The sequence below is a fragment of the Carettochelys insculpta genome, chromosome 13 (assembly GCF_033958435.1).
Source record: "Carettochelys insculpta isolate YL-2023 chromosome 13, ASM3395843v1, whole genome shotgun sequence".
Classification (NCBI taxonomy): Eukaryota; Metazoa; Chordata; order Testudines; family Carettochelyidae; genus Carettochelys; species Carettochelys insculpta.
In genome coordinates this window covers 27,970,246-28,031,193 of record NC_134149.1, presented here as the reverse complement: position 1 = coordinate 28,031,193, position 60,948 = coordinate 27,970,246, and the positions used below count along the sequence as shown (strand labels likewise).

The following is a 60,948-nucleotide window of genomic DNA, read 5'->3' as shown; positions in this document are numbered from 1 at the left end:
GTGCCTTGGACCAGGCGGTAGCGGCGGCCACCACGACGCGCCAAGCCACAGCCGCGCGCGACGCTTCCCCACCTCCCGCGCATACTCAACCCCCGCTGGGGGCGGCAGCCTTTCATCCGGGGACCTCAGCTCCGCCCCCCCACCCCGTGAATTGCGCCGCGGCGGCGCGCACGTTCCCTTAGTCCAGTCTTGGGTCGCGCACGCTGCTCACGCTCCGTCCCTGCGGCCGCCGCGGAAGCGCTGGGTCCCGCCCCCTGCGCGAGACGCCGCCCGGGTGGGGAAGGCGGAAGTTGGCTGCCGGAGTGCAGCCGAGAGCCGGAGAGCTGCGATCCCGAATCTGTCCCTTCGCCGGCCGGGCTGGGCCGGGCCTCAGGAGCCGCCGCCATGTCCAACATGGAGAGTATCCTTTGGGCCGACGGGCCGCGGGGCGAGAAGGGGGAGGCCTGATGGGGAAGAGATGGGCAGGGTCCCCCGTCGGGGCGTCTGTAGCCCCCGCCCCTCGCGGGGCTCAGCAAGAGGGAGCCGGTACTCCGGGAGAACTGCGGGAGGGGAGAAGGCCTCGCCGGAAGTGGGCCTGCTGCATGTGGGAAACGGGCCGACCTCTGAGAGCTGGGAGATCCCACTGGGGGGGGGCAGTGCCCACCCCCCCTTTGGGAGAGCTGGGAGATCCCACTGGGGGGGGCAGTGCCCACCCCCCCTTTGGGAGAGCTGGGAGATCCCACTGGGGGGGCAGTGCCCACCCCCCCTTTGGGAGAGCTGGGAGATCCCACTGGGGGGGGGCAGTGCCCACCCCCCCTTTGGGAGAGCTGGGAGATCCCAGTGGAGTGGGGGAAGGTCCCATCAGTGCAGGGTGGGGAGGTCCTGCTCACTCCTTCCTTTGGCACTTTTATTGATGGTAAGGACGCTCGTTGAGTGGCACAACGTCCCCCCCACACACACACACACACCAGACAAGGGGCTGACAGCGCTGCTATTCGTTAGACTGTCAGCCTACTCCCTCACCTCGGGGAGGGACTGGCTCCATTATGGGGAGCGGCTTGAACCATGTGACAGTTTCTGGGATCGCTTTGTCACGTGTTTTATTTCAGTTCATCATGTAAGGAAAATATTCACTCAAGCCTTGAGACAGGCTGAGCCCATCCCTGTTTACCACCACATCAGGCTCGCTGGAAGCGTGTGAGACAGTGGGAATACAGCAAGTGCTCAGGGTGTAGAGTTTCATCCAGTTTTGTTTCGATCTTGAATTATGTGGGAAAAGTGCAAGTCTAGAAATAATGCATTGTAGAAATTGGTAATTTCCTTCTTTGTAAGATCTGATGATCTATTGGAACCACAACAGCAATTTGTGTATTGTTCTATTCTAGGCTGCAAAGTATATGTGTAAAGAGGTGAATTATTCCAGTTTTGCAAGGAAACTAAATCTGCTAGATAGAAGGAGGGACTTCTTTTGCCATGGGAGTTTGAAATTCTTTGGGATTTTTTATATATTCATGAATGATACAAGTATCTCTGCCAAAACTTAGCTTCCCAGATGGGTGTGATATCAAATTACTGCTGCAGAGCTAATAATTTTTTTTTCTAGAAACATGTTTTTCCCCACCTTTCTTAGCAGTGAGATGTGAAGAGGATAAAAGTTACTTTGATTACAAGAATATATGTTTTATAATGTTTGTAGTGAGAGATTTCTAATATTTAAAGTCTCTCATCCATTCAGTCTCTTACTGCTCTTTCGACTCACTTTCCATTTCAAGTCTGACTTCGGCTGACCAGTACACTTACTCTTGGCACTGTATCTTGTGGAGACGGGAGGAAGAATAGCAAAGGTGGTATCTACATCATATTTTCATTCTCTTAGTCCTGTGGGGGATGGCGGGAGGCCAGTTCAGTCCCCTGTGTGAACTTACACAGGTCTGCCAGTGGCACAAAAGCCTGTTTTGTTAGCAAGAAATAGCTGAATGATACAACATTCTACGCCAGAGTCAGTGACATGGATGGCATAGAGCCAGCAACCCTGTCTTTATACCAATTGGAGTGTTCCCCTCACCACAGGAATAGTTAGTTGTTTGGATCATCTGGCTTTGAGGCTGTGGCAGGAGCCAGAAATTGTCCCCTCCACCCTCCTTTTTTTGTCCTGGCAGTGGCAAAAAAAATTATACTTGGCATCTTTTATTCTGTTTTGGTTTATAAACTTTTTCTTTGTATGTAAAATGAGCTTAGCTTTAATGCTGCTTTTTCTGTATGTTTTGCTCAGAAAAATCCTGTTCTGTAGTTTTGAGGATGTTGACAAGATGAAATGTTTGAACAGGTTTCTAAATATATTATGGTGACTAGAAGTTGTTTGATTTCATTTGAGTTACCATATGTTGAGACAGGTACATTTGAAGGTTGGAGCAAATGTGTTCCACGGCATGAAAGATCTGTGAGGCAATAAATGATGCATTGTGTTATCTAGTGTGAAAACATTGAGTGAGTAACTGAGGGAGTTTAAAAATAAAATCCTTGTGTATGTCACCAGGACTCAAAGCCATTGATTTAAGGAAGTACTGTAATACTTTGTACAGTGATTCTGATCATTATCTAAACAGGATTGTAGTTGGCAATCTGTAAATGAAATATTTTATACTATTATCAGTCCTTAGGGCAAAGCAGTGTAATTTGTTACATTGGCCTATAACCTATGTTACATTTAGTCGTGGGAGAGATGGAAGGAAATGGTGGCCTGGCTTTTAGAGCACAGAAGTGAACATGGTCAACTATTTCAATATTATGGGTATCTGTTTCTTTTAAAAATATTTTTACAGTGAGGTTGACAGTGGAAACCATAGTTCAGTTCTGCTAGTACTGCTGTCTCATGTTGATTTTAAGAAACTTTTCATGCATGTTTTACAGGCTTTTTTGTGCTTCAGCAACTGAAAAGTACAGTTGTTTTTGTCCATTGCAGCTCATCTTTAATTGGATTTATGAATCAATATGCCGTAGCATTCAAACTTGAAATATGTAATGGTACAGTGACAGCTTAGGGCAAGCGTGGGCAACCTTTTCCTGTTATGCGTGGCTGATTTTTTTTTTTCCTGCTATGGGTCAATCGTGGGCCATACATGTTCAGCTTGCCCACCAGGGAGGCACAGAGGCACTGCAGTTCTTCCTGCAGCGAGGGGAGAACCAGGGCACTGAGACTGGGGCTTTGCACTCATGGTGAGGTGATCCAGTGCTTTTAATTTCAGCTGGGAGTTGAAAGCTATATGAAATTTTCTCTGCCCAGAAGGAGATAAGGAACAATGCAGGCTGTAGGATCCCTGGCTTTGTTTTAGGGCCTGGTACACCAAATGTATACTCCTCACTATTACAAAAAACAGGCATTGTGGTGAAGATAGCTGATTTTTTTTCTTCACCTTCAAGCTTGGGTCAGAGAAGCAATTTTATTGCACCAGCCAGAGACTAGCCTGTGTGATTTAGCAGGAAAAGTTTCCTGCCATTCTGCAGAAAGTTATCACTGCTTAAATGTTTAGTCTAGTTCATGTTTCTTATTAACAAAGAAAAGATTGTTCACTAATGCTCACAGTGCCAAATAAGTAGTAGGTATTATGAAGAATAGTAACAGAGAGAGAGCTGTGTTAGTCTATATTCTATCAAAACATTTTTATTGTGATGAAGAATTACATAGAGGTAATATACATATTGTTTCACCAAAATTATTGTTTGCCTCCTACAAGGAACATATTCATCCTTCCAGGGACTTACATAAATCATTTATTTACACCAGAGAAAGATTTATTTACTTATGTTGATTTTTTGATACTTGTAGAGTACATAAGGGCAATTCTATTCCACTAAACCGTACATGTGGCAAAAGGGTTCATTGTCATATAGTAAAAGTAAAGATATATAAATGAAAGATGTTAAATCTAATCTTCTGGCCAATTGATATTGCACATATGGTGGGAAAATTTCTCACTTCTCTTCTTATCTGTTAGGGGAATGGGTGAGCTGACAAAGCGTGTAATGGTAGCTTTGTTTTTCATCTCAAATTCGCCATAATTTAAGCTTGACCCTTTCCGATGTTTGTGTGGGTTTATGGCACTATAGAGTAAGAGAAACATCTTAGTAGGGTTTTTCAAGTTATAACTACAGTATATGGATGCTGTTTGTGTGCTAGGAATGGAATTTTCTGAAGTGCTTTGCTTTGTGATGGCTCTGCTTTGAAGTCTGGTAAAACTGTCCTTCTCTCCAGATTCCAGGACTTCAGAATCACCCTACCAACATATGCACATGTTCTGAAGACTGACATTCTGAGCTCATGACCTAATAAATGTGTTAGTCTCTAAGGTGCTAGAGGATTGGTTGTTGTTTATGAAGCTACAGTCTAACATGGCTACCCTTCTGCGACTATTTGAATTGTCTTTCACCAACTTAAGCTAATTTTGGTTCTGAACTCGTTTTTAAATTATCAGAACAATGGGTTTTAAACTTTAGAGCCAAGATGTCAAAAGGAAGGACATGAGCAATGTAAAATTAAAACAAAAATAAGTAAACACATTCATTCAATTTGTTTTGTATAAATTAAAATGGCTGACCTCCCAGTGTTAAAATTGGCAGAAGAAAATAAAATATGCGTGCTGTGGGCTACTAAAGCAAATGGAAAGTGACATGTTCATATTTCAGTTATTGGTATTATTTTGTAGTTCCTTAATATGCATATCAGAACACCTGTTTAACTTGAAGTTTGCTGCCAAAGAGCTCAGCAGGAATGCAAAAAAGTGTGATAAAGAAGAAAAGATTGAAAAGGCTAAAATTAAGAAGGTAAGGAATGGAACTAACCTATATCCACATACTTTGTGTGTATGTGTGCTAGGCAGATCCTTAACTTATATATTGCTATGGTTTTCTTGATGTGCATTGTAATAAAACAGGAAGGGTACGTAGATTGGCAAGGTAATACGTCATGTTAGCTGTAACATATCTATGGCTGTGGCCTAGCCAACACTACACAGTTAGGTGAACTTAAGGTAGCTTATGTCAGTTATGTCAATGTGTACACTACAGCCTTGTTCCTACCAGTGTTGGTGCCAATGTACACACCCTTCCAGGGGTGTAGGGCTTGTCAGCGTTGCTAGGGTGACTCAGTGTCTGTGAAGACACTGCATTCCTTACTCTCACTATTGATTGTAAGTAAATACTATGATGGCTGTAAGTCAACCTAACCTAAATTAATTTAAGATTGTAGTGTAGATGTGCCCTTTGTCATATTCTACATGTTAACACTCAAATGGAATGTTTCATGACTTTGTCTTCAAAATGTATATTTTATTCTTGTTAGAGCAGCTTTTTGTTGACAGTATTTCTCTAAATTATCTTAATGTTAATCAAATTTGTTTAATGTTTATCTAATTAATTAATTAATGTTTATAAAATGTGACCAGTACAAATTTTTAAAGTAGGTTTCATATCCTTTTTTTTTTTTTTTTTTTGCTGCTTACAGTAACCTGAAGTTTTTCTGCCCTTTCTCAATAAAAGGAATATCAACTCTTGTATGGTTTGATTTTCTTGGATACTTTCTTGAATATCTTATGTGGATTGAGCGGTGTCTCAGCCCTTAATTGTGGTGGTAGGAGTGTTGAATCTTCAGTAAAATCTTTTTTTTTTTCCTCACAAGTACATGTTAAGCATTGGCATTAAATAGATCTTGACGAAAGCTTTAAACAGTCGGGCCAAGCACACAAATCTTGGTTCTGCTTTCAGTCTCTTGTGTAGGATCTCTTCTATTAATTTTCCAGTCCATAACATTCAAGAGAGATGAGCTCAATTTCAGGTAAAAGGAATAATTGAAGAAAATCCTTTCAGGGCTTCCAAATGTTGTAAAGAAGTTAAAAGGCTACAAACCCATCTTTTTTCCATTTCTAGCTCTGCTTTAACATATAATGTAGAGTGACTTACTTGACTTAAACTCTTGTACTCTGAGTGAAGTTGAGGTCATCTGTAAGTCTCCTCCACTTCACTCTGTCTCAGGCCAAAACTTCTAGCTGACTCCAGGAGTACCCCAGTTGTCCTTCAAGTTGAGTAGATCTTCTCCATGTAGTCCTAGGTTTTCCTTGTGGGTTCCATTTGACAGCGTGATGGCCTGTGCTGGATGATGGTTTTCTGAGAGTGTAGCCTATCCATCCCTATTTTCTTCTCTTGATTGGAACGTCGAGTGGTTCTTGTCCTGTCCTGTCCTGTTCCAAAGCTCCTCATTTGTGACAAAATCTTGCCATTTGATGTGAAGGATGAACATCAGGTATCTGTTATGAATGTCGATAGCATATAGAAATCTGCTTTACATTCCTCAGCTGCTTCATTGGTTGGTGCATAACACTGCACAGTCAGTACTTTCATGTTTTGGTGTAGAAAGGATCTGGCTGTGGTGATACTGCTGTCCACACCAGTAAAGCACCAGGCGCCTCTCTTAATAAAATCAAGCCCACCCCTTCTCTGGGGGCTCTGCCCTCTTCATGTCCTGAGTAGATGAGGGTTTCACATGTTGCCATGCATAGCTGCCCAGATTGCATGCATCTTGTCTCACACAAGACCAAAACTGCAAGGTTGTACTGTTTCACCTCTACTGCAATCTGTGCTGTTTTCCTTGCTTGATACATGGTCTGAACATTCCATGTACCAACTGGGTGGTGGTCTTGGGTAAGAGAAGGGTCATCTGCTGTGCAGCTTTGTTTTGGCTTTCCCTGCCATGTTTCATACACAATCCATATGGATTGCCAACTCCTCCCAAGACTTGTGTATTTGTACGTTTCTTTGTAGATGTTACTGTAGCTTTTCTTTTTTGTATGGACAGTATTGTTAATCCTAAACCAACACCTCTTAACTCAGGGGAAGGTGATCCAAATTTGTCTGGTCTCTACCATTTGACCTGCCCAGTTTGGGTGACCTTTCCTGGAGCTGTAGCTCCTGCTGGCATAGCTCTCTGGGTCTTTGAAGCACACGAGACACCTCATTGTGACAAGGAATGGACCATGGGGTCGAAATGGTGAACTAGATGAATTTATTATTTGTGGGAGTTGGCTTTTTTCTTGTTTACAATACTGTGATAGCAGAAGGAAACTACATTGTGGCATATTAAAGATAAATTATTTAATCGTCTGAAAGTTCAGTTGTGCATTAAAGTTCTCTGTGTGTGTTTCTAAATGTTTATCTGATTTACGCACTGAAGTACTAAATACTAGCCTTGCAAAAGGGCCTTCAGTTGGATTCCTTTCTGGTATAGTTAGCTTTAGGCTTTGTATCATTGCTGTCGTATTAGTACCTAAGCACCTTCCGTGTAAAATCAATAGAGACGTTCCATATGGACTTCATGGAGTCACTGGCACTTCTTCCATTTTGGGGTAGGGTTTTTTGTTGTTGTTTTTAAATTATTTACCCTTTTTAGGTTTATTTTTCTGAGGCTTTTAAATTTATTTTTGTTAGGCAGGTAATGTTATTGTTGGCAACTCATGGTGGAAAGGCCTTTTCAAAGGGGAAAACTTTTTAGTTCTTTCTAAAGCCATACTTACTGTCTTACTAACAGATCTTGCTTTATTAAATGCTGCCTCTTAAATGCAGATTACATTGCTATAACTGAGGCCGGAATTTTATCTTCAGTTTGAATTTAGTTGTCAGTTCGACTGGCTTGCAAGAGACTTTTTTTGTCTTCACGCAGAGACTTTCACATGGATTATGGAAGCCAGTGAAATGATTTTCAGCTCTGCTTTTGTATCTCAGGCTTACTCAGGGTTGGGGGTGGAGGCGGGGGCACAGGAGGCAAAGTAGCTAAGTGTCTCCCCCTGAATTTTGTACTAGGAGTCTACTCACCCTAGCCCCAGAGCTCTTAACCTCCTGAGGCTTTGTTTACATTTCTAAATGTGTGCCCTATAGATCAGCACAGACACTGAGCCAGTTCAGCTTCAGGAGGGCTCAGCACCCAGAAAACCAACTTCCAATTTCAAAGGCTAAAGCACTAACTTTAAATTGAAAGTGTGGCCATGGCAGGAGTGTTGGGAGTAAGCTCTCTGGGTTGACCACCTACACATAGGGAGTAACAAACAGCACTGGGAGCCCATTCGCACTAGTGCTGCACTGCTGCAAGGTGCACGGGTGGGGGGGGGGTAACATGCTGAAAGAGGAGGGGCCAAGTCCCTGAGCCAGAAAGTTGCAGCTCATTAAGTGTCAGAGTGATCTACATAGGATGAATTCAGAAGCTGGGAGCAGCAGCAGTTTTGTGCATAAACAAAGCTAGGGTGAGTAAGATAACGAAAGATTTGACATTAAAGTTAACTAGGGATCATTAGATGATCCTGAAAGCATTTTCAGGCACTCCAATTAAAGATAGGAAACAGAGGGTGAGAATAAATGAGGAGAGTGGAGAGAAGTAAATAACGATGTCCCCCAGGGGTCCGTAGTGGCACCAGTGTTGTTCAATATATTCATTAATGATCTGGAAAAAAGAGTAAAACAGTAAGTTGGCAAAAGGTGCAGCTGATGCAAAAATTTATTGAAGATAATTGTCCAAGGCAAACTTCAAAGAAATACAAAGGATTTCACAAACGTGGATGACCGGGCAATACAATGGCAGATGTGGTGTTAAATGTGCATGGCAAAATACAGTGCTTTTTTTTTAATAGAAAAATGGTGCTGGAACTCAAGCCCCAAACCACCCCCAAGTTTCACCCTCTTTGCAGCCCCCACCCCCAAATGAATGGCTTTCCCTTCCCCCAGAGCCAGGCACCCCAACCCACCCCACCTCCGTATATGCCATCCGGCTCACCGGAGCTGGTAGTGGAGCCAGGGTCAAAGGTATCGTGCTGGGCCGAAATGCATGTGCCATGCCAGATCCCAAGGCCGGGGCCCCGCCACAGCACGGGGCAGTGCCAGCAACTCCAGGGCCAGAGATTCTGGCGGGGCTGAAGTTGGGGGTGCACCGGCAGCTCTGCAGGAGCTCCCAGGGGCTGGGCGAGTGGTGGCAGTGCAAGACTGTGAAGCTGGCAGGGGCTGGGCATGGGAGAGCACTGGGGAGCCGGGCATGGGAGAGCACTGGGGAGCCAGCCATGGTGTGGGGACCGGGGCTCTGGGGGAATATTTTGAGGAGTAAAGGGACTTTGAAGTCGCGTGGCAACTTCAAAGTACCCACAGCTGACCTTCGGCTACACGCCACTTCGAAGTTGCCCTGGGGAAGATTTAGCCTAATGAGGTGCTGCATATGCACCGCAGCACTTCCTTTGTAATCTCCTGACACTCTAATTACCATGCCCCCTTCGAAGCTGGGGGCTAGTCTAGACACAGCCTTAGAGCTGCAAATTGGTCCACGCTTCACATTTCTAACTTCTCATACATGAATGCGACATGTACAGAAACAGGATATACACATTCTGTAAATTGTAGCATTAAAATTGATGTTACATGAGGTACTTAGTCTAAAGCATCTCTGAGTTATATATATTTATAAGCAAGTTCCGTGAATCTGCGGGATGGGGGTGAGCCTGTACCACCTAGTTCCTCCCACAGCTGAGATAGAGCCCAGGAGTTCTGGTGAGAGCTCTCTCTCCCTCACAGAGTTTGTAAAAATGCATATTAAAATTCGAAACCTAACAGTGTCCATTAAGTAACTTCCCTTAAGATATTGGAACATATTTTTGTTGTTCAAACTGAGTGGATCTAGTATTTATTTGTCTGTCTTTTATGTAGATATTAGATACGGGGCTCCAGTCAACTGCTGAATTATCTGCCAAAAAACTAGAGTTTTCAGGTGCCGAAGTAGCTGATGGAATCATGGTTAGAAGTTGACTCCATTGCCCCCTGCCCCCAAACCTCTGGCAACCAAAATCTGAAATGGCGCACCATCTCTCGCTGCAGCAGTTTTCCCCATAACCTTAAACTTACTAATTTTGTTATCCTCTAGTATTGGGTTACAGCGAGTTTGCAGTAGTTGGAATATCTAAAGCACGTCTTATATAGTAACTTCTTGTTATCCGAGAGTTACCAATCAGTTAAAGGGGTATTTGTGAGGTTACAGATAGGGAAGGAAACATGGGCAAACATCCTTTGCCTGTAGCCTTGCAAACTGTCCTGTAGCTGGTGCTGAGCACATCCCAGTGCTTCCTTCTCTGGCTGCAGCCCTGCAAACCTGGCTGTGCAGCTACAGACACGGAAGGGTGCTTTGGGATGTGCTATGAGCAGGGTGAGTCATGGTGAGAGGAGATCCTCTTGGATGGGGATGTGGGTGGCGAAATCCATTACTTTCAGTGTAGGTGGCAGCCCCTGGCAGTGGGCAGGGTCATCCCTTGCCCCATAAACCTGCCTCCAGCTCGGGCTTGTCTTCCAAAACAATTAAGTTGTTAATAAATGGACTGCCTGTTGCCTGTATCTGAATCCTGTTGTCATTACGTTCAGCAGGGTGGGACTGGTTTCTGGCAAAGTGTTTCTGCTAAACAAAAGTTGTTAATATATGGATTGCTATTAAGAGGTATCCACTGCGTACACAATGAAGTAAGGATACTTTTTGCTCTGAAACCATAAATGGCAAAATACTGTAATGAGGGATATCATCTATCTGTCTTAGTAGCACCAAAATAAGTATTTTGATCTAAAAACTGGATGCTTAATGTGTTTTGAAGGTTAGATGTTCGAGAATGTATAAATCTAAAATGCTACTGCACCGTATATCTTTTTCATAGACTTACTGATATTGAGGCTCTGGGAGATAGCTGAAAGATTCAGGCATACTTTCAAATGCATAGAAGTCAGCTGATTCACATGCAAGTTAATTAAAATCTTTCCATTGACTTAAAATGGGAGTTGAGTTGGACTTAGAGTTTACTTGTTTTGCAAGTATTTTTGAAGGAGTTGCTATTGCTATGTAGTTGCTGTTAAGAAGGTTTAGCAATAGTTTGCTTTTATTTAAACAGGCAATCCAGAAGGGTAACACTGAAGTTGCAAGAATACATGCCGAAAATGCAATCCGACAGAAGAATCAAGCAATTAATTTCTTGCGTATGAGTGCCAGGGTAGATGCTGTAGCAGCGAGAGTTCAAACTGCAGTAACAATGGGCAAGGTAAGCATATTTTCCTACTTCCATGTATAACACTCTACAGAAAGATAAGGTCCCTGATTTTCCTTTAACCTGTTTTAATTCTATCCCTAAAGTGTGCTGGGATGGTTTGGCAGTGTTCAACTGTGGTCCACAATAAACTAAATTGTGTAGGAAGGACTGGCTGGTAAGTTAATTAGTTAGGTTAATGCCACCGTCCTTCATGTGTTAGTGATGCCATCATTGTGTGTCTCTCTAGTACTTGTAGGAAACAAGCGTCTCCTGTTAGCTAATTAATGTATCCTAATCAATGTCTTATGTCACAACTTTTTAAAGGTAAGTCCATTTCATTTTACAAGAAGGTGCACTTGATTGATTTGATTTGATTTTGTTGTGTGCTTCCAGAAAAGGAGTGTTGAAGCATTTCTGTTTTGATTTACTAGCAAATATGCAAAATAAATATGTAACAATACTTTAGAATCGTCTAAGCGCCAGCACACTTGTCTTTTAACCCTCTCTCACAGTGATCTGTCTATTGTCTACATTTTTAAAATAGCGTTAAGGACATTTCTGCAGAGGTGTTGCTTTAGTTTATGATCTTATTGGATCACATTTGGGTGGGGGATCCAAGGAAATCATAGGAAATTTTAAGTGCATCTCTTACCTCTCTGTACTAACTCTAATGTCCTGCAAAATGGGCCATCTTTAAGATGAGAAATACACTCATCCCTTGTTAAATGAGTACTTTATTTACGAGTACTCGTTTAAATGATGGACACATACACCTCCCTGAGTTCACTCGTCGAGCCTAATACGAGCCTAACCCCCTCCCCACAGCTCCAACCCCCCCATAGTCTGACTGCCCCGTAGCCCCCTGCTGGCCCTGCACACCCCAAACTTTTGCAGCCTGACCCCCCCGCCAGCCCTGCAGACCCAACCCCCCGCAGCCCCAAACTGTGGCAGCCTGACTGGCCCTGTGGCCCCAAACCAGGGCAGCCAGACCCCCCTGCAGGCCCCACGGCCCCAAATCGCAGCAGCCTGAACCCCCTGCAGCCCCACAGCCTGACACCACCTGTCGGCCCTGTGGCCCCAAACCACGGCAGCCTGACTGCGCCACCAGCCCCATGGCCCCAAACCACAGCGGCATGACCCCCCTGCAGCCTTAACCCCACTGCTGGCCTGCAGACCTAAAACACCATGGCCTTAACCGCCTGCTGTCCCTGCACATCTAAACTGCCACAGCCTGACCCCCCACCGGCTCTGCACACCCCAAACCGCCGCAGCCTTAACCCCCACCCCATGCCTGTCCATTTGTGACACCGCACTCCACCCGGACCCAACCCACTACCAGATTTTAACCAACCCTCCCTTGCGCTCATGGCCCCAGCTACCCCCAGCCTTTACCCCCCCCCACCCCCAGGTTCATTTACCTTCCAAAAGCAGCACCACCTGCTGCCACTCTTTTCCTGAGTTAGGAGCACTAAGGACCAATCAGAGGCTTTTACGTGTATTTTAATGGTAATTTAGTGTCCCTCTTACGAGTTTTCACCTATGAGCAGAAAGTTGGGAACCAATTGCACTCGTATAGCGAGGGATGAGTGTAAAATGGAGATCCTGAACGTCTTTAGTCTGTAAAGATACTACTGTATGGAATAGTGATGTTTTTCCTTGTTTACTCTGTTGGAAATAAGTGGCTTAGAAATACCTACGATAACACTTTTAACCTAAATTGGTTGTATAATTTCAGTAACACATTGCTTTTTTTTTTCCTCATTATCATGCAATATTCCTCTTCTCTGTTGAATACTCCAGATCTGGCTACACTTCAGTGACAGGTGGAACAATTCTTATATAGTAATATAAGGTGATTATTGCAGATCAAAGACCTCAAAAGCTTTTTTTCAAAATCAGTTTTCTTCAACTTCATGGGCTTGTTTGAGGTGGTCTTGTTTTGTGGGCATTCTGTTATATTACCTTAGATGGACTATATGGGCTTAAAGAGTTCAGTGTGGTCACCTGACTTTGGGGTTTCGTATACGGAGACCTCTGCCTGCTTAATACCATTGCAGATACACATCATTACAATAAAAAACCTGTTTTTAAAGATACTGGAAAGTAGGCAAAATAACCAAAGCATTTGATATGTAAAGTAAGACTTCTATTTTAGCATTATTTGTTTCCTTTTCCTTTGTCTGGACAGCGTTTTTGAAAGGAAAACCCTTTTGTTGGACAGGCTTTTAGATGACATCAAAGATGGTGGAAACTGTCCTTGTTGCAGCAAATAAAAGTGTGTTGAGAGGTGTTGGAGCTGTTGCTGCTCTTAGGCTGATCCTGCTTCCTTTAAGACAGGACAAAAGGCAAACCACACAGAAGACAGAAGAACACTAAAGACAGAAAATGCAGCTTCTGTTTCAGGTGTTGACTTTTGCTTGCATCCTCATTGCTGGGGAAAAACAGGCACATCCAAAAGTCTTATTCGCCGTATTCAGGCCTCACAAACTGGGCATCACATTTAGCTGCCTTTTTCTGGTCATAAGCCTACAGTATTGTTGTGAAATACACAATGTTGACCAGCTAAGTCACAATCTTGTTGGACCGGTTCTGCCTCTACACGTGCCCCTGCCTATCAGAGGTGGCACGGTAATGAGGCAATTGCAGATGTGGGCAATCTGCAGTTCGAAGTCTGCACTTTGAACTTCTCACCTGGTGGCCATTATGCTAATGAGGTGCTGAATGTGCACATTAGTGCCTCATTAGCTGGCTTCAAAGTGTCTCATTACTATGCCACCTCTGATGGGAGGGGGCAAGTGTAGAAGCAGCCGGAAGGAAGCCATGAAAGTGAAGAAGTAGGGTCGAGAAGGAAAAGGAGATAGGAGTGAGGCGCTAAGGAGTGACAGTCTGACATCCAAGGTGACATTTGTCACCTCCACTGTCTCCAGCTCATTTTCAGTGTCACCTGGGTTCCTCACTGTCCTGACCACATCAGACCAAAAAGAGAAAGTCCAGTAGTATGCCAGTGGGTTCTGGGGTCCCAGGAAACAGTGGGAGTGGCAGCCACAACAGTAAAACTTGCTCCTTTCCGTTTTGTCTTTGTCAGCCTGCGTCTACATACCTTGTGTACCCTAGTTGCTCTTTGAGGACTCCAAAGGAATCAGAGACTGGAATAGCCCATTCGCTTATTACTTTGTTTACAAGTTATGCCTAATTTTCAACACAACAACACTGATTTTTTGTTTGTCAAGTGTGAATTTTACACAGACCTTGAACTATAATAGTAGGCCTTTTTGTTTAGACAAAGTGTATTTTGGTCTCCCTTTTTACATCTTTTACCTTCAGCATCCATAGTTATAGGTTGTTGTGACATGTTCTGAGTTTTTATCCACAGTCTCTCAGTTCTTCACAACCTAGAAAGGCTTATTAAGTCCCAGTTATCACTATAATCATAATTCAAACAAGCTGTCTAGATTTCAGTTGCCAGTTATTTGTGAAATGTGATTATTTTTAGAGCTGCATCTCAGATCATTATTTTATAGCTCAATGGTAAACATCTGAGAAACATGGTTTATAGCAAAAAAACTGATAGAACCATAAACAGTTGCATAAACCGCCACTACTACAGAGTTGTAAAAATTCTTTGGACAGAGATGAAAACAAAGAAGTCTACTTAAGAAACTGAAGGGATTAACCATACTAATTACTGTGTTTATTATATGATGTGATTTTTTTGAGGGGGGTAACAGATTTATATATTTCACCGTATCTTTTTTTAGGTAACAAAGTCAATGGCAGGAGTAGTTAAATCTATGGATGCTACTTTGAAGAGCATGAACTTGGAAAAGGTAGACTTAAATTTAACTATTTTGGAATTCAGGGGTATATATTCTGATATACGTTATTTTATAGTGTGATATTTATTTATTTATTTACCTGCAGATATCTGCCTTAATGGACAAATTTGAGCACCAGTTTGAAACATTAGATGTTCAGACGCAACAGATGGAAGACACAATGAGTAACACAACTACATTAACAACACCACAAGTAAGAATAACTGATATTGCAATAACTGTCATGTAACTCCACTGTACACAAATGATGTCACTTCTCTTCTACACCTTCTGCCTTTTGAAAGATGTAGTAGGAGTTGGGGCATTCCCAGTTTACCTTGCGAAATATTTACATGCTCTCTTGGGAACAAAAGAATCATTTAAGTTGCTTAAATATTCTGATGCAAAATTTACATGTGATGTGTACTGTCTTAAACTTGCCTCTTACAACTGATGCGTTGGAGTGATATAGACTGAAATTGTCAGCTTTTGCTTAGGAATGTATGGAACTTTAACTTTTAGTAAACATTTTTAGTTAAAATATACCAATGTTTAAAGTCACAGCTTAAAATTTGAATGTTTAAAGTCACAATTTAAAAACAGTTAACATAATCCTTACAATTTTTTTTGTGAAGTCTGCTGTGTGAGAAGGTTCTTCCTGTGCCCTAATAAAATATTTTATGAATAGTGAGGACTACAGTAACATTTCTGCAGTTGGGGTACTAAAGTAGATGTGATTTATACGGCGAGAATTAGACTTAATCATATATGGAAATATTACAGATCAGTAGTTGAACTTGGAGAACTAATTTGCATGAAGTGAGATGTGCTTCTTGTATTCTGAATTCCTGTAGCTCCCTCTGGTGGTGAAATACTACAAATGTTCAAAATCCACAGGAGCTCTTTTGTAAAGCAGTTTTATTAACACAGTAGAATTTTTGCTTATTACACAAATCATGCTGTTACTTAAATACAATAAGTACAATAACAGACAGTGATTTAGTTTTGATTTCCTGTTCTAGAACCAGGTGGATACCCTTTTACAGGAAATGGCAGATGAAGCAGGGTGAGTATAATATAAACATTTTAAAGAACAGTAATGTTTTGTGTACCCGAAGGGCAGGCACATCTGGCCCTTATATTTGATTTTAATTAAATTAACCTAAAATGTCCCTCATTTTAAATATGTTAGTCTTGCAGAGCTAAAGTAATCCAGTGGCTGTATATTTGTTGTGCTTTCTTCTCTAGATATCATGGCTCAAATCTTCATGTGTGAGATTATAAACACCACATAGTTTTGTTATGATTGTTACAGTCTAGAACTAGAGCTGCTTGTTTCTCATAAAAAAGCACTTCAAAGATGGGGACCATGCTGAAATAGTTAAGCCTATTTATGGTGCGCTTCATATTTGCATGAATAGGTTCGGCTGTCTCAGCATGATCCACTTTATAGTGATCTTCCAACAGAAATGAGTGAGGCCCGGGCTACATAAAAATATTAAAGTATAGATATTTAATAATCTGTTGTCGGCCTTTAAAAAGGAAGCAAGAATAATTTATTTTGATAACTACAAAATGAGCCCATGATAGTGCAAATAAGTGATCGATTTACTTTGCTTAGCCACACGTGCACATAATTTATTTAATTTGAGTTAGAGAAATTGCCCGTGATAGCAAAGGACTGGACTTGATGTCCCAGGAGGTTTTTTCCAGTCCTTTGCCTATGGTCCTATTATGTGCCTTTCTTGTCATCTTTGTAAGGCAGGAGCTGGCATTACAGCTTTGCTGCCATAAGTACACTGGCCCATGGGCATAAGAACAGCATCCCTGCTGCTGGACTGGGTTTTCCTGGGAATAAGGGAGAGAGAGAGAATTAGTCCACCATACTGCTGCTGCTGGGATGTTGACCATTACCTTCATTTGATATTTTTTTGTATTCAGATTATGATATAGAATTTCATACCTGGTTGCCAGTCTCAATCCTGCTTACCTCATGAGTATTATTCAAAAGCATCTTCAGTAACCAGAAATTTTGTTCATCATCCCAGCAAATATTTCTGGTAACTATTAGACAAGCATTTTGCTTGGTGATCATCTTAATTAACTGGAGTGCAGCCTTTCAAGTTGTGCTTGAGACACTGATGGCGGCATACTATGCAGAATACCATTTGTAAACTCTTGTATACCCTGCTATGGCTTGTTGCTATTTTGACATCTGTGATATATATTGCTCTTTTGTTTTTAATTGTAGCCTTGATCTGAATATGGAACTACCCCAGGGGCAAACAGGTTCCGTTGGCACAAGTGTTGCTTCAGCAGAGCAGGTAAATACTGGTAATTTTTCTAATTGGTCATGTATCATATTTATATAGAAGGGCTACCATTGTATGTGAAATTTATTTGCATGCTTCTAGGACTAATAAATTACTTTTATCTTCATCGTTTTAACTGCCATGTGTAAGTGAAACAAGGTTTGTTTGTGGGCATAAGTTTGTGTATGTATCTGCATTTTAATGAGTCTACCAGTTGTGTAAATACTTCAACTTTTTCTCTGCTCACAAACTCAGGGCCATCCTATGCATACACTAGGTCAGGTTCACTACTCCTGCTAAGGTCCTCTACTTCCGAAGTAGTGCAAGTGGGCCTTAAATTAGCTCTGAATGAGCAGCTCAAGTTTCTTCTGGACATGAGCAAATCCTCAACAGAGGTAAAACTGGCATAGCTGCTAACACCATTTTCTCTCATGATTCTGATAGGTCACGTCTACACTGCCCCTCCGTTTTCAAAGGGGCATGCAAATGTGGCAGAACAAAAATGCAAATAACATTTGCATATTCAGTGTTTCATTTGCATAATGACAACCACTTGCCATTCTGGAAGTGCTGCTTAAAAAAGGCAAAACAGCCATATAGACGGGGTTCCTTTGAAAGGAAGGTCCCCTTTTGAAAGCACCCTTCTTCCTAAATAATGGCTATCATATGCAAATGGAGTGTTGAATATGCAAATCAACACATTCGCATTTTCAATTGGCCGTGTTTGCATGCCCCTTTTGAAAGGGAGGGGCAGTGTAGACGCAGCCATAGAGGAAGGGTTGAGGAGTTTAGCTTTAGAATAATGTGCTTCAATGATCCTATATTGGTGAATAAGCCTTTAGAGAACTTTTAGTCGAAGAATGTTAAAAGGGTAATTCCAGCCTGCACTAAGGTCTAATTTGGCCTTTGGTTCTGTGAGTGGCAGAAATACAATATGGTGTAGAGCTACCATTCTACTTCAGTTTCTGATACACACTGAACTTGTGCTTGATTTATTTGAGAATGCAACCAGATGACTCGGTTACAGTGGAGTCAATTAACATTTGTTTCCGAGAAATTAAAATGTTGATCTGACTCTTGTTTGTGTGTTACCTTGGATAGGACAAGTCTTTGCATTTTGCTTTTATAAAGCTAATACATATTAATGATGTTATTTTGACATTCTGCAGGATGAGCTGTCACAGAGACTGGCCCGCCTACGTGATCAAGTTTAAGTAATCAAAGCTGTGATTCTCTGTATATGTTTCCAAAGCATTCACTCTGTACATATATTATACCTATACAGTATGGTCTGAGTGTCTAAATATTTGTACTATACAATACTCCACTTCTCAATTCTGTCTTTTTTAAATACATTAAGAAATTCAAATGTATCAAAGTGCTTTGATGTTTTTCTAGTTCTGTACAGTACGTTTTGAAGTTGGGGATATATTTTTGCAATTATCTTTTCACAAAACCAGACTGAAATTCTAAGTCAACTAATAATGTTGTCTTATTCTAGCTGAAGGAACAGCTGAACACTATTAATGTGATATATAATATTTTAAATTAGAAAGCCTTTTTTTTTAAAATTATGAAGAACATGTACACGGCAACTGATGGATGCAGGTCAGATGATAGTTTCAGTTAACTTGCTTGCACAGCAAAGTTCATGGAACACACCGATGTGTTGTCTTAATTAATATGCATACTAAAACAGATAGTTGGACTTGAATCTGTTTTTATAATCTTTTAAGACTACATTACTTGCGGAACAACTTAATGTGCCAGTTAAAAATGAGCTACCAAAAGCTGTTTTCACCTAACTGGGAGCTCGCATGGTGTCATCACTTCAGTATAGGAGGATTACAATTTATTTTTTGACATTTTTGTCTAGATTGTTTTAATATATGTATATTAGTCAAGCAAAATGACTCCATATTGTATTTGAGTAACACAGCCATATTAAAGTATCTTTGAATGGTCATCCTTATATTCTGTAAGAGTATGGACTGTATTTTGCCAATATAACGCCATCAAACTCTATAATTTTCGTAAGGTAAGTGGTAGCCTGACTAAGACTTCGCTATCCACTTTAGAAGTAATTCAAATATATTCTTTCTAGCTGTGAACTTCAGTCTAATGTTGTCAGTACTGTCAAACTCTTCATGCAGTCCTAACTCTCAGAAATAATTATTAAAATTTCTAGTCCAAACGACCTGTGATGCTATGAGAAACAGTGACATATACCAATTACTTTTCAGATTTTTTAAAAGCTCCATAGGCTTCTAATTACACTGTTTCTTTTTTGTTGTAGTGATGCCTTTTCAATTCAGTAAAATATATTGGAGATAATTAGATTTTTAGATGTCTTTAACTGACAGGCGTGCATGGTATCACATAGTTGTAGTCTTTCTAATGTTGCAAAAAATTATAATTTAAACAAGATGTCTCTGTAAATAAATAAAAGTGAAAAAATACTGTCAACCCAGTCTATTCATGAAATTGTTTAAATAATAAAAGTTATTTCAGTGATGAATAGTTAAACCTATGTACGGTAAGGTAAAATGCTGTTGGTCAAAGCAACAATCTTGAATTCATAGGTTTCTTGGGATGTACTTGCAACACTAAAGATTTCTGACTTTGAGAGAGTTCACTAACAGGAGTTATCTTATTAAAACAGTTCTCTTAATCATCTGTGTAAAGTATGTTTTATAGTCCTTGGTTGTTGTGGTAAGAGATCAGGAAGAAATGGTACTTGGAATACGAATTTATCTATTTGTCACAATTAAATTGCTAGACTGTCTAATGATTATCCCTTTGTGTGTCACTTCTGCTGGAATGTTAATGCACTGTGTGTATTTTCAACCTGTAAATGGTTCCAATTTGAATAATTAAAATAGGAAGCAGTTGTTTTTACATCTAAATTAACCTTTAACTTGATTTGCTTCTTTTAGTAGCAAAATATCCCCAATTGCAAATGAGGAGTGACTGTGGACATTTTTATTGTTATGCATTTCTATTAAACATGTAAACATCTGCCACAACTTTCAAGAAACTAAAGATGTGGTTTATGTGGGGAGGAACTGAATAATTTAAGGTAGAGACTCTTCTCTCCCAGGTCTTTAATGACCAAACATAGTCATTTGATGGCTGTTTTTTCCTTTATGTAAAATGACTTAGGTAAGCTCACTGCAACTTTTGGTTGAATTATCCATGTGTTCAAAAATTTTACCGTGGTCAGAATTTGCAGCGTCAAAAAGGACACCAACTTGTTATGCTGGACTATTAGCATTCATAAGTGACTCCTCCAGAAGGCAACGAGAAGCCCTGTGGCACCTTATAGACTAACAGATATTTTGGAGCCTAAGCTTTTGTGGGCAAAGGCCCGCTTCGAAGATGAACGCAATTTATTCTGTCCATGAATGGAAAAAAATAGAGAGGAATACTGCCTAGCATGTCTGTGGATAAGCAGAATAGCACTGTGGGGAGGATGAATCACAGTGAGCTGAATAGTTTCCTAAGTTCACAAAAGAACCTTCTGCCAATGGAATAAATTGGTTAATAAACGCTTGTCCTCAAGTGTTCCAGGAGAGGTTCCTGGTTGTGGTTTGTATCCAGAGGACTGCAGGCAGCAGCTATTTGACTCAGGCACCAAATTTTGTACAGGGTAGGCTCTAAGACGCACATCTCATTGGCTTCTCCATGGGCTGGATTTTGTGGATGGCATTCTTAGGCACCTGTCTCTACCCATTCATTATAAGTAGAGCCAAAGCCTATGTGACTAACTCAGCCTTTGTAGATCCCATTGTTGCTCCAGTGATTTTTCTAGTGTTGATTAGGTGTAGGTAGGGGTTAATGTGCTGAACATTTTATGTCTCTTCGTGGACCTGTGGCCTACTTCCTTCTCCATCCTCCAGCTTTATCATTTCCAAGAGAGTAGTATGGAGGTGCAGATGTTGGTTTAAAACTTCGTTGGTGTAAAACATTGCCAGTAGCAAAATTTAACCTTGCTGTCAGATAATGTTTCACCCCCTCCCTAACAATGAAAAAGGCCTTCCAATGCATGCTTGATTCCCTGCCTGCCCCCAGTGATTTTGTCTGATCGTATTTATAAACTTCCTGTGTACCACCAAGCTGGCTTTGGGCTTTTGAAATTTCTCACTTGAAAGCCATAGAAAGCTTCAGAAGAGATGAGGACTTTAATGTAAAAAAAGGAAAACTAACTTGCCAGCCAAAATAGGATAGTTATATGAAGCCTGGATATTGTGTTGGGTCAGATGTAGATATTGTATGTGTGGTGATCACTACAGCCAGAAGATAGAGGAATTTGTTTAATAGAGAGAACAATTATGTGGAAAATTGAATCTGAAATTTTATGAGTGATGAAATAGCCAGAGGTAAAAGGGAAATCGTAGTGATTATACATCCGCCACATTTCATTTTGTGCTGACATTTAAAAAAAAAGAAAATCACAATTTGCAATTAGTGGTGATTACAAAATAGTAGCACATCAAACATATGCCCCAAGGCTTACAACTTTATTGATTTGTGCATATGTAGACAAAATAATGTCATGAATATCCTTAAATATTTGTTTCCTGTATTAGTAAATACTTTGATATCCAGAAGAGCTTGATTTCCAATGTTAAGAACTGAGGGAGTTAAGCAGGTGTCATCCCAGAGGGCTTGATGCTAATATTTTTAGGAATTACTTATGAATGATTAAATAAAGTGAAAACTAATGTCATCAAACTTACACATGTCATAATAAATGATGATGCTTTGATCAGGTGATTAGTACTTTATCACTCTAGATTGAATTGTGCGTTTAATGTTTCTAATATTTTTAGACCTTCGTAAGGGGAAATCATTTGCTATTAATACTTGTCCTCATAAGCTGTTGTTGTGAATGTGTGCCATTGAGCAATTTGGCTTTTATTTTGACTTCTTTCCCCTTTTTATTCAAAAACACCAGTACAGGGAGCATAAGGCTTTGATTTTTGCATGGGTTGTACACAAATGGTTATCTTAAAGTAAAGACAGATGGTTCAGAGTGCATTGTTTACCAGTTTCTTACCAAAACAAAGCAGCAGAAATGTAGTACTTTAAAGACTAAAAAAATTGTCTATTTGGTGATGAGCTTTCATGGGACAGTCACATTTGTTCACATCAATTTAATTTCCAATACAGACTGACATTTATAAATGTCATTGAATTTATATATTCATAATTTATAAATGTCAGTCTGTATTGGAAATGAAATTGATGTGAAGAAGTGGGACTGTCCCATGAAAGCTCATCACCAAATAAATCATTTTTAGTCTTTAAAGTGCTACATTTCTGCTGCTTTGTTTTGTTGGAGTATAGACTAACTCGGCTACCTCTTTGTTACTATTCAGTTTCTTACCAGTTCACACTACTATACATCAACTTTGGCCCATAACCTACTTTGTAGTAACAAAGTTAAACCCATGCAAAAGTTGCACTTTTTAGTGCTTTCTTTAATGCCAAAATGTTACAACATACAAACAACAAATATATTGCATAATGCTTTAAGTAATTTGTATTTATCTTTGTCCAAGTTTTTTTTTTTTAACTTGCTTGCCTGTAGATAGGGAATAAAGTGCCTTACAGGGCTTGTGTCTTGCATGTCTTGATATTACTGTTAGGAAGGGGCTGCTTGGAATTTAAGTGTAACCTTTGGTTAAATGATATGCTAATCAGAGCTACGTGGAAATGTATTTTGGCTGCTCTCTATCCTTTTAACCTGTGACAGTGTACTTTAAACAACATTGCTTTTGTAAAGAAGTACATATGTCCATTTACTAAGTCAATGGTATGTATAGCGAGCCTGATTATTTTTTCTTTAAAGTGTCATCTATGGTAATAAATTTTTCATTTTAAAACTACTTGGAGGCAGAACGTGCCCATTTGCTGTCTGTTCAAATGCTCTCCAAGTCTTACACACGCATTGCATTTTTAGCGTTTTGCATCTATCCCATGCAAAGGTTTACTTTAAGCTTCATGGAGTGAACTGCGCAATGTTTGTTTTATTTTTTTTTAACTGAAATTTTTTTCAGAAAAGATCAGTGGCCTTACTTGTATAGGAAGCAGGTCTCCATTACCATTCAAATAAAGGAAAAAACCTATCTGGCAATCTGCAACTAATTTCAATTGTCAATTGAACCCTTTTAACTTGGAGGGAGAGGCAATAACTGAGTTTAACAGGCTTCAGTTTGACCTTCACTCTTCTTTATTAAGCAAGTCATAAGTCAGCAATGACATACAGCTTTTAAAGATAGATTACCGATGGGACTTAGGCTCTTAAATGTCAGAATGACTTGAAAACTGTGTCCATGTTCTACGAAATGGCTGCAGATCATTCTTTTCAGGTGCATCACCACATTCTCTCTGGGATATGGTTGGAATCAGTTTTTCAGCCTTTTCCTCACATCAAAATAATTATTTCTGTGTATGAAAATATTTCACTACTGCAGCCTTTTAATTGACACAAGCAAAAGACTCAAGCCAGTCACTTTGCAAGCCTTGAAACATAAAAATTATATAAAAGGGATATGATGGAACTATACTTTTTTGCATGATAAAATTCTATTAACTCCTAAGATAATTGTATGAGTAAACATTTTAAAACAAAGCAGCAATGAGATAGGGAATATTCAAAACACACTCAAAACAACTGTCAGTGCTTTCTTAATTCTTAAAAATCGTTTTCAGAATTTTAGATGGGGATTTAAATTTTCTACACAGGTATGCACTTAACTCTTGTCAATTCATGATGGAATTTTTCATCAGTTCCTGCAAAATAGTGTGTGACTGGAATGATCATTGTTTCATTACCCAAATAAGTTCTTTTCTGGAAAGTTGTAATTATCTGTATAAAGTCCTAACATTTGATTTGAAACTCATAGGAAAAGCAGACATGTCCATCATGAGTGTTGGAAATTAGTTCCAGTCTACAGGCGAATGCTGTAACTAATTGATATGACCTGGAAGTGGACGAAGTTCATAACAGTAACGTCAACCTTTCCTCCAATAACTTGACAAATATAATCTCTTTTAAAGTCTTATGTGGACTGCATATCCTGCTCACTTTTTTGTAACAGGCACAGTTTCAGCACTTAAGTTATGTTGGTTTTCCAGACTTCTATTGATTTGTACAGCAGGTGCCTTAATTTATTAATGCCAGAAGTAAGGAGGGGGATATTCAATAACAAAAGGTCTGATCTCTGGCAGAAAGTGTATATCAGTCATTGATTATCCAGTTACACGGCCATAATTGGCTGAACACCATATAATTATTAGATCTAGTCAATGCAAAATGACATTTAGAAATACCCCAAAAAGAAAAAGCACATAGCTCCGCAGCGATAAAAGAGCTAGGCTTACATATTAAACAAAAAGAAACTGCTTAAGAACAAGACATTCTGACTAAAATTTCAAGAGCATACTATGCAACCAGGACAAGTACTTGCTTCAGCTTGGCTACATTCTTTGATACCCTGAGAAGAATATAATTTTGTACCATGAAAAGACAAATTCAGGGTTAGCATGCACTTTTCCTTTGAACTCATCAGTGGTAAGCTGCCATAGAGTGCAGGGAGTATCCTATGCAGAAAAAAAGGGGGCATAAGGTGGATGTTACTGCTGCTGTCCCAAGCTCCTCACCCAGTGATGAGCTATTCTCTTCAGCGGTCAAAGAAGTGAGGGGGAAAAAACAGGGATTGAGTAAGAAAACAAAGGGATGAAAAGTAGAGAGGCCTGGAAGGCAAGAGCTAAAGAGGCTGACAGACATATACCGCTTGTAGGAAAGAGAGAAGCTGGGTCTACAAGTGAGTACCCCTCTGAAAGGGCAAAAACTGACATAGGGCGGTCAAAAGCGCAGCTTTCGAAAGGAAGCGACCGCATGCTAAGAGCAGATCGACATAGCGATCCACCCTTTCGAAGGGCTGCTGTGCTTTTGAAAGGGAGCGTCCACATGGTTCCAAGCTCTCCTTCAAACGAAGGGAGGCAGGAAACGCCATGGATGGGGTCCTATGGCTGACAAGCCCTTCTGGGGCCACAGCCAGCTGCTCCCTTAAAAGGCCCCTCTCTCCACCCTGCACAAGCTGAGTGCTGCCCAGATGGCCCCAGCCTGGCAGAGCCCACTTGTGCTCAAGGATGGAGTCTCAGCAGCAGCTCCTGCATGAGGACACCCTCATCCTGGAGACCTTTCTGGCAATGCTCTGCACTGTCACCACAGCTGACCCAGAGCATCTTGGGTGGCTGAGCAGCCCCCGTGGGGCCAGGCCTTCCTCCCCCCGGCTGCCCTGGCACCTATGGACCCATCCCAGCAGTACTGAGTGGTGGGAGCGCCTGGTGCTGGGGGAGTGGGATGATGAAAGGTGGCTGAAGAACTTCCACATGTCGAGCTAGATCTTCAACGAGCTCTGCCACTGGCTTGTCCCCACACTGGCACCAGGACACCTGCATGCGACCTGACTTCACGTTGGAGAAGCAGGTCATGATCGCCATCTGGAAACTGGCCACTCCTTCCACTCCACAGGACAACAGTTTGCAGTGGGCAAGGCCACCTTCAGGGCTGTACTCATAGAGGTAAGTCAGGTCTAGGTTACATGCCCCCCGCAGGGAGGTGAGTGGGATAGGGCAAGGGAAACCCTTGGCTGTGTGAGGCAGGTGGCCAGGGGGAAGCCAGGGCCCAGGCAGGTGTGGGGGCGGGGGAGATGGCCCTCCACATCCTCACAGGAGCACGTCCTCCCCCAGAGGTCGTCAGAGCCATCAGTGCGATGCTGCTGCACAGGGTCATCCACGTGGGGGATCCTGCTGTCGCCATCACGGGCTTCCAGGACATGGGTTTTCGAAGCTGTTTTGGCACATTGGACGGCACATACATCCCCATCTGCACCCCAGCACACAGCGCTAGCCAGTATGCCGACAGAAAGGGCTATCATTTGGTGGTCCTCCAGGCCCTGGTGGACACAAGGGTCCAGATCGCAGGCATATATGTGGGCTGGGCTGGCCATACCCATGACACCTGCATGTTCAAGAATGTCGGGCTCTGGCGGTGCTTCAGGGGCCAGCACATTCATCTCCCAGTGTGAGGTCCCAGTGGGGGGAGACATCACCATGCTGCTCTGTGTGGTGGCAGATGCGGCCTCTCCCTTCCAGCCATGGCTCCTGCAGCTATACACGGGCCACCTTGACTCCACCCGGGAGGTGTTCAACCAGCGCCTCAACCATGCCTGTAACATGGAGCTAGACTTCAGGCACCTTAAGGGGTGGTGGAAGTGCCTCCACGGTAGGCTGGAGGTCAGGGTCCTCCATGTGCCTCAGGTGGTCAGTGCCTTTTGCGTCCTCCACAACATTGTGGAGGGCAAGGGGGTGCCTTTGTACAGAGGTGGGGCAATGGGGCCGGCGCTGGTTATGAGCATCTGGACACCACCCCCATCTCCCAGGGCCACCAGGACGGCCTCCACATTAGGGAGGCCCTCAGGCAGGCCCTCCTGGATGACCACCTGTGAGCCACACCCACACATCCCCCATGCACATCCACCACCCACTGTCCCAACCACGCCCCCACCAGCATCGCACCTTAACACCAGTCACCCACCATCCCTCCCTGAGGAGCACAGCACAAGGGGGTGTATGGAAAATGAACATTGATGCACAACTGAATGGTACGTGCAACTATGTACAGGGAGGGGGGACGATGGTGCGCCACGGGGCTGGGAGGGCTCGGTCCAGGTCTGGGGCCGTGGGCTGCAAGCCCCACTGGCCCCGGGATCCCCTGCCCCCCTGGGTGTTGGGCCCTGGCGGGGTGGGGAGGAGGCAGGAAACACCAACAGGTAAGGCTGTGGGGGGGGCACTGGAGGGGCAGCAGCAGCCTCAGTGGGGGCTAAGCCGGGGGGGCCAGGAGGCAGGCTACATTGGCTGCATTTTGTAGTTTGATAATGATGCCTTCTAGGGTGGTCGGCAGCCTGTCCCACGCCATGCTCCGCCACACCAGGTCCAGAACTGGAGGGGCCACTTAGTCACGTTGGCCTGGTGGCAGCTGGCTACATCCTCATCAGCCTGCCAGGGGGCTTCTCCAGCCATGGCCCCAACGGCGTGCTGTGTGGGGTGGGGCCTGGCCACTCTCAACATCTGCTGGGGGCTCTCCAGGACCAGGGATGGTGCGGGGCTCTCCCAGCACACAGATGATGCAGCTGTATGGAGACAGGAATAGTGTGTCTGTAATGTATTATGGCCTAGGGGTGGTCTGACCGTGGGCTGGCACCCCCTCCCCTGAGAGCACCTGCACCTCTCCCGGGGCCAGCACCTCCTCCCCTTGGGGCACCCTCTCCCTTCCCAGGGCTGGCATCCAATCCAACGGCACAGTGGCCAGGGACATCTCGGGTGGGCAGGCCTCCCCAAGCTACGCTGGCTGGTCCTCGGGTGCTATCCAGCTGTGACCAGCTGCCATCCCGTGTGCAGCTCATGGCACTGTCAACTGGGGGCAGGTGCCAGCCATCACCAGCTGGCTGCCACGGGGTGTCATGTACCACGCCGGGCCAGGCAGTGTGCAATCCGGGACCACTGGTCCAGTGTGCGTCTGGCTGGCCAGTACATCACCCCCATCCCACAGACCAGGTGTGCATCCTGCTGTGTACATACCAGAGGATCCCTCAGTGATGTCCAGGGATGCCCGGCTCCTGGTTGTCCGGCTGGAAGAGTGGGAGGGGATGTAGATGGTCAGGTCCCCCTCTTCGCTTGACCACTTGGTGGTGCCCTTGGCCTCCTGGGTCCCTGGTCTGGGCTGCTCCTCTGCCTCTGGCTTGTCCACTGATGCGTCCAGGACTGCTGGGGATGGGGAACTGTTCTGGGGCCCGAGGGTGCCCTGGAGCTCCTGGAAGTAAGGACAGGTAGCTGGAACTGCCCTGGAGCAGCCAGCCTGGGCCTGAGCCTGGGCATAGCCCTGGCAACATTCTTTAACTTTACTGTGCACTTGGTCAGCAGTATGCTCCAGGCGGCCCCTCGTAAGGAGGCCCTGGGCCAGGCGGGCAAATGCTGCGGCGTTTTGCTGCTTCATCCCTATTTCATGGAGGACCTCCTCCTCCTTCCATAACCCGAGAAGGTCCCTCAGCTCTGTTCACAAGGGGGGGTCCATTTTTTTCTCACTCCTGCAACTCTGCAAGGGCTCAGAGGGGGGCGTGCCCTGGGGCTCCTGCGGGGGCTGGCTGCTGGCTATTGGTGCCTGAGGCTGCTCCCAAGCTTCGCAGAGGGCATGCTGCTGGAGCTCGTACTAGGGCTGCCCCTTGCACGCTCTCAGCGTCCTACCATGAGGTTCCTGCGTCTGGGCTGCTTTAAGGGCAGATGGACACAGGGATCATAGAGCCCCACTGCTCCTGGCTGGAGCAGCCCTGCACTCCAGCTGACCGGCGCCACGGTGGACCGCTCTTTTGAACAAGTGGGATGTGGAGCATCTACACGTGTGCTCTTTCGATTTAGTTTTTCAAAAGGGGACAAAATCTTCCTGATATGGGATTGGGGTTCGGATTTCGACATCTGCGCCCTGTTCTTTTGATTTTGTTTCGAAAGACAGTGTTGCATGTGTAGATGCTCTTCCCGTTTGTTCAAAAGAGAGGCACATATTTTGATGTTTCGTGGACGTGTAGACACAGCTATAGTGAAGAGAGAATAGGGTTGCTAAATTACTTAGGCTACGTCTACACTATCCTGGAAGATCGACCGGCTCACAGTCAAGCTTCTGGGGGTTCAATTTTGCATGTCTAGTACGAACACGCAAAATTGACCTCTTGGGTCACAGTCAACCCCGTACTCCTCACAAGACGCAAGAAGTAAGGGTGGGCAACCGGAGAAACTATTCCTTTGACCTTCCCCAGTATGGATAGCAAAGGTAGCTGAGCGCATGTCGATTTTAGCTATGCAGTTGTCGTAGCCAGAATTGCAAAGCTGTAGTTGACTGACTGTGCCTAGTGTAGACGTAGCCTTAGTGTTCCAACGCAGCCGCTGATATTTGCCCTCTATGATTTCCAAGTACCAAACACACAAGCAATGCAAGGCTCTGGATATGGCCTACGTGTTCTGGTGACCACCTGCAAAATTTTCTTGTATTTTTATAGTCAAATCTTTTTATAGTCAAACTGTTGCTCACAAAGTAGTAAAAACTGCAATTTAAGTCCCATGGAGGCAAGATGAGGATTTTTGGTCACACTGATCAGGCCTTAAATTGCTAGATGTTACTGTCTTTTACCCGTGAATGACCCTTGCCTTCCAGGTCTCTCTTTCATTCCATTGTTTCTTTACTTCCTACCTATCTGTCTTTTCTCCACTCTTCTGCCTCTGAGCAGAACAACTCATTACTGGGTGAGAAGCTTGGGAGAGCAGAAGTAACAGCTCATCATCAATAACTGTGGGCTGGAGTCTGATGCCTCTCTCACTATTTCCTTCCATCTCTCCCTATCCAGTGCAGAATGGCTTAGTTTCTGTAGACTAGTTCTGCACCAATCTACTATATCATTTATCCATTCACTGTGGGGTCTGCCTCTCCTCTTTGAACCGTCCATTTTGCCGAATACTAGGGTCTTGATTTTTCATTTGTCATCCATTCAATAAATATGCCCAAAGAGTTGTAGCTTCTGTTTTATAACCTTCTGCAGCAGGTTCTCTTTTGGCTGCATCTTTCTATATAATTCCTCACTGGTGACCTTCTGCATCCATCCTATTCTCAGAATCTTTCTATAACAACGCCTTTCAAATGCCAATATTCTTCTTTTTGAATCTTTCATTATCACCCATGTCTCACATCCGTACAACATGCTGCTGAATACACACGTTTTCAAGATGCTCAGCTTCCTTCTTAAGCTAATCACTTTGCTTTGCCAGATCTTATCCATCGCCTTCAAACTTGCTCTTGCTTTCGCTATTCTAGTCACTATTTCCTTCTTACAGTCTAGATCATACATTATGTTGCTCTCCAGATATGTGAACTTCTCTGCATTTTCTAGTACAATACCATCTACACTGATCTTTCTTCCTATTTCCTTATCTCCAAATACCGTTGTTTTTGTTTTATTGACGTTCATAATCAGTCTGCACTGGTTCCCTTCTTTGTTTAGCGCCTGCACCGTTTTTGCTAGCTTCTCCTCATCTTCCTCAATGATACCTATATCATCCGCGAACCTCAAGTTCTTAATTGTTTTCCCGTGCACAGATATCCCTTCTACTTCTTCCTTGATCTTGTCCATTGCTCTCTCCAGATGCATGATGAAGATACTTGGCGATATTGGATCTCCTTGTCTCGTACCTCTACTTGTTTTAAACCAACTTCCCAACTCCTTGCATGTTCTCGCCGCTGCCTCCGCATTGTTACTGATATCTTTCAACAACCGTATCTGTCTGCTATCCACTCTGTACGACTCCAACACTCCCCAAGTCACTTTCTGATCTATACTGTCAAATGCCTTTTGAAAATCAGCAAAGCAAGCGTATACGTTCTTGTTCTTTCGTCGAGCTTTCTCCGCTATCAGTCTTAGTGCCAATATCTGCTGTATGGTACTTTCTTTTCTGAACCCCGCTTACTTGTCTGTAACCGTCTCCTTTTTTTTCCCCCTCTTCATACACTGAAATCCCATTTTAAGAAGCTGCAAGATTAGGTGTGGGGTACAGATATTTTTAGATCATGAAGATTAGGAGACCTGCATCCTTAACTCCACTTTCAGCTTGTTTTGTAATGACAAATGCATCAGTTAACCTTTGAGGGTGGGGGTTCTGAGGTTTATTATTTGCTGAGCGCTTTGAAATAATTATTATGTACAGAGTAGTATGACTGTGAATATAAAATCAGTGTGCGGAATCAGGTCCTAAAAATCAAACGCACACTCAAAGTTTACCATAGTTTCTGCTGAAATTCCTTTTAGAATGAATGCAAAGTTGGGATGAATATGGCTGATGCTTTTTTGGTCCTCTGGCGATTGTGCACATCTGCCATTTACCTCTGTGAAACTCAAAGTGTGAAAGCCGGTAATTTTTGTGAAAATCCATGGATTTGGCCAACTTCTGCCAGTCAAAACAGAATGAGATAGGCAAAAGGAAAAAAAGGTAATCTTACCATAATTGTTCTACAACTTGCCTCAAGCAAAATGTCACCATTTGCACAGAAAATACCACCATTTTGAGTTCAGAATTGTGCTTTCCCAGGCAAAGTAGCGGTCTTGTAAAAGCTGCTTCTCAGTTTCATCAGAAACAGTGAAATCTGAGGCTTTTCATGAAAATGAAAAAACGAAAGACAGAGTTTTGCTTACAGTGTCTCCCAGTAGTGAATATTTTAATGCGTTCAACTCCTAAAACACATCAGTTCAGGAGAATGCCTCTCTTCAGGATAGCTGATAAACATGTGTTTAAGTAAGAAACTAACACTAGTGGCTTAAATTTATACTGGTCAAGATATTTTAAAGGGGGCTCCTTATAAGTATATATTTCAACTGATTCTACAATTCATTCCATGTAAGCAGCCCTGTAAGCCCATGTGGAAGTCTTTATATGGGCCCTGGTTTTCCCATATGGAACAAATTGCCAAACTGCAGCTTTAGGTACCAGCATATGGGAGGTATTGGGTACACAGCAAATGCGTATCTCAGTTAGATTTAAGAGGGTAACGTCACCCTATTGCAGGTGCCTGACAGCAAGTGTTCTCACAGAACGTTACCAAAGCAGCCCACTCCTAGCATATACTGTTCTCATCCAAGGAGCAGAAATTGTCAGCTATGCTCACCTGTGTAGCAGTCTTATAATGACTATAAACCTCTGCTAAGTATGAGTCAAACAGACTCTAAGCTCCCTGTTTGCTTGTGACCGAGTGGTTTGTGAGACTAGGTCTCCAAAGGTGAAAGGTTAGGGGATGTGTGGTTTGTTTATGTGAGGTTTTTTCAGGTTGTTTTTCTTTACTTGCTTAGGCAGGCACACCATTTTGCCTCATGTCAGAATACAGAATCAATGGTGAAGCATTTAATTCCTACCAAGTCATAGATGATGTGACTGATACCAACAGACATGGGGTGGAAAAAAACAGCAGTCCCGTAGCACCTTAAAGACTAACAATTTTATTTATTAGGTAATGAGCTTTTGTGGGTGAGACCCAACAGATGCAAAATGTCAAAATGTGATTTGTGGGCTGGAAGGAATTCAGAAAGACATTTAATTGTTTCCTCTGTTAATAGAAACATCATTTCACATGTCCGTTAATATCTTGTTTAAAAACATTCACCTGTTGACAGAGATTTATTTTGGGCAACTTTACAGTAAACTCAGAGCCAAATCTTTATAAAATCAGATACTATTCTAAAATGTGTCTTGGGAAATGCTATGTATTTTCAGAGGTTTTGAAAATACACCTTTGATTTTTTTAAAGGATATAATTTATAGGCACACAATTAATTCAACTATAGTAACATGTACTGGCTACTAATGTTTTCTGAGGCTTAATTCTCCTCTCTAACTGTATTGACATAGAATTTTGACATGTTCCAGAAAGTAATTGAACTTGTTTTCTAATATCACTATAAAGTTCTGTACATATTAGTTAACCATGGTATGTGATTTGGCTGTACACTGTTAGGATTGGCTCATAGTCACAATAGGATGAGGAAGTTGCTTCAAAGCAGCTGGTAAACACATTTAAGGTTGAATAGTTAGTCACACTTCTGCAGTTTTAATTGAATTACCTTTGACAATGAACAGCAAACCTACTGGGTGATCTACTAAGTTAAACTGATTAATGGGTTCTCTAAAATCAATTAGCATATAAGGTTGTGAGCATGAACACATCCTGTTGCTCCTTGGGGATCTGAACACGATTAGAATGACAGCAACAAATGCGAGACAAAGTGCAAGCATATATCTCTTACTGCTGGTGACCTCTGCTACCACACATAAAAGAAAAACAGGAGCCTAACAGGAGCTGAAAGAATCTGACAGTAAATCATTGAAGCTCTGTTTTTCATAACTGATATAGGATGCTTCCAAACTGCTTGATTAATGCTGGGCAGTATATTAAAAGTATGACACAGCAGAGAAAGCCGGCAGTTTTGAGGTATCAGTCCCATGTCACTGCCACACCCATCTGCAAAAAATAACTTTTACTGGATTTTTATTTTAGCTAGAGATGTGCAGGTAACAAAGCTAATTGGAAAAAATTACCTTCTGCTGATGTGATTCAGTGACAATCCTTTCTGTAGCTCCACAGAAAAGCGATCGCTCTCTTCGGACGGCTACAAAATAAGGAGATGGCAATTACTCTGACCTTTGCCTCACTGCAACATAAGTCTGTGTACTCCTTGGCTAACACATGTAATGAGATGCAGATGCTGGTGATAGAACAATAATACACAAAAGAATAACCATTTATGGAACTTAGAGTGTGTGACACAAACATAAAATCCAGAGAATTCAAAGCTAGGAAGGGAAACAAAATAGGAAATAAAAGTAATGGAGCATAGCAGCCTTTAGCTTTAATTTTTCTTTTTTCATCTGGCATCATAAATGTCTGGTTATTTCTTGCAACCTTCCATTGAAGAGAATCTTAATTGAATGATATCAGCTCCGTCAATGAGTCTATGTGTGGAATAAGGGGTTACTAATTTTGGAAAAAGGATATCAGAAGTGACCCTCTAACACTGGTTTTTTGTTCTCTGTTTCATTTTCTTTTTTGTAGTCTATACCTTACCTTTTTCCAAATTCCATCCTCAATTTCTAATTCAGGCATTATTTGTCCAGCAACCTGAGGGAATCTATTCAGCCTTTTAGAGATATTCCCATTGCATTATAAAGGTTATAAGCCTTTGCGATAAAGCAATTAGGTGTATTGGAAATAATAGGCCTGGTCCATAATTTACAGTCAGTTTTTTTCGATGTCAAATTTCGGGGCTGATTAAACAGAAATTTTTTGCACAAAGTTTTTGCCTCATATTTTCAGTTTTTATCCAGAAAATGAAAAGGCTTGAAAATTCTCAGGTGAAAATAAAAAGCCTTTGTTTCAGCACTTCTTTGATTTAAAAAAAATCAGTTTTGGCTGAAATGAAAAATGTTGGGGGCGGAATGTATGAAACTGCAATTTTTCTGATCAGCTCTGGAAATAAATGTAACTTTAAAAAGAATCCTTTTGCATGAGTTCCTCTTAGGCTGGCCTATGGCTTTTAGAGAAGGACATATGGAATTTCATAGGGATTAAATCAATATGATTCTAGAGCAATTAATTTCAAGCCTAAAAAGTGTAATAAAGTGATAGCTTTTTGTAGTGTTTTTAAAACATCCTGTGGAATTCTATAGAAAAGAGAATTTTTTATTAAATTCTCTAGGTATGTTCAACATAACCTAGAAGAAGGCAGTCATTGTCTGTTAAAATTGATCTGCCTTTCCTATAAGGGTGAGACAAATTTGTATTATTAGGGTTCAGCCCTGCAAACACGTGTCACTTTACTCACACGATTAGTCAAATTGGGGTCACTCGTATGAATAAAGTTACTGATATGTAAATGTTTGAAGGGGTGATCCAGCCCTTTAATTTGCACGTTGTAAGGGGAAAAAGCAGCGAAACCACAATGGGGTCTTTCTATTCGACCTAGCCTTGCTTTTGCTACCGCCCATTACTCTCCCTCACTCCTTTCCTTTTGCCTAACTTTTCTGAAGGGAAGCTCTTTTCTGCTTTTGATCTTTGCCCCCCGTCGGATAAATAGTTTTTATTTGCTGTCATTGTATCCCATATAGCAGTGGACAATTGCATGTTTGAAAAAAAGAAAAAGTTCTAGTGCAGGGAGAATACACAAGGGCAGTCTACAAGGTTATTAATTGTTTATTATATGTATTATTGTAGCACCTAGGGGTCCTACTTAAGCATAATTAGAGCATTACATTGTGCATTTGGTGTAATTTACTGGTGATAGATAGGTTCATTCACTTGATATTTAAGTCTCTGGGCAAATGGTACTGTTGCCTTAATCTTCCCTCTACAGGTCCAATATTATTTCTAAAGAACCTGGGAAAGCATTTAACTGTGTGTGTTCTTTTTTCCAGGGTTGACAGAGCAGTAGGACTGTTCCTCTGGCCTCCCAAGCTGGGCACAGTGTCTTTCTGCAATGACACGCAAACACACATTTTTGCTATAGAACGTGCAACACCAAGAGAGCAGATTTTATACCTAGCAAGAGAAAGTATAGACGTATCATTCAAAAGACAGATCTATCAATGGACGAAGACCATTTTGGACACCTATCATTATCTGGAAGATATTTCATCCAAGGTGTTCTGGACTTCCAGACTTCAGTGAAAGACCACCGAGTGGTTGTCAACATAAAACCTCTGACATAATCGGGGTTGTGTTGAGCCTATGTACATGAATAGTTGCAAGCTTCAAGCCTAAAACTTTGGAAATTTATGGGTACAATTTGTTTTATGGAGCCAGAATTGTGCACGTACGTATAAGCTACCAGTCTCTGCATGCATACACACTTGATCTTTTTTAGGAATAAAGTTCCTGGCACTTAAATAATAGAGTAATAAGGGCATACCAAGAGTAGATTAGTTTAGAAGTAAAGTTAACCCAAGGCATCTTGTCTTTCATGTTAATAGATATTGGACCAGAATCTCTTCTCAGATACACTTCTGGATCTCCCAGCTCCACTGAATATGGATGTCAGAGCCTCATTAGCCTGCTTCGGATTGCCTCATTACCATGGCACCTCTGATGGGACAATGGTAGCGTAGCAGCAGCCTTTGCGCGCATGCTGGGAGTTAGAATGTCTGTAGAAATATGACAAACTATAAATGCTATCAACTAGTGCAGGCCTTAGGCCTCCTTGTGGAGGGTTTACTCCTGGGTTACATTCCAGAAGTCTGAAGCAAAGAAGGAACTTTGACTTCCTGAAGACACACTGCCAAAAGTGTAGGTGAGTACATTGTCTTTGGTAACTTAGGATAAAGCAGGTTAACATGGCTTTAATTCCACTCATCTTTTTCCAGCAAAAAGGAGACATCTCTCTCCAAATTTCATTCTTCCCTTAGCCGGGGAAAATGTGATGTATTCAATATTTCTTGCCCTCAGGACCTGCTTAATTCACACATTGCTTTTATGCCACTTTTGAATTCCACTAAACATAGGGTACAGCCTCTCCAAGAAAATTTGCCTAAACATGTGGCTGCCCATGGAATGGTGTCTGGATAATCCAACGTTGTATGTGAGTAAGGGTGCAAAGTGACCTATCCTATCAGCGATATGTGGTGAAGGAAAAGTTCTGTCTCCAGGACCTGAAAAAGTAAGTCCTGCAAAATGAGGAGCTGTGATTTCTGTGGGTAGCCAGTGGTTAGGGGATGTATATGCAGAACTGGGGAAGGGGTTAGGGTGAGGTGGGGGGGGGGCAGAGAAGGGTGGGCAGAGGGAGAAGCCTGGGCCAGGGCAACGGGACTGATGGAGCTTAGGTCAGGGGTTGGCAATCAAAAGAGCAAGAAGAGCCATTTTTTCAAATTAGGTAAAAAAATCACTAATTCAAGAGCTGCAGTGCATGTGAATACGAGACCTTCTTTAATAAATAATGTCAAGGCATACTTTTTGTAACGCCTATTTTAAGAAAACATATCCCACAATGCACTGCACATATTAAAGGGGGAGTTATCCAGTGTTTTGAGATCACATATCTTTTCCTGTTTAGATATGAATTGTTCATGGTTTGCCTTTTAGCTGTTCCCGGAAATTCCAAAAATAATGGAGAGGTTTTTTTTGGTTTTGGGGTTTTTTTCACTTTATAACGATAGCATTGGGAGCTACAAAGAAATCCTTATAGAGCTGCATGTGGGCCCGGAGCTGCCAGTTGCAGACCTCTGATTTAGGTGGTTCCCTGCTTAGGTTGCTGGCTTTTGTGGATGCATTCCTAGCTGCCTGTTTCTCACCATTCATTGACCAAGGAGTCTGGTGCCTAACTCAGGCTTTGTGAATTCCAGTTTGTTCTTGTGATTTTCTATGTGTTGCAACCCTTGGCCCCCGGTTCCCAGTTTGAAGCTCCTAGTCCAGCTAAATCTGACCTTCCCAACAGTGTGAGTCTCTGCAGTGTTGGCATCTGTGCTGCAGAATCCCTTGAAGCCCAACCAAGTATCTGGGATTAAAAGGAGGGTATAAGTGAGCACAGGTGCAAAGCATTGGAATTGAGCCCTTCAGTAAGGTTTTAGGTATTTTCAAGTGCTATCTATCCTGGGGCAAAACACACCCTGGCTCTTCCAGCACACACAAGTGAGAAATGTGGCTTTAATTTATACAACTAGTTGCTTCCAGCTAAACCAACAATTAAAAACATTTGAGAAATCACAATGTAAATAGATTAATCCAGACAAAGCAATGTGAATTACTCGGTATCTTCTTGTTCACTACGGAATACTTCAGCAGTGACACACTGTTAGTCTAAGGCAGTGCTTTTTTTCTAGGAAAAAGGGTGCCAGAACTCAAGCTCCAACCCCACCCTCCAGGGACCCAAATTGCCACCACCCTTAGTCCCCTCTCGTCCATGGCAGCCACATGGTGTGGTGGGACAGGGGCTAGTCTGCCAGCCACATGGTGCTCATGAGGGGGGTGGGGAAGGGCTTGCCTTGTATCCCCATGAAGTACAGAAAACAAACTGAACAACCTGTTGAAATGGTTCAATCAGCTGGGTGCTCCCAGAACTGCCCACAGGCGGTGAAATACATTTGGTAACAAGGTTACTTTTAAAAGTCACTGTTCTTTTTAAAAAAGAACAGAATGAAGCACACTTCCAGCACTGACTGCTTAAAAACATAACTGACGCATGGTGGCTGGTGGTGTGGGGCAGCCCCGTAAAATGTGAAGTGCAGGAAACAGGTTTCTTGGCCTCTCCTGCTAACTCCTGTGCAGAGAAGAAGCCCTCTTAAGCATTAAAACCCTGCACAGGACAGGGCATGCTGGCGGCTGTGTGGTGTGGGGCTTGGTTTTCACCTGGCACTGCACAGTGCCCCTGGTGTTTACTCAGCACAGATTCATCCACCCACACAGAAATGAGATCCTGGATCTTCTAATGGCTCCATGCCGAGGCTCTTTTGTGACCCTGAGAAATTGTGGTTAGATGTGAGTGCTCCTGAGGTCTGCTAGCCATGCTGGCCAGAAAGAAAATGAATTCCAATTGCTGGACTTCCTGTTACCTACTTCCTGCACACTTGGAGAGCAGCAGAGGTGAAAGCAGCCAGAACAGACACATCGGGGACATTGTGGGATACCTTTGGAGGCCAATAAAATGGATTTAAAGTAATGCTGTTTCCACACTAGGATTAATTTGACATTTTAAATTAGAACTTGGCATTACACTGCCTAGACTGTATGGGGCAAGAAAGTCAACCTTAGTTCCTCCTAAAATCCACCTAATGATATTCACAGTGAAGACAATCACATTGTACAATCAAGCTAAGTGCCTTAAAATCAAATTTATGCTCTAGTGTAGACATAGCCTTAGCCTTAATCTAACCCTATTGGTATCCAAATACTTCTATATTTGAAGGCTTGTTAAACTCAACAAAGAAATAAAACTCATTTCCACTTCCTTTTAGTATTTTTGGAAGTATAATTTTATTCTTTTTAGGTATGAGTAGTCACGTGATAAGACCCATCCCATGGTAGAGGCTCTGTTTGAAGTGATGGCGCTTAAGTGCAGCTGATTTTTGTTGGTTGGGTTGGTTTTATTTGTTTGTTTGCCTGTAATTTCTGCTCCCCTTTATATGAGAAAAATGCATAAAGAAAATGTTTGAGAAATTACACTGATAGGATTGTACTGGTTACTTGTGATCAGCTCTTTTATTGTTCTGGGATTCCTAAAGTCTGTCCATTCTACATAGACCTCACCCACTGAACTGAATTGTCACCTTTATTAGGCCCATAGCATGTCCGCTCAGGCCATTTAAGTCAATGAAAGTCTTTTCAGTTTACTGTGGAAGTTGGATGAGGCCTGTAGACAGAGTGAGGGACTTCAAAAATACCCTCCTCTAATGGCACCTCATCTGCTGTGTGTACCAATGATGCCTGATTGAAACCTCTTTGGAGGCGGGACTGTTATATACTGTATGATACCTGCTACAATGGGACGCACAAGTTGTTGACAATATGGTGATAGAAATTATAAATATAATACATATTTCCAACAACATTGAATTTCCAAGAACTAAATAAATAAAGCAGGAGTGGGTGAGAGGGGTTCCATGGCCTGAGATGTGCAGGCAGGAAGGCGAAAAGATCATGGTGATTCATTCAGGCCTTAAAGTTCATAAGTACGTCTTTCCGGACACTATCAAATAACAAGCCCCTAAACATAACCCTTTAGAATATTCATTCTTAAAAGTGTTGTAAATTTCATAGGATATGTGATTTATGGATCTGACCGCATAATGAAGCACGTGGTTTGATACAATGAACAATAAATAGCTACATTTTAGATTGCATTTCCCCACAGGTTGCTCAGCTTCCAGCTTTACAGTAGTAAAGGAACTGAAATGGTTGTCAGGGTGCCATATAAAAACAAACAGTAAAAGGAACAGTTTATAAAGCACAGAAGCTCGATCAGCAGAACCAAAAGACTCACTTAGTCACACGTGAGCTTTACATTGGTCCCCAGTCTAAGGCTGTATCCACCATAGAGACCATACTGCTGCACTGTGCCATTGTAAGGGCTCCATTTAGCCATTCTATGCTGATGAGAGGGAGTTTCCCAATGGCATAATTAATGCTTCAGATGAAGAGGTTTCTTTGTAGTACAGTTCTAGGGCACTGACTATAAGCCTTTGTCTTGGTAAAGAAATCATGGTATCCAGGCTGTTGTGAATTAAAGTTAAAGCCACTTTAACGAAATTACAGCCCTAATTTGGATAGACTGGGGATATGGGTAGGCTTTTTTTGGCAGAGGAATTCATAAACCAGACCTCTTGCTTGTTCAAAGGTGGAGGGGGGGGGCATATTTCATACAGTTGTGGGTACACTTGATATGAAATAAGTCCCCAGGTTTCAATACCATGGATTTTTTTGTTGCATGTACCCACAAAATTAAGTCAGTAACTCAATAGATAATTATACAGGGATAGGTTTTTTTGCTTTTTTTACTTAATACACTGTCAGATGTTTGTTAACTAATTATATAAAATTGAAATGATTTCTCAACCGTAAAAGTAGAATTTTATTCTGTCACTGAAATATAGCATTACATCTTGACTTCAGGTGATTGCCTGTGTTGCAGCTGGACCAAGTTTAATCTTGTAATATTTAGCACGGCATAGAGAGCTAAGAGTCTTACTCCCATTTTGTGTCTTTGGAAATCTCCTCCTACCATTTTCCTTTCTGCTTTACTGCGTAAGACTAATATTCAAACTGCAGCAAAATGTTCTGTATGAAAATTGCCTCACTGTCTCATATTTCCAAAATAATGATAAATGGCAGCCAGGAATAATTATAGCCAAATGTGGATGTCTGCAGAACAGATGACAGTTGTGTAAGAAGTGTGTTTTCTTACTGCATGTTGATTGACGGCCGAGGTCAGAATGTGGAAAGCATTTGTTGGGCGCTGTCAGATCATAGTAAGCTGCTGACAGCTTACTCTACAGTTCGCTTCCTTCTCACACTAGCGAGATATATGCCGCAATTGTGAAGGTGCTAATTAAACATTGCCTTGTTGCATAGTCATTTAAATTGTCCTGGAATAATCCTACAACTTACATTATCAAACATAAGCTTTATTTTATAGGAGTCAGCTAGTGACTGGATGTAACTCTATTACAAGCCTGCTGCCTTAATTGGCATCATTCACAATGCTGTGAAATACTGAAACTAAAGTTTATGCCAGACACACTGAGAATTTGACTGCTTTACTGCCAGTAAGATCTCAGCAGCAAATAGCACTTCTGAAGAAAATTCAAGATCACGATTGAAAGTCTGCTTGTCACCCAGGAGAGGAGATATTAGATGGGTACTAGTGGCAGTTCCGTCTCATCTGCCATTGCTGGCCTGGTCAAGTAATAAACATAGGGAGTCATGCTCTTAGTTGGTATTTTAAACAGAATTACAAAGAGCAAGTAAAAAACAAGGAAAATACCTCCAGTAAAATGATAGAAACAAAGTGGCTAACGTCAAGTCTTGGGTTTAGTTTTTGCAGAATATATATTTACAAAGGCACCAGTAAGTCATGGGGAAGATCCTTAAATAAGTTCTCTAAAAATTGAGGATGCAGAAAAATTGTACAAATTAATAAATGGCTCTGTTTTGGGAGGTGTTATGTAGGGAAGCTTTTTTAATTAAGATGTTTGTTCAACTTTCACTTGTAAAAATCACTTTTTGGAATGTTTTTATTATTTTAACACATTATGTTGTGGAAGAAGTTAGCATTGGATCCTGAGCTGGTGTAAAGTGATGGCATTTCATTGATTTCAGCTGATTTAAATGGAGCTCTGCTAATTAACACCAGCAAAGATCTGATGTAAAGTGTTTATTAACGTGTGGCTCAGCTTGACATTACTGGTGGGCATTACAGTAGGGAAATTCAGACCTAAACTACTATTCCATTTCTGCATCTTCCTTCAGCAGAAATTCCCAAAGAACTGTGTTTATGTAGAACTTACTGAATTTCTCTACTAATGCTGTGTCTACACTACAGGTCTTACAGCAGCATAACTGTACTGCTACAACTGTAACGCTATAAGGTCTCTTGTGTAGCCACTCTGGCAGTGAGAGAGAGCACGTCTGCCAGCATAATTAAACCATTCCCAATAAGAAGCTTTAGCTATGTTAGGAGGAGACCCTCACTTGCCAAAATAGTGCTGTCCACGGCTACGTCTACACGTGAAGCCAACATCGAAATAGCTTATTTTGATGTAGCAACATCGAAATAGGCTATTTCGATGAATAACGAATGTTCAACTTCAACGTTGCGCGGCACCACATTGAAATAGGCGCTGCGAGGGTACGTCTACACGCCAAAGTAGCACACATTGAAATAAGGGTGCCAGGCACAGCTGCAGACAGGGTCACAGGGCGGACTCAACAGCAAGCCGCTCCCTTAAAGGGCCCCTCCCAGACACAGTTGCACTAAACAACACAAGATCCACAGAGCCGACAACTGGTTGCAGACCCTGTGCCTGCAGCATGGATCCCCAGCTGCCGCAGCAGCAGCCAGAAGCCCTGGGCTAAGGGCTGCTGCCCATGGTGACCATAGAGCCCCGCAGGGGCTGGAGAGAGAGCGTCTCTCAACCGCTCAGCTGATGGTCGCCATGGCGGACCCCGCTATTTCGAAGTTGCGGGACGCGCAACGACTACACGGTCCCTACTTCGACGTTGAAAGTCGAAGTAGGGCGCTATTCCTATCCCCTCATGGGGTTAGCGACTTCGACGTCTCGCCGCCTAACGTCGAAGTTAACTTCGAAATAGCGCCCGGCGCGTGTAGCCGTGACGGGCGCTATTTCGAAGTTAGTGACGCTACTTCGAAGTAGCGTGCACGTGTAGACACGGCTCACACCAGCACTTTTGTCAGTGAAACTCGTGTGGATCGAGGTATGCTTCTTCATGTCCCTGACTCAAAAACGATGACAAAGATGCTAGTGTGGACAAAACCCTCAGCCGGTCTACATGGGAACGCTCTGCAAAGTCAAGACAAATTAACTAATGGTGTGACATTGAAGCATATGAAATCCCTGTGTGAATGCTCTCAACCAGAAGTAAAGTGGTCTTTCTTCACTTTAGCTAAGTTATGGGAGGGAAAAAAAAAATCCCATCACCAGCAAGTTGTTCTGAACATTAAAAAACGCCAAAACTTTGTGATATGTTGTATAACAATTGTCGTTTTGAAGATGATTAATATGAAAGAGTTATTGGGCAGGGAAAAGTACGGAGTCTAGTTCACAATGTTGCTTAACAGTAACCTGGAGAGAATATTGTGAATAAGTTTATTGAAAGAAGGCCCCCACGACTAGGATACTGTTTCAGATTTGACCCAGGTTGATAGTAATTGAAACTCCTGTTTACCAGCTGACGTGTGATGTGTGTTGATGGTCTTGGTTCAGTTCACATTCTACTGGGCAGATGTTCTCACTACAAAAAGCTTTCTGTCCTTACTGGCACTCTTGCTGGCAGAGCAGAGAAGCCAAGAACTGAATGTACATAGCTAATGATTTGTGTCTCCCTTCACTGCTAGTGGTGACATCTCCAGGTCAGGGTCGAGGCTCAGTGATGGTGCAACATAAGGGAAACCTACACGGTTGTCATGTTTATACCAACTAAATGGAGAACATCAGTGCAGTCAATCAGATGTCCCTAATACGTACTAAGATCAAAACAGCTGTACTTCAATTTAAAACAAAATCAGATTCCTCGGCAAAAAAAATTAATAAAATGCTACAACTACCTCCAACATAAATCACAGTGTAGAGTGATGCAGGGGCCTTTCTCCTTCTCTGGGTCAACCTTTCCTCTCTCTTCCTAAGATGAAAGGTGTTACAGAATGAAGAAATGAAAGCCAAACTGAATAAAAGATAATGATTCAAACACGACAGCCAGTTTTCACCACTCCCCCTCTTTATGTCTTGACACCTCTACGAAGCGACTGCGTCTAATCCTTTTGGTAAAGTTCAGTCCCACAGCTCGTTCCAAAAATGGAAGATGGCCAAGACGTAATTTGCCTCCAAATCAGGCTGTGGACATTTGGCCGGCTGCACAATACTCTTTCCAGTTTCAGAAGGAACCATTTTCCCTAGCTCATAGCGGGACCTTTGGGCTCTGGCTTTTGAATAGCCTCCAATTTAGAGGAAGAGGAAGTAAGGAAGATCAGGGCCTCTCAAAAGACTCCTGTGATGGTTTTAGTCTTGTCCATTGTCCAGGGTTATAGATACAATTATTGGATGGCGTGTTTCTAATAATGAAATCTGAAAAACATTAGCAAAAATGGCTTTGGGAAGTTGTTCCACTTTTACAAGATTAAGTGATAACAGCATTTTCCTGCATCCCCATAAAATGGCTCGATGGTCCCAAAACTTAGGTTAGATAATTACTGTGATTTTCTTTGCTCCAAACCATGACATTTGATATATTTTCACATTTAATAGCTGAAAGTAAATTGTATTCTATTCAACTATGTTTCAGTTAAAGCAAAATTAGTCAAACCAGATCCTGCTTTTCTCACTCAACTCATTGGGAATTTTGCCAGTCACATAAACGGGAACAGAATTGGGTCCAATATTAGGTACAGATCAAATCAAATCCTGCAGTCTTTATTCCAGTAAAACATCCTGGCAGGATCTGACTCTCTCTCTCTTCTCATGCATTCTATTCAGCAGTCTCAATCTTCCAAAGCCTTCATACAAATCAATACAAATGTTTTTCTAAACAAAAAGGATGGCATGTAAGCAGCATTGTCATTTAAGCAGGAAGTACGATAGATGAGCTGTGAGCACTGTAAGGCTGTCTAGATTGCCGAGAACCGTTGGCAAAAGATACGTAAATTGAGCCTAAATTGTCTTTGGCAGAGGGCATGCCTAAGCACACATGGACAAAGAGCGGATTTCTGAACAGGAAACTTCAGAGAAAATCTTTCCCCGGAAGCACTTTTTGAAATGAAACTTCATTCCTAATGACTTTGCTCATAACGGCTATGTCTAGACTGCAGGCTTCTGTTGACAAAACTTCTGTCGACGGAAGTTTTGTCAACAGAATGGCTGGGTTCTACACCAGCCCCTTCCTTTCGGAAGGGGCATGTTAATGAGTGGGTTTGAAAGATGCTAATGAAGTGCTGCCATGAATATACAGCGGCTTTTTGAATTGCACACCGCCTGCGGAGACAGGGACCTTCCGAAAAGACCCCCCAGTTTTCGAAAGCCCCTTCTTCCTAACACCAGATAGGAAGAAGGGGCTTTCAAAAACTGGGAGTCTTTTTGGAAGGTCCCTGTCTCCAGGGCGGTGCGTGATTCAAAAAGCCACACTTTTGAATTGCCGCGGCTGCCATTATGCTAATGAGGTGCTGCATATTCATGGAACACCTCATTAGCATCTTTCGAACCCGCCCATTAACATGCCCCTTCCAAAGGAAGGGGCTCATGTAGACACAGGGAATGTGTGTCCAGACGGCAGATCTCTCAGAAGAGATCTGAGGGTCAAGAGCATTCTGTTGACATCCCGGTACACCTCGTTCCAGGAGGAAGAAGGGATGTCTCGATAGAGTGGGGTTTTCTGACATTTGGCTCCGTGCGGATGGTCCAAATGTCGAAAGAGCCTCTCCTGACAGAACTGTTGGCATAAGATACGCAAATGTGTTGTGCAATTTGCATATCATTTGCCGACAGTTCTTGGCAATCTAGACATAGCCAATGATTTTCTTCAAAAAATGTCAATGTATCCTCGGCAGTTTAACTAGCACAATGAGCAAACCAAGAGTAGAATTCATTATTGTAACCATAGCATGATCTAACCAGGAAAAGGCGTTTTGGCTGAATCTATACAAACTTTTTATTAGCTGTTTCCCTCCCTGAAGATCTCCATCTACCACATGTTAAGCTGTTTTTCTTTTGGTTACTCCAATGGGCCCCAAAGCCTGCAATCTGATGCTGCCTTAACTGCCCCCCGCAGGCTGTGTGTCAGAAGGGCATTCCTGAGCCATGTGCCTCCAGTCCCTGAAACATGTTTGCTAAACTGTCACTTAACCTTTCAGACTATTAATTTGTTAGCAGATTTTCAACAGGTCTCATAAGGGCAGAGTATTATCACCAGGCTGACCGTTCCAATGTGGATTCCATTTAACAGAGCTCCTCTGCCTCGAACTCACTAAATCTCAGGGGTTTCAGTTGATATTTCAGGAAGTTAATAAGTGAGCCCTTTCAGACTGGGCTTGCCACAGTCAAAATCTAACAACAGCCTATCAAACCAAGAGTGTTTGGAACAGTCCATTATATCCTGTTGCTGTCTAGGCAAAACAGAGAAATTGTATTCTTCAAACCAGTCCCGGATGATTATTTGCATTTAACACAGCAGACACTGCTGTTTGAATTGTGGAGATAGTATTTCTTGTTTAGGGAGTATTTCAATTGTAAAAATAAATAAAGCCAGCTACAAAAGATATCTAAGCTCTATAAAAATGGACTGCCAGGGAGATCGTGGCTACTACAGAAAACAGAACAAAAATTGGTAAAAATCATTAGGCAAATGTACATCTTAGCCTCTAGAGTACTTTTAATATTTGATGCTCAAAACTGTTCATTGATCGATCCTGTTCCTATTTTCTGCATGGAACCTGTTATAATTCCAAATTAAGTGAATAAAGTAAGTTTTACTTCAATCCACTAAAAAAGTAGGCCAAATAACAGATGAACCCCTGGAGACTTTTGCTGTAAATGGTCAGCCTATGATGTTTAATAATAATCTACTGCCAGGCTAATCCTTCCAAAGCTCAGCTGGCTCAGTGTGAGGTGAAGTGTCAGACACTTCTCAGCCCTTTACTTCCTAGAAAATGAACCAACCTATCTTCTCCAAAGACAAGAAGAGGATTCTACAATGAACCCTGATTGAACCTGTGCAGCACTTGACAGAAGGAGGCTCATAATGGGGATCTGATCTAATCAATTTATCTGCAGAAGAATTTCTAACTCGGAACTTCTCACTTTATTCCTAATTCATTCACATGAGAGAGGGGGTGGCTTAAAAAAACAGGAATGCATGGGAATTTAACCAATAAAACACATACAGGGATTTCTTTTTTGAAGAAAATCTGGCCCTGGATCTGTCTTTCTGTGGCCTGCATGCTTAAAGCTTTTATGCATTGATCACTAAGTTAAACAGTTGGCATGAACCTCCTCAGAAATGACCTGCTTTGTTGTTGCTGATAGTACAATAGCTAGGTGTGTTCACAGGCAGATATCTATTGTTTGTTTCCCAAGTAATCTGCATGAAAGGGCCCATGAAGCATTTGACAGAGATTAGGGATGAAAGCGGCATTAACCAAAATTTACGACAGTGAGCACCTATGGTTAGCGGACTATGTATGATGGGCACCAGTGCTAAGCTAGTCTACCTGCTGTGTGGCAGTGAGAGAGTCCCTCTTACATAGCATTCTCTGGAGACCCTTTCCACCATCTTTCCTGGTGGCATAGAGGGACCAGGGAAGAACAGAAAACCAGGCCTGTTCTCTCTAAAGCCACAGAAAGCTCTTTCTGGTCCAGAAGTTTGGGACTCTAAAACTTGGGTTGAGGAGTTTTATGAGCATGTTGGTCTGTTTCAGCTCTCCGTGTACATTAACCCAATAGATTATTCAGTGACTATAACGTTTTTTGTCTGTTTGATGAAACACTTGATCTCTCCCTACATGGAGAAGCCAAGGGAATAGCTGGAATCTGGAGAGGCACATGAGAGAAGGAAGAGCGTGCCGAAGAGTTCTCCCAAAGGGAAGAAGGGGGAGCAAGACAGAATGTGTGTAACCCACACACCTACGTACAATTCACTGTCCCATGAAGTGGCACCTAGACCACTTACACAGAGAAAGGGTGAGTCTCCTGTACAGCCTTACTTGGGAGCCAGACATCCAGTTATTTCAAAATAGCAGTTGCGTTGTGTAGATGTTCACATAGGTATTTCGAAAGAGCAACTGCTATTTCGAAATAACCTTGCTGTGTAGACCTATCCTAAGTGCCCAGTACTAAAGCTGCACAAAACTATTGCAACACCAGAGGCTGGTTCAGGTATAACAAAAAACAGAATGTCCATGGGCTTTATGCTTGATTGTCTCCTTCCAGACAAAGCCAGCTCTTACATAGCTCTGGAGTAGAGTATTTCAGAGATGTCTGAGGCAGGACTGGGGACAATCTATTTAACCGTGGAAGATATTGTCTAAAGTAAGCACAGTACTAATGTGTCTGCAACCTAGCCTGGCCACGTTCTCATTTTCTGGAGCTGCTTCCTGTCCCTGTGAGGGTCAGCAGAAAGCATGGCCCCAAAAAGAGTCCTGCGGGCTATGTGGCAACATTAAACCTGCAGAAGCATAACCCTGTGTAGTGCGTAGAGCAAGGCCAATAGAGAGTCAAGGTCAAAGGGAAGGTAGAGGGAGTAGCCTCAGTTCAAGCACTGAACCTATTGTAGAAAAAGGTAATGATATTTTTTATTACCTCCGCTGTATATTTTACTTCTTCTCTGTCAAGAAGGAAATACAAGACAGAAGCAGAAGGCATGCCTCAGCTTCAGGAAGCATAGGAGAAAGTCCTGAAGCCTCATCATTATTTAACATTTATAATACAGGACAGCCCAGAAGCCAGCTAGTCTGGAGCCTTAACTTACTGTGCTAGATCCTGTTTATCATAGAGGCTAGTGGAAAGGAGAAAAACAAAGATGTCCACATCATTCAAAGTACTTCAGATAGTTGTCAACATGTTCTGTCACATGCCTGCCACAGCATATTGAGCAAAAGTTCCTTCTGAAAACATTCTCCTTTCTGGCTCTGAAACAAATACTGCTTCACACTGTGCATTAATGACTCTGATGGTATTTGGATGTAACCTACTACAAGCACTAGTGACAAATGGCCCAAACTCTAGATTTATTGTGTAAACATAACATAAGCAGTAGAGTACAGGTTGAACCTCTCTAATCCAGAACTCTCTTGTCTGGCAATAACTGGAATCTGGCATGATTTTTAGTTAGCCAGACAACCACTTGCCCTGGGTGTGGCCAAGTTTCCTAGGGTCCCAAAAAGTGCGTTTACAACCACCAGTCCTGGGTCTCAGTGTTATGTGTCATTATTTTGCTGTAATTTACCCCTAAATGTCTTCTAAGAGCCCGGTAAGCAGGGCAAGTGTTGGTACTGGGCTAGACAATATTGACCTCCCATGGTCCAGCAAATTCTCTCATCCGGCACTGGTCAGGTCTTGAGAGGTTCAATGTATAGTTGCTATTCTTAGCTATTTACCCTGGGCTTCAACAAGATAGTTGGAACAGTAAAAGAACATCCTGGAGAGTCACTTGTAGGGATTTGGTGGTGTTACTGAATGGGCTAACCTGTTATTCAGATACTGGTTTTCTATGATTACTAGCAAATGTATGCGTATGTGGGCGACAGACTGAAATTGAACCATCTGCATTGTCCATGGCTATTCCTAGACCAAACGCATTCTCATGAGGAGAAACAAGATGACATGGTTTATAAAGGAATTATAACTTATTAGAGTTTTGATCCCCCCCCTTTATATCTTATGTGCGGTATTAATTGCGTCTACCCTAGTTGCTTCCTTTGCAGCAGAAATGCATCCTGTTAGCAGACACAAATAGTTGCACTGAAACCGTCTGATAACATTTTTAAAATGAGATCCCCAGTTATCTGTGGCATTAGGCTAGTGGAAAAACAAACTGAACAAATGGCAGTCCTTTACTGTAGGTCATTGACCTCCAAATGAGCAGTCCTGAAACTGTTTGGTTAAAGGCTGAACAAGCAGGTGGCAACCCTGCTGCACCGGGGAAACACAATTTTTGCTTAAATCTCAATTCCAGATTTAAAAGCTACACACAAAGATGCCTTATCAAGCTTTAGTGCAGAGAGTTCCCCTTTTTAATCACACACTAGCGACTATGTGAAAGAAATGAAAGCTCGCAGAAAGACACACTAATCATTCACTTGGCTTTTGATATATGAACATGTGATCTTAATTTTTTTCTGATATTACTTAGACTAATATCCCAGAATACAAACTGTGAAAAACATAAACAAAATCCACTGGTCAAAGTTTCAACCCAATTGCATATCTGCATCAGGCATCCCTAACTTTCACCACAATTATAATTTGAGACTATTATGTTTCTTACCAACTGCCTTAAGGTCTGTATTTGAAAAGCATTCAAAAATCAGAGAAACGTACGTTTGGTTTTCTGTTGTGAGAAATTACAGCCCTGCTTTTAGAAAAACCAACATTTTAAAGCTAAATGAATAGACAGCTATTTCACGCTTTTTATTTAAGAGCAAGGAAAATAGTTGCAGCTCTTGACATCCAAATTAAACTCCTTTAACACACACCTTGAATGTTGCTGTTGTATATATTTTGCATGTAGAGCTAGATGATACCATACTCATCATCCATCACTGTTAACAATCATTGTTCTCTGACACATGCAATATTTTAGTGATAATTTACACCAATGTTGATCTTCAGAAAACTTTTAATAACAAAGGTCTAGTTGGGTGGGGAACCAAAAGTGCTTATGAACAAAATATTTATTTGATTCGTAATATGAATATATGATAGAATATATGGTAGATTGTATGATAGATACAGGCCAGACTGTAAATTAATTTCTCCCACCTATTTCAAGAGCACTTATGAGAGTTACTTTCCAGTCAATAAGAGGGAAAGTATATAAAGTCTGGCTCTATATTTGTTTTTTAGCTTTGCATTAATTTAGTCAGTATGTCAGGGGATGCTTCTCCTTTTGAAAGGCTCGCTATGCAGTCAACTGCATTGAATAGCTGCGTCTACACGTGCACGCTACTTCGAAGTAGCGGCACCAACTTCGAAATAGCGCCCGTCACGTCTACACGCGTCGGGCGCTATTTCGAAGTTAACTTCGACGTTAGGCGGCGAGACGTCGAAGCCGCTAACCTCATGAGGAGATAGGAATAGCGCCCTACTTCGACGTTCAATGTCGAAGTAGGGACAGTGTAGACGATCCGCGTCCCACAACGTCGAAATTGCCGGGTCCTCCATGGCGGCCATCAGCTGGGGGGTTGAGAGACGCTCTCTCCAGCCCCTCAGCTCACTGGTGGCCGCGTGGAGCGGCCCCTTAAAGGTCCCCTCCCCCGCCCTGACTGCAGGAGGCTGAGGCAACGTGCAGGCTGCAGCCTGCACACGCGGGCAGCCTGCCGAGCCCTCAGCCCCTGAGACCAGCGATGGCTGCCCAGCAGCCCCCCCAGCGCCCCCAAGGGACCCCCCCCAAGGGGAGCCAGGGCAGCCAGCCGAGCCAGAAGACCTGCCAGTCTGGGAAGCGGCAGCGGGGCCCCTCCTGGACAGAGGCCGAGCTGCGGGACCTGCTGGGGCTCTGGAGCGAGGAGGAGGTGCTCCAGGTAATGGGGAGCAAGAGGCGGAACGCGGATGCGTTCACTCGGCTGGCCGAGGGCCTGGCTGCCCGGGGTCACCCTGCCCGCACTCCGGACCATGTCCGGAGTAAGGTCAAGGAGCTGCAGCAGGGTTATGCCCGGGCCTGGGATGCGGCCAGCCGATCTGGGGCCGCCCCCGTCACTTGCCCCTTTTACAGGGAGCTCAGGGACATCCTGGGCCCCCGGCACACCTCCTCCCCTCCGGCCACCCTTGACACCTCGGCTGACGAGCCCCAGCAGGCCCTGCAGCCGGAGTCCAACCCGGAGGCAAGCCCCGCACCCCGGGGGCCCCCCCGGAGGCCATCCCCGGGACATCGCGGCAGGAGGAGGAGGAGGAGGAGGAGGGGGGCTCCTCCTCCGCAGAATCCAGCCTGCAGATCCTCCTCCTGCCATCCCGGAGCAGCAGCAGGGCCTCCGACCCCCGGGGATCTCCGGACCGTGGGAGCGGACCCACAGGTAGGTACCCCTCTCTGGTGGACACCCCTGGGCTTGAGGGGTGGGGGTAACAGAGATGTGTCCAGGGCCCCCCAGACGCTCACATGGCCATGGCCCCAAGGACACCAGGGCCATGGCCCTCACAGCACTGCAGCCATCAGCCCCTGCCCCCCCCCACGCTGCATGACAGTGCCATGCCCCATCCCCGGGCCAGGGGGGAGCGGAACCTCGAGGGGCCCCCGGGCGGAGGGGGTGGGACACCCCGCAGCAGCAGCATGTGATGGAGTGTGGGGAGTGCCAAAGGGAGACTCAGCCTACATATGAGCCACCCGAGCCGAGGAGCTCCCAGGGCCAAAGGAGGATCCTGGAGCTACAGCTGGCAGGTGACACCTCTGCCCTGAGCAAACAGGGGGGAGGAGCCAAGCTGGCTTGGAATTGGGGGGCGAGGGCGGGGGCCACAGGTAGAGGCTAGGGGAAGGGAGAGCTGGTAGGCAGCCAGCCTGAGGAGGGGGAAAGCTGCATCCCAGGGGGGCCCCCCTTGGGGTCCTCTCCCCACGACGGGTTGGAAGGACTGTCTCTTCCGACAGCTGGTGCTGTCACTCCTGCCAGAAAGTGGCCATCTGTGGCCTAAGAAACCTCTCTTGCTCTCAGACCCTGCGGGGTGAAGTGAGAGTCGCTCCCACCAGGGGACGGGGTGCAGGGCAGGGGGACCCCTGAACCCCATCCATCACAGCAGCATCTCCCGGGGACGGGGATGGGGAACCTGCAGCACAGGGCAGGGGGCACAAAGGCCACGGCTCGGGGCCCACACTAACGCCTGTCTCCATTCTTCTTTCCCCGCTCCTCTCCTGTGTCCTGCACCTGCACCTGCACCATCCGAAGGACCGGAAGAGAGCGCCGGTGAGGCCTCGGTTGTCCCGGAGAGCCCTCCGGGACCCTCGCTCCAGGGCAGCCCCTCAGCCGAGGAACGACCGGCCCCGCGGAGGGCCAGACGGCGGACCCCGCGCCTGCTACCGCCGGCGGCCACGGACCCCCAGCTGCTGGCCATCCTCCGCCGGCAGCTGGAGGTGTCGGAGCAGCACCTCCGGCTGCAGGAGCAGGCGCTGGCCTGGTGCAGGGAGGCATGGGGGGCCTATATGGAGACCATCAACCGGCTGGTCGACTACCTGGCCCCCCATGCCGCACCGGCCGAGCCACCGCCCGCCATGCCCGCTCCTGCAGCCCCACCACCAGCTGCTCCAGCCGTCGCCGGGCCGTCCGCCGTCGCCCCACCACCTCCCCGCGAGGGCCACCGTGCCGAGGGACCCCTGGAGCCACCCGAGACTCGCCGGCGCTGCTACCTTCCGGTGGAGCCCCCTCCCACCCAGCCGCGGACCAGACTGCAGGCCCGGTGGAGCTCCCGGCCGGGCACGCCCACTGCTGGGCTGTAGGGGCAAGGGGCCCGGGACGTGGCCCGCCCCCCCCACCCTTGTTGGACAGACTTTGAGGACTGCTTTATGTTGGTGCCCCTGTTTGCCCCGTCCCCCCGCTGTAAATAGTTCTCCCCGTTCTCCTCCCTGCTTTTCTTTTTTGTTGATGGCGCACAGTTCTTTGCTTTGTTGTTGTATATTGTTTTATTTGTGCACATCTTGCTTTTGTTGAACATTTGTCCCTCCTTTTTGGTTTCTGTTTCACATATTTATTTATTTACAAAAAAAAAAAAAAATTTGTTAAGACAAAAAAAACATTTACGTTCACCCACAAGTTCGCGCTGTCATTTCTCCTGGACAAGTGGGGGGGGGCGGTGGGGTGCTCCATGGTGTGGGCGTTGGGGCAGGAGTGTGGGGGAGGAAGGGGCGGGCAGTAGGGGGCCTGGGCAGAGTTCACCCTGTGGCCTGTTGCTCGAAGTGGGCCCGCAGGGCCTCCTGGACCCGGGTCCCCTCTGGGTCCACCTGCCGACTGGGGGCAGCAGGTGGCTGCACGTGTGCCCTGCCGGCCTCGGCGGCCCAGCCCTGAAGAAAGCTCTCCCCCTTGCTCTCCATGAGGTTGTGCAGGGCGCAGCAGGCACCCACAATCTGGGGGATGTTGTTGGGGCTGGCATCCAGGCGGGTGAGGAGACATCTCCAGCGTCCCTTGAGGCGGCCAAATGAGCGCTCCACCACCTGGCGCGCACGGTTCAGGCGCTCGTTGAAGCGCTCCTGGCTGGCGGAGAGGTGGCCCGTGTAGGGGCGCATGAGCCATGGCCGGAGGGGGTAGGCCGCATCCGTGATGATGCAGAAGGGCATGGTGGTGTCCCCCAGAGGGATCTCCCGCTGGGGGATGTAGGTCCCCGCCTCCAGCCGGCGGCACAGGCCCGAGTTCCGGAAAACCCGGGCGTCGTGGGTGCTGCCAGGCCAGCCCACGTAAATGTCCTGGAACCGTCCCCGGCTGTCCACCAAGGCCTGCAGGACGGCTGAATGGTAGCCCTTCCGATTGAGGTATCGGCCTCCACTGTGGTGCGGGGCGCGGATGGGGATGTGAGTCCCATCCAGAGCCCCGAAGCAGTTGGGGAAGCCCAGGGTGGCAAAGGCGGCGACAGTGGCATGTGGGTCCCCCAGCCTCACGAGCCTGTGCAGAAGCATGGCGTTGATGGCACGCACGACCTGCAGAGAAAGCACATGGGACAGCCCCAATGAGGGGTGAGCAGGGTGTGCGTGGCCCTGCCCTGCCCTGGCCTGCCCTGGCCCCCCTGCCCTGCCCTGCCCTACCCTACCCTACCCTGCCCTGCCCTGGCCTGCCCTGCCCTGGTCCCCCTGCCCTGCCCTGCCCTGCTCTGCCCTGCCCTGCTGTGGCCCCCCTGCCCTGCCCTGCCCTGCCCTACCCTACCCTGGCCTGCCCTGGCCCCCCTGCCCTGCCCTGCCCTACCCTGGCCTGCTCTGGCCCCCCTGCCCTGCCCTGGCCTCCCCCTGTGGGTTCTCTTACCTCCATGAAGACAGCCCCGACGGTGGCCTTTCCGACACCAAACTGCTGTCCCACGGATCGGTAGCTGTCCGGAGTGGGCAGCTTCCAGACAGCGATGCTGACCCGTTTCTCCACAGGGAGGGCACGCCGCATGGCGGTGTCCCGGTGCCTGAGTGCGGGGGTGAGCCACTGGCACAGCTCCAGGAATGTCTGCCGGGTCATCCTGAAGTTCCTGAGCCAGTGGTCGTCGTCCCACTCCCCAAGCACCAGCCGCTCCCACCAGTCGGTGCTGGTGGGGTAGCTCCATAGCCGCCGGCGTGTGAGGCGGGGGGTGGGGCGGGGTGCTGCAGGGGTAGGGGCTGAGCCCTGCTGCCCTGGGGGCATCTCCTCCCCTGGGGCAAGAAGGTGCTCAGCTGCCCCCAACATGGCATGAGCCAGGGCAAGCCCTGCTCCTGCCGGGAGGGCTGGGTGGACCTCTAGCTGCTGCTGCTGCTGCTGCTGCTGCTGCTGCTGGGGGTCCATGACTGCGGCGCTCGGGGTCTGTGTGCCTATATGGCTCCTCAGACCGCGTGCTGTGCAGGCTGAGTGTATGTGGGAGGGGCCCTTTAAGGGAGCGGCTAGCTGTTGCCCCGGAAGCGCTAGTCCGCCCGTTGACCCTGTCTGCAGCTGTGCCTGGCATCCCTATTTCGATGTGTGCTACTTTGACGTGTAGACGTTCCCTCGCTGCGCCTATTTCGATGTTGGGCTGAGCAACGTCAAAGTTGAACATCGACGTTGCCGGCCCTGGAGGACGTGTAGACGTTATTCATCGAAATAGTCTATTTCGATGTTGGCTGCACGTGTAGACGTAGCCAATGTGTTTTATAATATTACCATGAGACAAAACTGCAAATGGCACAAAAGTCTATTTCAAGCAGGACTCTTCAAAGGCCATAAGCATTATGTCCCACCAGCTATATACAGCATCAAATTGCGCACCTCTCAGAGGTTGTATTTTAATTGTTTTCAGGAGGGAGGCAGGAGATTCACCTGCCTTTTGATTTCACCTACTTGATGGAGCTCGATGAGGGAACAGACAGAACTCTGAGAAAAAGGATTTTCACAAATACCTCCACCTGTGAGGGGCTAGGGAATCAGGTGCTCCCTGGGCTGGTGTACAAAAGCAGCCCTACCAGGCTGGTTGTACTTTAACATTTCTGAGGGGATGGGGGACCATTTAGGGGCAGGCAGGCAGGCAACCTACCAACCAACCAACCAACCAACCTCTTTCTCTCTCTCTCTCTCTCTCTCTCTCTCTCTCTCACTCACTCACTCTTCTAACATAGCTGGTTCTCAGTATTCTTCTTTATTGCTTCCCCTTCATGTGAAGGTTGCTTAAAAGGCTGTGAGAGGTTAGTTTTGTTAGGAGAATAAAAAGCTCATTGTCTCAAGACTGGTAGTTTCCTGAGTCAGGATGACAAGCAGTTCACCTGCCATTAATGGGGAATGTACTTCATTCTAGCTGAGTCTAGGTTTTTGACTTTAGCTGTTTTCAGAGAGAGTTCTCAAATGGAATTAACTTTTTCAACTTATCTCCCTGGCCGTGAGTCTTTAAAACACTGTGCTTTCATCTGGCCCTTCAGCCTCCTTCATAGAAATTAGTGGGGGTTCTTGAGGCCGAGTTCTACTTTTGATATAAGTGTGCAGCTCCATTAGCAAGCCCATTTTATCCTGCCAGGAAACAATCCAAAAGCAGCCTGAAAGCATATGGGTGTTTCCTGTGAGCGGAGCACTTGGGCACCCACCCAGGATAGATTCAGGTGATGCCCACCTGATTAGCACAGCACCCACAGCCTGTAGTGTGTGTTTCTGTTGGTGGGGCTTGGCTGCCCTTGGTGCACAGAACAATGTTTATTCTGCACATGGATGGAAAAATGGAGAGACCAGTGCCTATGGCTTACAGTTTTTGCCAGTAACAGGCAATTCCACTGGCCATTTATTTGCATGTGCCTACAGAGATAATGACGCATCATTTTCAGATCTTCTGCTGGCTGTAAATCTACACTCCTGCAGCTTAAAAAATAAAATCACCTTTTCCTCTAATCCATGTGTGGTTAATGTCACCACCTGTATCTTTCCTCTTAGCACTGCATACCTGCACAGGGTGTGGGATCAGGACCTTCACTTTCTCTAGAGCTCTGCCTGTGTGGAGTGGCTGAGGAGCTATCTCTCGTGCAGTGCGTGTACATCACACAAGAGAAGCCAGGCCTGGTTTGGCTGCTTCACACCATTGTCGTACAAACAATAAGAGAGGGAGCATGTTTGGTTGCGGGGAGGAAAGACCTGGCAGCAAAATCCCTTTTCCTCCAGCATGAGGTTTATCTCTTTTCACTCCACTACAGCCTGTCCCACCCCAGAGATGAGAGTTTTGCTCCAATATTGGCAGGTTTTGCAACATCATTACAGCAACCATGTTATTTGAGCACATTGCCGGTTCTTCTGTACCAGAGACTTAACAAAACCTATTCTTGGAGTCGCACTAATATATTTTAAATCAGATTAGTGCACAGAATCTTATTAGTTCCAGCTTCTTTAGACACCAGAGGGAAGGGAAACCTCTGTTTGCCAAATGGAAAGGACAAAAAGGACGGGTTTGTTTTTTTTTCCTAGTATTGACGATGACAAAAAGCAGCATGTGGTAAAACTCACATAACAATGGCAAAATGCAGTAAGCAACCAGAAAGCCCATAGGGATACTCAGGCAAAACTTCAGTAGACAGAGAGCGGACTGCAGGCTTGGATAAGAGATTAGAACACAACTGCTGTAAAAATTCTACTTTCCTGAAATGGGCATAGTACAGAATGCAAGTGCAGGACTAATTAGTTAATCCTGTTGGGATCTGAGCAAATTCACCCTATGGGAGGACTAATTAGTTAATGCTGGGAATATACACAGAGCTCTTCAGTATCTACCAAATGTTACTGGAAATTATCAGAGGTGGAAAAAGTAGCCCAAAGTTACTTGAGTAAAAGTGCAGCCACTTTGGGGGGAGGGGGCGGGATGTACTTAAGTACAAGACACCAGCGCCCTTCTTGAAAACTACTTGAGTAAAAGTGCATGCCTCATTGTTGTTATACTCAAGCACTCAGATGTGAAAGCAGCTGCACTTTTACTCAAGTAACTTTTGGGCTATTTTTCCCATCTCTGGAAATTGTAAAGAAATAATAAAACACAGTAAAATTAAATTATTACTATTGTACAGGTGATCTACGTGGGTTTTTTGAGCTTCCTACGTGTTATGGCTAACCGATCTCTTTTAATGCTTTCTCTTCTCTTGAATTGTACAGGACACCCAGGAAACATCTCAAGTCAACCAAGTGTTAATTCCTGTAGTTCAGGCATATGGTAGACTAGCAATGCTAATGGAGCGGTCTACTAAAGTCAAAAGTGTCAAGCTGAGATACACCAGCCGAGCATGCTGCCCATTAATACTTTCATTGCAAACTTATTACATTTGATGTGTCCACTACATGCTATTTCCTTGCACTTCTGACCACCTCGTTAGGCTAGTGGGATCTCAGTTGTGCTATATGGATGTGTTATGGTTACCTGAAATAAAATTTAACAAAGGTTAACGCCTGCCATTGTTGTTCTTCTTTCCACATGGCTTCACCCCAGAGACTTAGTACATCTTGAAGATCAATTTGCAGACACATGTCAGCAAGTCTTCTTGATGCAGTTATGGCATTTCCTCATGCAGCTGTGTTGACTGGCATGTGTCTGTTGAAGGAGAAGTATCTTATTTCAAGGAAAATACATGTCAGGTGCACATGTTGGAACTGGGCACATATGCTGCAGAATTAACAACCTTAGATAATTTGATTTAGTTCAATTTATCAGATGGTGCAAACAAGCAAGAAGAATGTTGCGTTGAGATGATTAAATGTGATGGGTTTTTTTAAAGCAGTGAAAAATACTACAGACACGTCCAAAGAATTAATATGCGGCTTATAGCATCCTGTAGGGAAAGTTCTAAAAGGGAGCAAACGAGAACGAACACGGACTTATCTATAAAGTTTCATGGAGCAAAAGAATCTGCTGATGTAAACTTAGTGATTGAAAGTGGCCACATGAAACAAAGCTTTATTTTCAGTGGCACCTGGGAACGGTGAGATGGAAGTAATTCCCCTTTAATGAAAATGTTGTTATGTGTCTGTGGCTTTCGACAGAACAGCAATCTCTGTGGACTGGCAAAAGCTGGTATTAAGTTACAATTCAGCTCTGCTGGATGAGAAACTGTATGTTTTAAAGCGAAGCCCGAGCTCACATTATCTGTTTAATGTGTTGCATGCCATTTAGGGCATAAACATTTCCAGTTCATTTTAATTTCACATAATAGAAGAATAATAAAGACAGCACAGTTATTGGTCACAGCTGTGTGAATATGCTCAATGTAACCTAAAGAATTATGTTGTCAAATATATGGAGCCAGTTATTATTGTTTTCCCTTATAATCTTGCCAACAGTTAATTATAGGATTTTATTAAAAATATTCGTGCAATTAAAATCTATACATTTGAAAGCCTTGTTAGTAAAAGAGCCAAAAAAAAAAACCACATTTATATTCAAAGGTTGCCAGTTTTTGTAACAAGATAATGTTGGTGTCAAATTATAAAACTAATAAACTCCTCTTATCTTACATATTTTAAATGTAGCAAGTTTGAAATATGCTGTGGTTTTGGACAGTTTAATAAGAATATGTTCCTGGAAAATAACAGTTTATAATCTGCATACAATTAAATTTGTTACAAAGATGCTTCAATTTGGGGATAACAGTCTGTACTGAGACACTAAAAAAAAGCTTTGTGGTATACAATAAACATGGCACGCTGAAAGCAAATAACGAATTTACATCCCTTTTCAGGAGGTTGCATGTAAATTCACCTTGGCTACATCTAAACTTCCATTCTTTCAAAAGAGGAATGCAAATGAGGGGAATCAAAAATGCAAATGAGGCAGTCATTTACCTATCTTGTGCTTCATTTGCATAATCTCTTTTTGGAAGAGATTCTTTCGGGAAAAAAAAAGCGGTGTGGACGGGGCTCTTTCGAAAATAAACCCCATCGTTGAAAGAACCCTTCTTCCTATTTTGTTTCAGGAAGAAGGGTTCTTTCAAAGATGGGGTTTATTTTCGAAAGAGCCCCGTCCACACTGCTTTTTTTTCCCAAAAGAATCTCTTCCAAAAAGAGATTATGCAAATGAAGCACAAGATAGGTAAATGACTGCCTCATTTGCATTTTTGATTCCCCTCATTTGCATTCCTCTTTCAAAAGAGGAAGGCAAGTGTAGACATAGCCCTTCTGTCTAAGAGTTACACAATAGCGTTTTTCTTTCTTTGTGCTACTCTCAGCTAATTTAAAGAACTTTGAACAAGATAGTCAAGGGAATTCCATTTACTAAAATAATTACCTATATGTGTGTTCCTACCATGTGGACCTGATTCTATACCCATTAATGCCAATGGGCCAAATCTTCAACTGAAGTAAACTGACAGCTCCAGTATGATGCTAATTTAGATCACTTGATGCTCTGATCCCGTGGGTTCTTATTGGCAGCTTTGAGGCCAATGGATATGTACGCTAGCCTACATCATCACACTGTGAAGTTAATGTGACTGATACTGTAGTTTTATCACAGTACTGCAGTGGTAAAGAATAGACACCAAGGAAAATGTACAATTTTTCACAGTCTCCAAAATAAACGGCAAAAAGCAGACTCAGTAACAACCCAAAACCTCCTTTTCTAGAAGATTAATTCAGTAATAAATAATTGTTTCACTCCACTACACTGATCAAAAGAAATGCTTTAATCAGTCCCAGACAACATGTCATGCCCTTGTGTAATCACTGGCACAAACAATCAAAAATACAAAACAAAAATATCTGTTTAATACAGTCCAGATTAGGAATGTCTTTTAGAAAAGTGCTTTTCACACAGGTGTATTCTATTTTAAGAAAATAGACAGGAATGAGCTCCATAGGCTGGACAGGCATCTAATGTTGGCATATGGCTGTCAAAGTAAAAACCGTTAGATTGAAACTGAACGAGGACAATTATTGGAAATAAAGCCGCCAAAGTGCTTTGCTTTCACTCCATGTATGTTTTGATTTATTTAAAAGTACAAATTACTTTAAAATCCTTCTTTCATGTTTTCACCTGCTTCAAGGCAAAACCATTTTCAACCTCTTGCTCATGAGGCCTCCAAATTACTTTCCTGTGATTAGAAAAAGA

General features: G+C 43.9%; 1 protein-coding gene across 1 annotated transcript; it reads left to right on the top strand.

The window, feature by feature from the left end:
- The first annotated feature begins 224 nt into the window (after positions 1 to 224).
- CHMP1B (charged multivesicular body protein 1B) lies at positions 225 to 22,350 on the top strand. The gene is made up of 8 exons (XM_075007945.1): positions 225 to 400; positions 4,703 to 4,800; positions 10,929 to 11,075; positions 14,822 to 14,890; positions 14,985 to 15,092; positions 15,901 to 15,944; positions 17,130 to 17,202; positions 18,360 to 22,350. The coding sequence occupies exons 1-8, from the start codon at positions 385 to 387 to the stop codon at positions 18,402 to 18,404; spliced, it is 600 nt and encodes a 199-aa protein (XP_074864046.1). The 5' UTR covers positions 225 to 384; the 3' UTR covers positions 18,405 to 22,350.
- The last annotated feature ends 38,598 nt before the right edge of the window (positions 22,351 to 60,948 follow it).

What these genes read in the sequence shown, in the direction of transcription:
- CHMP1B (XM_075007945.1), top strand. An exon ending in GAAATGGCAGATGAAGCAGG is followed by an intron (nt 15,945 to 17,129) that starts GTGAGTATAATA and finishes TTTTAATTGTAG; the next exon opens with CCTTGATCTGAATATGGAAC. An exon ending in GTGTTGCTTCAGCAGAGCAG is followed by an intron (nt 17,203 to 18,359) that starts GTAAATACTGGT and finishes GACATTCTGCAG; the next exon opens with GATGAGCTGTCACAGAGACT.